This window comes from Sycon ciliatum, chromosome 5 (assembly GCF_964019385.1).
Source record: "Sycon ciliatum chromosome 5, ocSycCili1.1, whole genome shotgun sequence".
NCBI classification, from domain to species: domain Eukaryota; kingdom Metazoa; phylum Porifera; class Calcarea; order Leucosolenida; family Sycettidae; genus Sycon; species Sycon ciliatum.
This window is the reverse complement of record NC_088647.1, coordinates 35,474,811-35,546,899: the sequence shown is the minus strand read 5'-3', so window position 1 is coordinate 35,546,899 and position 72,089 is coordinate 35,474,811. Positions and strand designations below refer to the sequence as shown.

The window sequence follows — 72,089 nt, the reverse complement described above, 5'->3', positions numbered from 1 at the left end:
AAATCTCCCCATGGCTCTGGTCCTGCCGAACGATGGACACTCACACTCGTGACCCATGATGGACAGTCAATACAACACAGTGACTTCTGCGTTTGCTTGCTGTAAGTCACGTGTATAGCTGACTATCAGCACCACTGAATAACTCTTACTGTATACCGGAGACTGGACACGATAATAGGGTCTTGATTTTAGCAAGCTGCACTTCGAGGCTATACCATCAATCTTGACTGTGTCCTGGTTGCGTCTCCTTGGGTCCTGGCTGGCTCTGTTGGTGTGGCTGTGTTTGTTACACAGTGAGTTTACAGAGATGAAGGCATGGTACCAGTAATTCAGGACATTCTATTGTGCCTTTTCTACGTGTAAAACGTCTTTACAGGCAATACCGATCATAATAATAATTACGGTGCACAGTGAAAATTTACAAGTACATACCGGTATGCAATAATGCCATGTAGAGTGAAGGCAGCATAACCTCGATGGTGGTAAAATCCACAATGTCCATTGTGGATTTTACATTGTGGATTTCACATTGTGGATTTCACATTGTGGATTTCACATTGTGGATTTCACCACCATTGAGGTTATGCTGCCTTCACTCTACCTTATGTCTTACCTGCATGTACATGTACATGTCATGTGGGACAGTGCAGTAAAACCTGTCAGGGCGACCACTCGGATAAGGCGACCACCTGTTCTAGAAGACCACTGCAACCAGGACCAAGGGGTGCTATTTCCAGTCCATTGACCCCAGATAAGGCGACCAGCCGACCACCTGGTGACAGAGACCACATTTTGAAGGTCCCTTGTGCGGTCGTGTTAGACAGGTTTCACTGTACATACATGTAAGACTGATAAGAGGCAAGTCAAGTACACTGTGTGGCCGCAATGTGATGGCAGTATGAATATGAGGCTAAAAATAGCACCACTGCCACCAGTGATGCAGAGAAAACCGTACTTACCTCGAAGTACTATTATTACAGGAAGATAAACATGGGTGACTCAGGGTACAGCACGTACACTGGGGTTGTCCAAGACTGCTCACTGTATAGTAACAACGGTTCACACTTGAACAAGTTCTGAAACAAGTTGGTTGTGCAACCATTCAGGTTTCGAACTGGCATTCAATGATTCAGCCCGTTTCGCACCGTGACCAGGCGTCTACCGGCGACACGGAGAGGATCACTCCAGGGCGTAGAAAACGTGCCACAGCAAGAATTCAGACGAGACGCAATTTCTGGCTGCGACACCGCGCGTCCTGATGGCCGTCGGCGTAACGCGTCATGAACTCAACTAAACGTGTCCATTTTCATGATTCAGACGGATGTCCGGCGCTCCCGTGACTGTGTATGGATGTAATCAATGCCACACAGAGGCTGAATGCGTCTCTGAAACAGGCTGTCAGTAACACTTACACAGCCCTGGGCTTGGTACCCATATCCCAACACGTTCCTCAGACCTTGTGTTTCAAAAGTATCAGGACACACTTACATGACTGATTGTACACTGTGGAGTGTATGATTGCGTAACACCAAACGCACACCCCGTGCCCGCTACAATCTGCTAACGAGATCTCTTATTGGCTAGTAGTAGTATGGCCATGGTGAGAATAACTGAGAAATCAAAACCTAGTGCAGTACACTACTGAGCCCTAGCGTATACTACCGGTAATACATGTACTGTCTGTAGTCATACTTGAAGTAAGAAAGGGTTTGCTCCCCACACTGGAGCTTGTGCTATTCCGCCGAAGTCGCAACCACTATGTCATACTTGAAGTAGCTGCAGAAACACCTACAGTACAGTACACTCAAACGCCCCTTATCCGGACGCCTCAGATACGGGCACGTCTCTCTACCGGGCACCTTCAGCTTGAGTTCCTATAGCACAAATGCTTCGAATTTGGTTTCTTTTACTTTTTCCCTGTATGTGGAAGTGCTTATTTTTCACTGCGAGCCTATGTAAGTAGATGAGTTATTCTGAGATACGGGCGAATCTGAGATATGGGCAGTGCCCGGTCCCAAGGTGCCCGGATAAGAGACGTTTGAGTGTAGTACCAAGAGTACAATGTAAGCTCCCAAGGGTAAGTACACAAGCTCCCATGAGCACACAAGCTCCGAAGAGTGCATAAGCTTCCTGGGAGCTAATTTACTCTTGCCTCTGGAGCATGATGATGCAGGATATAATTCACCTCCCTGGCTCTAGCCGTCTACATTGCAGGCCTTCAGCCAGCATTATGATCACCCCCTCGTGTGTTCACGCACAACTCATATAACCAACCATGTAATTGTGTAATTGGTTCCGGGACAGGTGCGCTCTACAACAAACTTTTTGTAAGTGGCCTTGGACGTGGACGTGATGAGGCAATTAGGATATTTCCGGGTACCGAGGGAGGGCCCATTAGAGAGTCAGATTGTACTTGTCTGAAGACGATGTGCTGCGTGTGTAGGTGAGAGCAGCTGCTGCTGCTGCTGCTCCCTAGAAGACAACCGGAGAGGTCTACTCTCGAAGTTGAAACCTAAGTCGGGGCGGACTCCCAGAAGCCAACTAAACCAAGCGGCATCTGTCATCATGCCATGTTGGGTGAAGAGCAGCGGCTTTACTTCATTCAGCTCATACAACTACATGCCTGTACGACGTTACCGTCATCAGCTGCCGGCACATCAGCTGATCCATGGCTGATCTGTACTGACACTGTCGGCGCACTGAGCTGAAGCTGTGTGACTATCGACGTGACTGACTGTGACGGGTACACATGTTAGCAAGAGTACATGACCCCCATGAACTCTTGATGTTAGATAGAACAAGTCGCCTACAGACTAAGTCACTACAGTAGCACTAACGGTCACTTACCCGCTACATGTACATATATCACTATCAGTACAAGCACGAGGAAATACGCTTCATTCCTCTTGGAACAAGCAATATTAAAGGGGAAGTTAAGGCAAAAATTAAAATTTCACCAGGTGTAGTCTTCGGGGTGCTGAGTCGAATGGTCTTGGTCCGAGGAAGCTGAGACGCTCCCTTCCTACTTGAATCCCAATCGAACTCGCGCACTTCCACCGAAACTGGGTGACTGCGCCCTACTAGATGGGGATTTGTATGCAAAATGTCACTAAAAGCGCCATTTCATTCTTATAAAAGCACGGATCACCGCGATTGGCCCATATGTTGTAGTCTTTTGGACGCTGAGTCGACTGGTTTTGGTCCGAAAAGGCTGCGATACGGCGTTCCTCCTTTATTCCCAATCGAACATGGTTGAACAAGCGGTCACGTGCTAATGCGTACACCAGTCACCTGGTCACCGTGCCTGCAGGGTACAACTTACTAGCCTGTTTGACCTTTTTTGGGTGCAGTCCTGTCACTTGAGTTGAACCTTGGTGTGAAAGTTGTCGCCTGCTGGCGTGGTGACCAGATGATTTGGGCACCCAGGAGCACGTGACCACTTGTTCAGCCATGTTCGATTGGGAATAAAGGAGGAACGCTGCATCGCAGCCTTTTCGGACCAAAACCAATCGACTCAGCGTCCAAAAGACTACAACATATGGGCCAATCGCGGTCATCCGTGCTTTTATAAGAACGAAATGACGCTTTTAGTGAGATTTTGCATACAAATCCCCATCTAGTAGGGCGCAGTCACCCAGTTTCGGTGGAAGTGCGCGAGTTCGATTGGGATTCAAGTAGGAAGGGAGCGTCTCAGCTTCCTCGGACCAAGACCATTCGACTCAGCACCCCGAAGACTACAACTGGTGAAATTTAAATTTTTGCCTTAACTTCCCCTTTAAAAGGCTGCCCCCAGCCATATTGTCAGGAATGAGACCACTCTCTAGTTGCGTACCTGATCATCCAGTCATCGTTCATCTCTAGTAACGTTAGTTGTACTCCCGATTCGATATCCAAGTAATTAAAATAAACAATTAGAGGACAGAGAAAGTGTTTTTACTCCGAGTTTCACGCACTAAGCGATCATCAGAAAACAGTAATGAGAAATCTGGATCAGTATTGGTTTATATACATGTACTCACAAAGCAAAGTGTTAAAGGGGAAGTTAAGGCAAAAATTAAAATTTCACCAGTTGTAGTCTTCGGGGTGCTGAGTCGAATGGTCTTGGTCCGAGGAAGCTGAGACGCTCCCTTCCTACTTGAATCCCAATCGAGCTCGCGCACTTCCACCGAAACTGGGTGACTGCGCCCTACTAGATGGGGATTTGTATGCAAAATGTCACTAAAAGCGCCATTTCGTTCTTATAAAAGCACGGATGACCGCGATTGGCCCATATGTTGTAGTCTTTTGGACGCTGAGTCGACTGGTTTTGGTCCGAAAAGGCTGCGATGTAGCGTTCCTCCTTTATTCCCAATCGAACATGGTTGAACAAGCGGTCACGTGCTAATGCGTACACCAGTCACCTGGTCACCATGCCTGCAGGGTACAACTTACTAGCCTGTTTGACCTTTTTTGGATGCACTCCTGTCACTCGAGTTGAACCTTGGTGTGAAATTTGTCGCCTGCTGGCGTGGTGACCAGGTGATTTGGGCACCCAGGAGCACGTGACCGCTTCTTCAACCATGTTCGATTGGGAATAAAGGAGGAACGCTGCATCGCAGCCTTTTCGGACCAAAACCAGTCGACTGAGCGTCCAAAAGACTACAACATATGGGCCAATCGCGGTCATCCGTGCTTTTATAAGAACGAAATGGCGCTTTTAGCGACATTTTGCATACAAATCCCCATCTAGTAGGGCGCAGTCACCCAGTTTCGGTGGAAGTGCGCGAGTTCGATTGGGATTCAAGTAGGAAGGGAGCGTCTCAGCTTCCTCGGACCAAGACCATTCGACTCAGCACCCCGAAGACTACAACTGGTGAAATTTTAATTTTTGCCTTAACGTCCCCTTTAATAGCTGCAGCATGGCGCAAATCTAAAAGTTGTGAATGGCGGCAGTGCAAAGCGTGAATGACTGCACTATGAGGCAAATCCAAAAGTAAAAGTGTGAATGACAGCAGTGGTGAAAGGTGACAACTGACAACCACTGGAGACGGTTGTCTCTTACTTACTTACTTAGGTGATGGCTGTGGATGGTTTAAAGTTCCGAAGGTAGTACCTATTCTCATGGCGACACTTTGACACAAGCTCACTCCTTTTGTTGAGAGAGAGGTGCTTGTGTGCTTGCGCGATTGCCAATTTTTCTGCCAGGCACAGGTTGCACCTTTTGCTTTTGTTGCTGTAGGCCGCTGCTCTGCGGTGTACCGCCCATTGAATACTGCATGCCTTCCCTTCATCCTTTTTGGTCCAGACGTACTGCGATAGGCGGGTGTCCTTCTCGTGTTGTCTGTGGCGGAATGAGGATTGGTGGTTATAGTAGCGTTGTTTGAATGTAATTAGTTAACTAAAAGGCCAACGCCGCCGTGTACACGGATATCTCCCAGGAGGAGTGTGACATAATATTCCACGCCAGGCGATCACTGCTGTTTGGCTTGGAGAGGCACTGGCACTGGGTGAAGAGACACAACGAGGACTTTGACGTGAGAATGGAGTGCTATGATGGGGATGAGGTGTGTGAGCTTGTTGGAGCCTTCACCCTCGCCATGATAGCCGACGTGTTCGACGGTAGAGACGTCGGGTTGTATCGTGACGACGGCCTGGCTGTGCTCAGGAATGCATCAGGACATGAAGCCGACCGAATAAGAAAGGAGATAACCAAAATATTCCAGAACCTCGGACTGAAGATAACGATACAGACAAACCTGAAGAGAGTCGACTTCCTGGACGTGACATTGGACCTGACAACCGGAAAGTACTGCCCTTACCTGAAACCGAACGACAAGCCGATGTACATCAACTGCCAGTCAAATCATCCACCTACAATCATCCAGAACCTACCTGCATCGATCAGCAGAAGACTCACAGATATTTTCAATGATGAAGACGTCTTCAGAGATGCGACTCCGATCTACAGTGACGCGCTGAGGAAGAGTGGATACCGGGAGAACGTACAGTATTTTGACGAGCGTAAAACGGACGAGACAAAAAAGAAGAAGAAAGGGAATCGCCCCCGGAACATCATATGGTTCAACCCACCATTTAGCAAGAACGTCGCCACCGACGTTGGACATCGCTTCCTCCAGCTAGTGGCCAAACACTTCCCCAAAGGCTCAAGCCTCAACAAAATCTTCAACCGGATCTCGGTAAAGGTTAGCTACAGTTGCATGCAGAATATGGCCACTATCATCAAACAACACAATAACACGTTTCTACGACCCAAGAAACAAGTCAACGGAGGTGACAACGACACCAGGACTTGTAACTGTCGGGCGAAAGACTCATGTCCACTGGACGGAGCGTGTCTAACGGAGAGCATCGTGTAAGGCAAGAATCACCGCAGGTATGGAGAAGAAGGAGTATACTGGATTAACTGCTACAACGTTCAAACAACGCTACTATAACCACCAATCCTCATTCCGCCACAGACAACACGAGAAGGATACCCGCCTATCGCAGTACGTCTGGGCCAAGAAGGATGAAGGGAAGGCATGTAGCATTCAATGGGCGGTGCACCGCAGAGCAGCGGCCTAAAGCAACAAAAGCAAAAGGTGCAACCTGTGCCTGGCGGAAAAATTGGCAATCACGCAAGCACACAAGCACCTCTCTCTCAACAAAAGGAGTGAGCTTGTGTCAAAGTGTCGCCACGAGAATAAGTACTACCTTCGGAACTTCAAACCATCCACAGCCATCACCTAATTAAGTAAGAGACAACCGGCTCCAGTGGTTGTCACCTTTCACCACTGCTGTCATTCACACTTTTACTTTTAGATTTGCCTCATGATGCAGTCATCCACGCTTTGCACTGCCGCCATTCGCAACTTTTAGATTTGCGCCCGGTGATGCTGCAGCTATTTACACTTTGCTTTGTGAGTATATAAACCAATACTGATCCAGATTTCTCATTACTGTTTTCTGATGATCGCTTAGTGCGTGAAACTCGGAGTAAAAACACTTTCCCTGTCCTCCTATTGTTTGCACCAGCTCTACCTCTCGGCATTGAGCACTCTCTTGGACAGCCTGGAACCTCTCTGTTTTAAACGGCCAACTATGTGGGTACTACTATCTCGTATGTGGGTGTTATGAGAAACGGGGCTTGTCTGTCTTGTTTGTCTTGCCTGGCATTTGAAGGCAGGCATCATTGCAGTGAAACTAACTTCACAGGCTCAAGCTCACCCCTGACTGCGATAGACCTTACATTTACAAGCTAGAACCAAGACCGGCGAAAGTAGATACTAGTAGACTACTCTTGCTAGAACTGATCTACAGCGAGTACAGCAGATGTCTAGTACCGGTACAGCGCTGGTGGAACATGCCACATGCACATGCACATACTTGATGAATCTAGTCCATGGTATACGACTTGTACACTAGCAGTCAATGGCCCTTGGCGCCGGGATACTGCCGGCTGAAAAATCGGCAGATTTTGGTACTTTTTCTGGTGTGCTTCATGCCTGTTTTGGTACGGTTTGTGGATAAGAAAGAGGAGTAGAATTCGAGGAATTTCCTGCCATGAGGTTTTGTATGGTTCTGCCGATTTCACTGCTTTTCGAGCAGAATCTGCCAACTTCACGCGAGCATTATCCGCCATGGGCTAGCTATCAACATACTATGATCTTTCTGGAAGGACTTAGCATTTAAAAACCACCTGGTAGCAATGAAAAATAAATTTTCCAAAGCCAGATTTAAACCAGGCCCGAACGTACCTTGCCAGAGTGCTCAAACTGACAAGTCAATGAGCTCTGCAAAACACAAACAGCAAAGGCACTGTCCCACATGAGAGTGCTCAACTACTACAAGAGCAGGAGCGAAATCATAGTACTCAACAAGATAAAAAATAATAATATACAGTCACAGTGCCAAATAAGAAAAAAAGGAATACTTGTACCGTAAAATCCCGCCAGAGTGCCCCTACCTCCTCCACCCTTCGAGAAGGTCCAGGTGGGGAGGGGCAGATGGGCGAGTCCTACTTACCGCATTCAGTAAAAAAAAAAAAGTAAATTATCGTGTCCGTTCCCGAAGGGAACTCACGACGGCCGCTAACACCCGATAAGCCCTAGCGGCAGATGCGCATTCAGTACTACATGAAAAAGTACTCACCCTACAAAAACTGCTCGTACACCGACCAAAGGTCAAGAGCCAGGAGTCGTACAGACCCATTAAAACTCATGGTTTGTGCGATCCTTTATCAAGAGGGTGGGCACTGTTGCGTACATTTCCAACGGGGTCAAGCACCCGTCTGCAGTACAGTACGGCATCACAGAGTCATACGACGATACAATCTATCACTTCCCTGACAAGAAGCCAGGGAGGGGCGGATGGGAGAGACGGGGCGCTCTGGCGGGATCGTACGGTAATAGAATAATAACCGGTCAAGGGCTAAAAACAAAAGAGAAGAAAATTAAGTCATACGCTATACAGTATACTGCGTCCATAATAGCATTCTTATCTCTACGGACGCTTTTTAAAACTAAAGAGGTTAGACAAAAAGAGCCCATTCCATTGCCTAGTAGGAGCAATACAACAGAGGACAACACTGAGCTAAGGCCCGTTTACATTTATATGCATGAAGCACAGTGCCAGTGACCGGCAACACCCTTCTGGCCCAGCTATACATGTACATGACATTGTATATGTATCCTTCCATACTGGTTGTATACATGTACAGTACAATGTATTAGATAAACCTTGTCTTGTTGAAACATGTACAGTATGTTGTTCGTTGGCAGCATGTCGCAAGGTGGAGACCATCATGTTCGGAAACAGTGACCTTACTACAACCTCCGTGGTTGGTAGAGCCCCCCCCCCCCCCCCGTCTTTACGACCATCAACAGCAAGAAAACTAAGACAGCTCCCTAGAATAAAGATAGTCACTCGGAACCGGGTTTAGCACTAGGCATGGGCGGATAATGCTAGCATTATGGCCGGCATTATAGTCCCTTTTTTTCCAGGTGGCATAATGCTGGCATTATAACACCATTTCGCATGCAAAATTGGCATTACAAGCATAATTGCCGGTCGACAACGGTGTCCTGCATGAAGCTGGCTAGGTCCAGTTCCGAAAATCGTACATCTGAACCCGTCCGGCTTCGTCCGGAGACTTGACGTTGCAAATCAACCTTCTCAGTGGATTGTTTCAGACAACATGCTCACTGCTGTTTAACTTTTTTTCTTCTACGCTTTGGCCTTGATCCAAGACGGCCTTCTTAAATCGACTTTTCCAACTTTCAAACTGGCATCATGGAGTAGTGTGAGCATTAGAAGTGGCATTATATCCTCATATTATGAGCATTGCCTTTAGCATTAGAAGCGGTGAGGCCTCCTGCAGTTTCATACAGAATTACAGATGGAGCGGACTCGCTCCCTTCTATTTACACTGCAACGTTCGAACACATTTTCGTAGTTAAAACAACGTTTCGGCATATAGCCCTCATCAGGTTTGCAATGATGTGCACTCTACAAAGGAGCAGCAAATATACTGTGCTGTGCTGTGTTTGCGCCAAATGTGTCAGCTACAAAGGTGGCGAAAGGGATTGGCGATATATTAATATCCAGATACGATATATTCACAGTAGTGCCCAGCCAGCATTAGTGTTTACTTGCGGCCGCAAGTTGCGGATTTCAACAGCTTCTCGCAGTTTTCTGCTTGCTCGCCGAGAATGCTCCATTCCCGTCCGGCCGGGACTACCCAGGGCCGTCCCACTCTGGTAGGACGACGCGGGCAAACATGCCTCATGCGCTTCCCTGGCATCTTCTTGGGCTTGAAGCCTAGACAGCTTCCATCGAAGCCTTGCATTGGTACGGATGCGCTCCTCCGTAACCACACAGCGCCGCAGGGCGCGAATACGCACGTAATCCTCCCTGGAAAACGACCAAAGCTGTTCGCAGAAGTACCGGCACTGTCTTGTACGGAAGTCCCTTTCTGCGCACTTGTCCTGTATTGCGTCGCTCAGAAGTCGGAGACAGTACTGGAAGCGTCTTTGCTGTCGAACACTCTTGTGCCTTGAGGCTGGAGGTGGCCGAACCGATTGCGTGATGAACCGTGTTTTAACTACGAAAATGTGTTCGAACGTTGCAGTGTAAATAGAAGGGAGCGAGTCCGCTCCATCTGTAATTCTGCCTTTAGCATTATCGCAGCAAATAACTAGCATTACCCGCCCATGCCTACTTAGCACCCATACAGTTCAGATGGTCATAAAGACCGGGGCTCTATCAACCACGGAGGTTGTAGTAAGGTCACTGTTTCCGAACACAGAGTCACAGACTGGTCTCCACCTTGTTACCATGGTTCCTTTTTTGGTGTGGTAGTAGGTGAAAGCAAATTTTGTTGCTCCGCCAATCGGCTCCTTACTTTTGTTTTGTTTGTCGAGCACTGACCAAGGAAGCACAGCTATGGCGGACTCAACCCTAGACCTAGCCCTGATCGAGTTCAATGTGTTGCAGCAGGTAGCCAAGGACGCCCGAATTCCAGGATGGGACGACCTATCCAGGGCGGACCTCGTGTTCGCTCTCCGTAAGCAGGGCCAGGGAGCCAGCGCACCAGCCAGAGGAGCGCCATCTGAAACCGGTATGGTACCAATTGTATCAGAACTGTTAGACGTAGTCCGAGCACTTTCAAATGAAATTTCGCAACTACGAAATGTGATTGAAACAAGTAAGTCTTCGCAAGAAAACTTCAAAGCCCAATTGTCACGATTGCGGGAAGAGATGGGGGAGCTCAAAAGTCAGCAAGTGCGAGCCCCGGGAGTGCCACTAACCACTCGGTACCAACCGAATACGTACGCTGCCACCCTTTCACGTGCATCTACTACAGAGCCCAATGTACAAGTAGGTCCAAATATGTACACTTCTACCATTCCTGGCGCATCCTCTACAGAGCCCATTGTACAAGTAGGTTCCCAGTACGCACCTCCCGCACCCAAACATGGCACGCGAATGACCAGCTCTGGCACTCCTGGTGACACTGACCGTAATGGTTGGCAGTATCCTCCACACCGTCACATGGCTCGTGCTCCCGCACTGCAGCGTTCTATCACATCACAGTACAAAAAGCCGATGTCCAGTAAGCGAGGCAGCCTCCAGGGGGCAGAAAGGATCAAGCGGAAGTGCTTCTACCTCGGAAATGTCGATCCTGGGTGTGAGGCTGACTCTATCAGGGAGTGGTGCAAAAAGAAAGCAGTTGACGTCCTCAGTTGCTCAATTTCGGAGTCCAAATACTTTGGTACTGCTTATGCTCACCTTGTTGTTCCGGCTGAGCATACTGACCAGGTTCTCGAAGAAGATTTCTGGCCAAGCAAAGTTTCCATCAGGGAATGGAGATTTGCATCTGACAGCACAACCTTGGATCAGTCTGCTAGTAACTAAACCATGCAATTAGACCCACACCCACCTTCCTCACTGAACCCACACGCACACCCATTCTTTCCTACCAGACACTCCCTTACCACTCACCAGCATTCTACACCACCCCAGCTCACACTCCTATCAACCAACTGTCGTTCTGTAGTAAATAAGTGTACAGAGCTTACTATTGTTGCTGAAGAGTGGCAGCCTGACATAATCTGCCTAACTGAAACCTGGCTCGACCCGAATATTGCACTTAATATTACGCGTTATGGCACCTTCCGGAGGGACAGGCCCCCTGCAGAGAATAAGTCCGGGACAAGTGCAAGAGGCTATGGTGGTGTCGCTATCCTTGTTCGACAGAATAAGTTTAAGTCTGTTGCCATGCGTCCCGATCTAGCTCGCGATGGGTGCGAAGCCGTTTGGGTTCAAATCCAGCCGTATCCGGCTGCAGCTGAGCCGATCCTCCTCTGCTGCAGTTATCGTCCACCTTCTGCTAAGCCAACAGATATAGCAAGGTACTGCCAGACTCTTGAAGACGTACTCATTACTCTTCCTCTTTCATCTTCTCACGTTATCTTGACAGGTGATTTTAACAGCAAGCACACGTCATGGTGTTCGACAGATTCCACCAATACTGCCGGTGCTGAATTGTATCGCACGCTCAGTCCATTTGGTCTTCACCAACTCGTCAACACATGTACATACACGTCACCCTCTGGTGTCCAAGCCTGCTTGGATTTGGTATTTAGTAACCGTGCCAATCTCTCGTCTTGCGTCGAAACTGACTGCCCTCTGGGCGCCTCAGACCATGCCATTGTGTACTGCCAGTTCGACATCCCCCTGCCTCAGTCTCCCCGCGAAATAACGTCTCAAGCTCAGGAGCCTAACTCTATGTCTTTCGATCTCCGACACGTCACACCTGCTGTGTGGGAGGCGGTCAATGCAGACTTAGACTCAGTACCTTGGAACTCATTAATATCCTCAGACGTGGACAGTGCACTTAGTAACCTGCACAGTGTCCTGCAGACTGTGCTGTCCAAGTATTTTCCCCTTCATAGCTCCCGCAAACCAAATCGAACTCCCTCAACCCCAGGGTCTACACGCAAATATCATCCATGGGTTTCCACTGAACTACGCAAGGCTATCAAGTTGAAGCGTGACCTATTCAGCCTCTCCAAGAAATTCCCTACGGACTACAACCTATCAGCATATAAGGCACAGCGGAACCAGGTGAGACATCTCTCCCGCTGGTGCCACCGCCAGTACATTCGTTCAATCAAAACAACACTTACCTCAGGCAACACTACGCTTCACCAGTTTGTCCGCAGTCAGCGATCGCACAAAGTAAAACCTGGCATCCCTGACATTGCAAGCCCTGATGGGCTGCTGGTGTCCGACAGCTTCCAAAAAGCAACCATCCTCAACAAACAGTTTACCTCTGTCGCGGTGCCTGATGACCCACGTTTAGTAATACCCCCTCTCCAATATGACACTCGTCTTACTCGCCAATTCACCCGCGTTCATATCACTACAGCAGATGTTCGTAAAGCCATCTCAAACCTGAAATCTGGGAAAGCGCCAGGGCTAGACGGTATCACGAACAATATGATAAAGAAGCTAGCTCCTGCGATTTCTTTTCCACTTAGCCGCCTATTTAACCTCTCCTTTACCACAGGCAAGTTCCCTACTGACTGGAAACTGGCTAAAATTGTGCCTATTTACAAGTGCAAAGGCAGCAAATCTCAAGCTAGTAACTATCGCCCAATTTCCCTCCTGTCCTGTATTTCCAAACTTTGCGAACGGCTCTTCTTCAATCAATTGTATAATCATATTTCTCCTGCTCTGGATCCCGCGCAATCTGGGTTTCGTCGTGGTGACTCGACCGCTCTACAGCTCACCAAGCTGATCCAAAACATTGCCGACCATCGTCATATGGGGTGGAAAGTTGCCATGTGCTTTTTCGACCTCGAGAAAGCTTTCGACACCGTGTGGCACCGTGCATTACTTGCTAAACTTTCCAAAGTTTTCGGTGTGTGTGACTCAGCGCTGGAGTGGATTACAGACTACCTATCCGACAGAACGCAAGTTGTCTTTGTAGGTGGAACTCTCTCAGATGCTTCACCTGTTCTGTCCGGAGTTCCCCAGGGATCCATCCTAGGGCCCCTCCTTTTCCTAGTGTATATAAATGATCTTCCCAGTCATGTTGAAGGTGTGTCCTTATTTGCTGACGATACTGCACTGCTCCGGTTCAATGAGTGTCTAGACAGGCTGCGAGACAGTCTCCAGCGCGGTATCAACGAAGTCCATCAGTGGATGACTACCTGGAGACTAAGACCTAATATCGCCAAGACTGAGATATTATTCCTGCCGAACTCAGAGCCAACCTATGCATTCACTCTTCCCGGATCCCTCACAGACCTCACAGTGGTAAAACAACACAAACATCTTGGTTTGGTCATTGACTCAGACTTATCGTTTAGTAGACATGTCGACTATATCTGTAGCAAAGTCAGTAAAGCTGTTGGCTACCTCGTGTCTCACTGCTCCCACCTACCGCTTGAATGCATTCGCCTTTTTTTATCATTGCTATATTCTCCCCATTTTTCTCTATTGCTCAACCGCCTGGTCATCCCTACTTAGTAAATCGTTAATGAGTACCCTGGAAGTCCACAATAAGAGGATACTCAAAGTCCTTTTCCGCAAACCATCATACTTTCCTTCTGCCGAGCTGTATGATATGTTTAACACCTTCCCTATCTCTAGTCAAGCGGATCGAAAACTGTGTATTGTTGTTCATTCTATTCGTCTTGACAAAGCCCCGCCACACTTGCGTAAATATAACTGGTTTCTTCCCACTCGTCCTACGCGCAATCCCTGCACTTTACCTAAAGCCCGAACCTCAGCTTATACCAGATCTCCGTTTTTTGCTGCTTATTCTCTCTGGCTGGCCCTGCCTCTATCAGTAAAATCGTCTTGTACGCTAAAGGATTTCAAGGCCAACATGAAGCTCGTGTTCTAATAACTGCTAGTTCTTCATCCACATTTGTTTCTCAGGCTTTGCCTCCAGTAATGTGTAATATTTATTTATTTTTGCTTTGTTTTTGTTTACTGCCATGGCTGGCTACCGCCCCCCTCCCTCCATATTGGCCTATATTCTCTGGCCACGGGAAGGTGAAATAAATAAATAAATAAATAAATGGTTACATGCTGTCAACCAACAACATGACTGTACAATGTAGATCTACTGTGGCTCAGTGTACCGGTACCTCGCATCCCATTCCTGGGCGCCCTAATGTCTCAGCGCCTGGTTGTCTCGCGGCCTGCTTCAGCTTCTGTGCATGTCCATGTTCGCTGCTACGTCATTGAGTCCCGAGTCAACATTTTACAACTCCGAAATGCTTTTTGTTTGAGGCAGGGAGTCGGTATTTTACGACTCCCTGGTTTGAGGTTTTGAAGACGACGCAGCTGGATACTGTATAATAATGCAAATGGCAGAATCTGCTTACCTTTCATGAGCTGATGTCCTTGTCATCATGACGGACGAGAAAGGTGGTGCCGACCCTACTCCTGTGGTGCCGCCACCTGCTCCGCTGCTTCCAACTGCAGCTGAGTCGAACGAGCAGCAAAATCTCAAAACTGAGGAGAAATGTGGCGTCATGCTGGCCCCCGCCGTGGAGGGGAAATTACCCTTTCCGTGCTTGGAGATTGTTGAGCAGCCGCGACAACGGGGATTTCGATTTCGTTATCCCTGTGAGGGACCCTCACACGGCGGCCTGCCTGGAGAGAAATCGGAGAAACACCGGAAGAGCTACCCCTCTGTCAGGCTGAAGAATTACCTGGGCAGAGCCAAGGTTGTCGTCTCTCTGGTCACGTCCGACGATCCTGCCAAGCCTCACGCACATCGGCTGATTGGCCGTTCAGTGCAGAATGGCATCTGCACGGCGGAGATCGGCGCGGAGACGGATTTCAAGGCATCGTTCAATCTGGGAATCCTGCACGCCACCAAGAAGAATGTAAGCAGCAACCTATTGGTGCGTTTCGCCCTGGCTGCTCAACGTATTGGTGGCGACGGGGTCCTGCCAGAGTCCACCGACACACTCTCATGGGCCGCACAGCCGCAGGAGAAAGAACTGACGGAAGCTGAGATCTTGGAGAGTCTCGGCGAAGAGCGCAAAGCCGCGTTAACCACGCTCAGCAAGGATGTAGCGGCCGGGATGAATCTCAGTGTTGTTCGTCTCTGCTTTCAGGCTTACTTGGACGGTCCGGAGGGGAAGTTTGACCAACCGCTTACCCCGGTTGTATCTCACCCGGTGTTTGACAGCAAGGCGCCGTCGTCATCGTCGCTGAAGATCTGCCGCATGGACCGGTGTTCGGGCAGCGTGGCCGGCAATGACGAAGTCTTCCTGCTGTGCGACCGAGTGCAGAAGGACGACGTAGAAGTGCTGTTCTACGACGGACCGGCGGACGGATCCGACGCGAAGTGGACGTCGCACGGTCTTTTCTCGTCGTCCGACGTGCACCGTCAGTTTTCGATTGTATTCCGCACGCCGCCCTATCATAACCTCTATGTACAATCAGCCGTGTGCGTGTGGATTGCACTGCGTCGCAAGTCGGACAACGAGCAGAGCGAGCCCAAGTCCTTCCTCTACCAGCCGCTCAACATGGACCCGGAAAAGCTGGCCAGTAAGCGGCTGAAGAGCGTGCCCAACTTCTCCACCGAGGACTATCCGAGCGACGGCGGTGGTATGTTGCAGTCGCAGTCGCTAGGCAACACAGTGCACGGTGGCGGTGCCGTGCCGAGTCGCCACGGCAACGGCGGGGTTGTCGTGGCGCCGCAGCCGCTACCCAGTGCGGGCGGCGTGCCTGTGACACACCAGCAACCCCCGGTGATGCCAATGCCGCCGACACTCACGACTATCCCCGTGATTGTTAACAGCACGGGTATGCCGGCATTGTTGCCGGTCAGTCCCACTCCCGACAGTAGCCCATCGGCTGCGGTAGCACATTGTAATCGAAGTGCGAGCAGCGCTAGTCCAGTAATGAACTCTGTGCAGCAAAGTACCGCCGTCGGCTGCAGTCTGCCAACGACGATATACCGGACGGTGGCCAATCACGGGCAGTAGTGGCGACCGGATGTGTGTGTTAGTGTGTGTGTGTTCGTCCGCACGTGTACTTTGTGTATATATATACGGGTGGGTAGGTGTGTGTATATGTGTGTATATGTGTGTGTGTGGGGGGGGGGGGGGTGGATGTAAGTGTAGGTGTACAGATGTATGGATGTGGGTGTGTGCATGCGTGCACGCGTGCATGTGTAAATATGAATGCAAAAGAGAGATTACTATGCTGTGTCCGCAGCCGCTAAAGACTATGGTGCCGGTCGAACAACACTGCTTTCAACCTGTTGATATTGTATATAGGTGCTGATAATTCGACTACATTGAGTGCATCAATGATTTCCAAATGTATGTATATAGACTTGCTTTGTAAAGCGTGTTTTTAGAACTGCATGACTCTCTAATGCTCATTTTCATTGTAATTATTTTATCATGGCCCTAGACACCTGCAGTGTGTTTCTTAGGTTCCTCATTTTCGTTCCTTTCTACTGTGCACGCTGGTTTGTGCACAAACACGCTTCTGAATACGTCCTTGTAACGTTGTGTTGATCAAGTAACCATGTTTACCAGTACAAGTAGTACTGACAGCTACGACATGTCTTTGTTGTGCGCGTGTGTGTGTGTGTGCCAGCTAGTTCGGTTGGTGGGTACACTTATGCCTGATCGTGTTGGGTCTGTTGCCAACGGGCTCGGCTGCTTGAAGGTGCACTGTTGTACCTGCCACCTTTGTTGGTTCCAGGGTTCATATATTTTCTATTTGAAGCGTACATACCTGTTAACCATGTCCATGGACTGCTTCTGGCTACATTTTAACTCTTGTGTAATCAATGGTGCTAGTGAAGCTTATATCAGATCCACTCTGATTTAGCCACCCACACTAGTAGCAAGTATTACCATTACTGGGGGCAGGGGTGACTGCAGTTGGATCCCGGGATGGATACCCTGATGCCGTCAATCCTTTTTCTGCACCTTGACCTCACCCACTTACTGAGGTGTGGTGAGCCCATAAGTGGGATCATTTTCAAGTCCACCCAGAGTTTTGGGGATTTCAGAGGGTGTCGGCCGTTGGGCGGTTCAATAACCAACTGAGTCATCTTTCCAAGATTCCTTTGGAGTCTCTCTCCCCTCTCCCGGGGAGACCCACGTGACCAGTTTTGGCAGTGAGCAACAAGTACAAGTGTGTGTGTGTGTGTGTGTGTGTGTGTGTGTGTGTGTGTGTGTGTGTGTGTGTGTGTGTGTATGTGTATGTGTGTGTGTATTCGTGTGGCTATCTATGTGTTGAACGGCTATCCGTCGATTCAATCCTGTTTTAGTCGGTACATGTATCAATTTGCGCCGGTGCACCTTCTATCAGACAGGATGGGATGTTACAGTACTATCGGGCGCCGAAGAACTGGGTGGGAGGTCAGGGTTCTAGCATGGCATGGCATGGCATGGCATAGCCCGTTCTTATTTTTAGCAAACACAGCAGTTTGGTTCTTATTCAATGGTACAGTCTTATACTTGAAGTACATTGATTCAGAGTTCTACGTCTGAGTGTACATTAGTATTAGGGCTTCCGTTCTTATCTGCAACAAATCCAGCCTACACCATTGTTAAAAATTGGTGACATTCTAGCCTGGCCGTTCTTCGGCGCCCGGCATGCAGTACTGTACTCACGTACAATACGTATTTGCCGTTTGACACCATGCAAAATGTTCAGCTCTGGTCTACACTACTGAAATACATTATAGTCTGTGTATAGCTAGCTATGTGGTTTGCAGTTGACCACCCATTATGTGCTTGCTGCAGTCTGTAGCAAGGATCAGTAGTGAAATAATACCGGTATTTTACTACTCCCTGGCCCAAAGTGAATCTGCACACGGTGTACATCGCACATGCCTGCATGGATGTTGGACCAAACAATTCTCTCTCGATGATGCACAAACGTGACCATTTTCTTTCCAGAGCTAGAGGTGAATCGCGAATGCCAGATTCACGTTGCAAAACCATTAATAGAGAGGTTACGATGCACGTTATTTCCGATGTGACGCGCAATTCCACGTCAAATTTGGCGTGAAACTCCAAATTTCGACGTGAGCTGCAGGTCACTCGCGTTGTTTTTCGACGCACGAGCCGAATAACGCGAGCTGAACTTTCGCGTCACGTCAGAAATAACGTGCATCTTAACCTCTCTAGTTACTGGCAAAATCCTGGCGGACATGAAGGATACCATGTGACCACTGTATACAAAGTGACACAGTTTGCACGAAGCAGGGAGTCATACGACGTTTGTCTGTCTTCCCGGCACGAAGTTCATGGTTCTCTAGCGACACCTGCAGAAATAGACATTGCAGGAGTGAGTGTTTTCTGCGACGTGATGGTACCGTGGATAGGAAGGATGTCCTTCGATAGGACTTCCAAGATCCTCTCCCAATGCATGCTCAACCCGATCTCCTCCACCACACCAGCAACACGACTCTCGGTTGTGTAGTAGACACTGATATCTTGAAGTTGACAAAAAAAAACCATCAATGATCATGGACAGCTTGATGCATCACTGAGCATCGAGAGCTGGAAAAGGGAGAGATGATGAATAGCATTTAAAAATAGACACGATATGGAGCACGATAGACGATAGACGGGAAGAATATGTTACTTGTACTAAAAAGATAAAACAAGATGAGATAACCTTTTTCAAATACAGTCGACCTACCCTTATAACGATATTTGCGTCAGACCAAGAAATATTGTTATAAGGGTAATATTGTTATAGGGGTAACTGGTTCATTTCATACACATATGTCATAATGCATGGATTTTGTTCATTTTTTACACTCTTCATAGCATAAAAACTCACATACATGCACATTATGTACACAGCAAGGTGCCCACTGGTGCCCCTCGTCATGTCCCAGCGACTTATCAAGTGAAGCTTGCCCTACCTGGATAGTGGGCTCTACATCTTCCCTGCTAGATAGTGTTACAAAATGGAAAATGTTGATTGATCAGCCCATTTTATATCGTTATAGGGGTAATATCGTTATAGCGATGTTGTTATAAGGGTAGGGCATTGTATACAAAAGTCAATGGAGTGATTTGGTTTGGCAGAAAAATATCGTTATAAGGGTAATATCGTTATAGAGGTTATCGTTATAAGGGTAGGTCGACTGTACTTGTAATTCTTGCAGCATATCAAAATATTGTTCAAAATAGTACTCTAAAGCGTATGAGAAGCTGAAAAGATAACGTTAACACTGGTATTAATACACTATACAAAGGTATGTTGAAGCGGCTCATTAAAGTACAAGACAGGCAGGCATTCGTCGATGAAAGCTGAACAAGGCATATTTCTATTCACGCAGCCCAACTCGGAAAAGACTAATAAAAACTCTCAGGCGGAGACTAGGCCAAACGAGTAGGGGCTGCTGGACTCGGCAGAGATGGGGAGGCGCTGAGGCTCCGCCGACCTACAGGGTCTCGACACCACAGCCAAGAGCTCACACTAAGAACAGGGACATGTGCTCAGTATTTGTCATGTTTGTCCTTGTCTCAGTACCATTGTCTTTCATTTATATTATTTACGAGTTGGGTACGTGAACATAGTAAAAAATAATAAAATAATAAAAATGCCCAGTACAGGAACTGTTACTCAGTAGAGAGGTGCAGTGTACTAAAGCTAGTCAAGACCAAAACAGGTAGTGTTGCCTGCAGTATGGTAGAAAGGTCTCATGTGTGCGTGAGTCAAGACAGTGTTGTGTGCTGTGCGGTAGAAAGGTCTCATGAGAGTGTGTCTGTTAAGACAAAGACAGTATTGTACAGTAGGATGGTCCAGCGTGACAACAATCCTCCGGAAAGTTTTCTTTCAAAAGCTAACAGAACAGCACGTACGGGTTGGTCCCGGTCCAGATTCCGGCACCACACACACCTTAATGCGGTCAGGTGCCAGGCCGTTGGTTCTTCAGGATGTGGAACAGCGTTTCGTGATCTAAAGAGCAAACACATCATCACCAGTATTATACGACGCATACGCTTAAGTTACAACGCCGTAGACACACAAAACTGTGAGCTCAGTATCAGTATGGCTGTCAGGCAGAGGTTGTATTGCTTGTACATGTACATGTACCCTACGCAAATACATGTACCGTAAAGTACCGCCAGAGCGCCCCACCATCTCGTCCTTTCGTGGCCGCCTTGTGGAGGTGGATTCCTGTCTGTAGGTCATACGACACGGACCTTGTACAAACATTGCACATTGTGCAGTCAATCCGTACCCAGTTTACCTTCGAGCGCCACATAAAAGCATACCAAGTGTGACCTTAGTACACGAAGGTTCTCACATCGTACAAACTTAGTAGCATTCTGCCATACGATGTTCTTCCCTTGGCTGTAAAATCAAGGTGGGGCGCTCTCGCGGGAAGGGACGCTCTGGCGGTACTTTACGGTACTGTGTACTTGCAAGTACTGTTATGAGGCCTAGAAGGCCTACACAGCTAGCTGTCTACAGCATTGTGTGCTGTGTTAGTGTGTTAGTGAGTTAGTGTGTATTGTGTATGGTGTGTTGTGTCCTGCGTACTGCGTACTGGGTTGAATTCAAGTCCAACACAGAGGCATGTAGGGTGTTCAGCAACCAATTCCGCTGACCAAGGGTGGACAAACATGCAGACACGTGTAGTTGTTTCGTGCACAAGGAAAATCAACTAATAATTACTTGGCCCACAATGCTGTGTACAAGAACAAGCATACGCCACTGAATGGCTACCAGGCAGAGCTGTTTATCCCATGTAACATGAGAAAGGTCAAGTAGGCAGATATCACCAGCATTTACCATCATGCTCATGCACACAATAGTCAGGGCATCGATTCAGAGGCGATGATTTCCGCGGCTGGGAGAAGAAACAGAGCGCACAGGAACTCTCTGTACGTGCTGCAAGGACAAGCAAGGAAAAGCGCTTACCCGGATCAGTCAGCTTGACGTAGTTGAACAAGATGAAGTGACAGCATTGACGCAGCAGTGACGGTGCGTCGTACAGACACGCTGCTTGGTACAGTGGGATTACAACCTGAAAACAAGCAGCAGCAGCAACAGCAGCAGCAACAGCAGTAGAGTGCGTTGGACAAACACTAGACTGGAGGAAGAAAAATATTACTTCAGACAGTTCACTGGTTTGAGGGAAAGACGCAAACAGGAAAAGTCTGAAGAAAAAAAAATGCGAGGTCTGACTGTATATCAAACGGCGATCTGTCCACCACCGGTCCAGGGTACGTCTCATAGAATGTGTACAAAGCGCATTGCATCATAAACAGGATGTCAACTTGAGTGTTTTCTGCCCGGAGAGCACTGATAGTGGAGTTGCACACTCTCTAGAGGTTACAGGCAAGGTAGAACGAGGCTTTTTAAAAATGCAACTCAAGTTATCTGTATTCTGCTCACACAGTGCTTGACACCGAATATGGGCAGAGCTTCCTTCCAAATAAGGCAGAACAAGGCTTTGTTGCACACACAGACACTCTAGGGGTTACGACTGTACTCTTGCCCCTCGTCCACCCCGAAAAGTAGTGCCCCACAAATTCACCTCCACAACTGTTAGACTACTTCAATGCAAGATACAGTCAAGGCATACATGTACAGTACTAACGAAGACCACTGAATTGCAAGCAACTTACATCGGGTTCAATCTTGTTGCAGAGGAGGTATTCCACTTGCAGGGCCATGCCCTTGAGCAGAAACCGATCAGCTGCCGCCAGCAGCTGCGACAGCACACACCCACACAGACGTGTACACGCACATACACAAACACACACGTACACATGCATGCGTGCACACACGCACACACGCACGCACACATGTATACACACACACAACCACATGCACACACAGCTCACTGATCACAGTAATGAGCATCAAACTTGATTGTATATTCATAAACCTGATGATGCAAGGATTTAGCAAAACTTGGAAAATACACTGCTTTCTTGGACTTTGACACCAGATATTCTCAGACTGCCATGGTGTGATCTTCTCACAATCTTTGGAGCATTTCCAGCCTGGTCTGTCTGTCTGTGTCTGTGTGTCTGTGTGTGTATCTGTGTGTGTGTGTGTGTGTGTGTGTGTATGTGTGTCTGCATGCATATGGGTGTCTGTGTGACTGTCTGCATGCATACGTGTGTCTGTCCCTGTAGCATGATGTCGTGCATGAGATTGGCTAACCTCCACACCAAGGTTGAGGTCATCCTGTGGATAGAAGAGAGTACCGGTGTAGATGTACTGTAACACTAGCAGCATGACGGAATAACGGATGTCCGACAAAGAGATCTGAAATCATGGCGACAGCACACGCACATGTACACACACATACACATACACATACACACACACACACACACACACACACACACACACACAAGGCAGAGTACACCGTACATTTCTAGACTGCAAAGCACTTCAGAAGTAACAGCCAAACAACAGATCACAGTACCAAAATACAGGTACAGTGTGGTATGTTAACTCTTTTAAAAAATAATGAAAACTGCGTGTAGGGCATGGCACTCTACACCCTGCATGGCACTCAGGGTAAGTTAAGCAAGAGCCTCTACTTAAACTGCAGACACAACTGCTTCCTCCTCAGTGACTTCTCTGTATAGCACAGAAAATACCATTGGAGCCTCGTAGCCACAGTGCTCGAGCTAACAATAGTATCAGCACAAGCATCAGCAACAGAACAACACACACACACGTACACGTCCACACGCGTATACACACACACACACACACTGACCTTGACCTAGACGTTGCCCATTGCATAGCAATGATAGCGCATTGTTATTTCTCCAGTCCACGACAGAATGACTGATGGCGTTTCAGGTCGCCGCTTCGACGGAACATGCAGGCTGCAGGCGCAATCATAGCCAGCAGCAGAGGGTGCCTTGGGTGGTCGACGGGCAATGGTACGCCACTCTGGACGGTTCTGGGCTGCATCGTACCATCCACATGCTGGTACCGGTGGCTCAACCGACGCAAAGTCATCCATAACGACGTCCCTCCACCTCTTACGTGGACCATGCGCCGGGCGCGGGGCAGGCAGTTCACCGAAGAGAACACACTTTGGCAACTGGTGATCTTCCATCCGTGCCACATGTCCAAGCCAGCGCAAACGTCGTTCCCGTATGATGTGACCAGTGTCCTCAGGCACTCCTAGGGTCTTTGCAAGGGCTGAGGACGTTACGTGGGTCTCCCATTGCTGCCGTCGTGACACTCCAACGATAGCACACATACACACACACATGCACACACACGCACACACAACGCACACACAATGCACACCTACCTCTCTTTGGCTGGCCTCCATCCACAGCTCGGTGTCGAGCATGGCCTGAAAGACGGGACTGCGGCCGCACAGGAGTATGCGGTGAGCGTAGCACTTCTCCTGACTAGCACTGCCGTCACCGTCACCATCCTTGCATACCAGCACAACATCACTGCGTTGACAGGCAGTGGCCGACAAGCAGCAATGAAGACAGACACAGCAGCAAGGTCACACAAACACAAACATTCACACCGAAGAAAGAAATATGCATGACCGAATCTGGCAGCGGTCCTTGCCAATGAGAAAAAAACTAGTTTCATGATTCAAGTGAGAGGCAGTCAGGCTGACTTTGCTGCACATCACGACCACCAGTACCCAGTAGGACCAAGGATCCAGGCACACAGAATATCTGGTATGTGCAGAGCAAAACATGTCAGAGGGACTCACTGGGAATACCTGCTACAAGCACAGTAAAACATGTCAAGAGGACTACTGTAAAAGCAGAAATTTTCGGTGGTGTTTTATTTTCGGTAACTTCGGTGTCGACAATTTCTACCGAAAATAAAACGCACCGAAAATTTCGGTACAACCGGTACTGTATACATTTAGTACTAGTACACCTACCTGGAAAACGGGTTTTACCGAAAATTTCTCTCTACCGAACCGCCGATTTTGGTGAATACCGAAAATATTACACCACCGAAAATTTCTGCTTTTACAGTACTCTGATAGATGATTCTTAATTCACTCAGTAACTGAGAAGTAGTGGGTACTGGGTTGGGCAACAAAACCATGTGTATGCTGTAAGTACATGTACCTGAGGTTAGGCTTATTGACATAGCCTCCAAAGCAATCTGCAGCAATCCAGGCACACACGCACATACACACAAAGATATGTCAAGAGAGTGCGTGAGTGAGTGAGTGAGTGAGTGAGAGAGAGAGAGAGAGAGAGAGAGAGAGAGAGAGAGAGAGAGAGAGAGAGAGAGAGAGAGAGAGAGAGAGAGAGAGAGAGAGAGAGAGAGAGAGAGAGAGAGAGAGAGAGAGAGGAAAGAAAGAGAGAGAGAAAGAGAGAGAGAAAGAGAGAGAGAGAGAGAAAGAGAGAGAGAGAGAGAGAGAGAGAGAGAATGTGGGCACGGGCCATACGGAAAACTACTCCTCGCATTGGTATCCTCGGTCAGTGAGGGGTCTGGGCAGCTTTTTCCTTCTTTTTTTTTCAATTCCATTCTGCTGTATGAAGTATGTGCCTTCGCGTATCTGAAACAATGCAAGGACCCATTCTATCCTAGATGGTTTATACATAATTGTCATCATTATGTATATGAGCTATAAAAGAGAATAGAAGAGAAGATAGCTAAGCCATACGATGCAAGAACCCGCCAGCCAGGCCTAGTACAGGTGAGTCATTGTAAGTGAAATCTAGTCCTCGACAATACGGGGTCGTCGGAAAGGTTTCTTTTGTGGTCCCTGAAACGAACATCGTTCTTTGGGGGGGGGGGGGGGGGGGGGGGGTGAGCCAAAATCACGAGTCGGCCTACACAGTACATTGTACACGCTCATGTACATGCATGAGATTTGCGTCATCCGATAGCAAACTGCATTCATTTCGGGGGGGGGGGGGGGCTTGACATGATATACTTGGCCGTAAATATTTGTTTCCAACAGTCCCCAAAGAGAAATGAGACAGGCATGCTCTCTACTCGGGCGTACCGTCAATGTTGTCTTGGTTAGGCCGAACCACTGGCACTGGGGGAAAGCTCTGCACACATTCAGTAATACAGAATCCGTAGCAGCGGCGGTGGCGGCAATGGTGGAGTAAACAGCAGAAAACACAAACATCAACACAGGAGAACATGCTCAATGTTTTTTCTGTGCTGCCTTCTTTATACATATGCATGCACACTGTATTAAACTTTATATGTGCACATTCACATTCACATGTCTGAAGGTTTGTGGTTTTCAATAAAAAAAATAAAAAAAATGACAGAGAGTGTAGGGCTATGATCGTTTGGTCGGATCCAGATCCAGATCCAAATCTCAGATCCGTCGGATCCTTCAGAATCAACCGAACACTTTTTTGCGGACCTTGGCTGTTGCCATGTTGACGAAGTAAAAAATGGCGCTGACAGGTCACCCAAAAAAGGCATAAGTCGTACTGATCGCCCGCGTCGTACGAAAAGTCAACAAAAGTCCACTAGACGTACGACAATGAGTATAAAAATGATTTTTACCCACCATATACGCACAAAGGTCACATTTGGATCCGATGGATCCAGTCAACCCTGCTCCCGGGGCAGGGTTGCTCGGATCCAAATCCGAAGGATCTGGATCCGGATTCGACCAATCGATCATTGCAGATCCAGTGGATCCGATGGATCTGGATCTGGATCCGACCAAACGATCACGGCCTAGGACTTTGGCTGACATGAACTACAGTTGTGCTAGGTGAAATGCGACCCAGAGGAGTGCATACGCGGCGCACTCAACTTGCACGGCCCTTGACGCCCTGGAGGGTGGCACGAATGCGGCTGGACGTACACATGTACAAATACAATGATGTAATCAGAACTGTTCCAGTGTGTGTGCCAGTTTTGCATTTTGGGTTGGATTTCAGTGAGCGCAACTGTAGTTACTAGCCAAGTACAGTCAACTTCGCTAATAACGACTGCGGATATAACGACAATTCACGAATAGCGACAGGATTTCCATGCCCAGAGCAAAGTCCCATCCAACTGTAATACATATAATGAGACTTTGGGGATTAACGACACGTCGCGAATAAGGACACTTTCCTAATGCCCCGCCGAGTGTCGTTATAAGCAAAGTTGACTGTACATACTGTAGTGTCTTGTATTAAAGACGATCTCATATGTACACGCCTGATTTTCTAGATACACTGTCGGGACATAAGCCTGGTTTTAGTGTTGACATACATAGAAATACCTGTCTTGTATAGAAGCCCGTCTCATATAGAAGCCTGCAAAAATTTCCCCCAAAATCATATAAGTCGCGCTTTTATACACGACTTTGTGGTAACTGTGGCAGGACACGGGGAAATCCCCTACACCAGTAACTCAGGGGAGAAACTAGATAAGTATAGCGTCAGCGTACCTTCATGGCCACCATCATCAGCGGAGTGTGTGATGCCGTATTCACCAGGAGAATGTCAGCACCCAGCTCCGTCAACGCTGCCATGGCCGGGAAGTCTTGGCGACGGGCCGCGACATGTAGCAAGCTGTAAAACAGTAGTGACAGAAAGAAATTCACGGCTCGCGTGAGACTCAGCTGGAGGTTGCGTGTTCCGCATCCGTAGGAACGCCACCACACTCTATGGGTCAAGGCACAGATCCATGCAGATGTAACAGAAGTCAAAAAGATAATCACTGGTCTTTGCGACTAAGAGCAATAGAGGCAGTCAGGTTCATATCACATAGTGCCAGTAATTCATTTGCAGTGCACATCTACACGTAAGCAATCACGCATGCACACATGCACTCACGCATGCACTCACGCATGCACTCACGCATGCACACACACACACACACACACACACACACACACACACACACACACACACACACACACACACACGCACGCGATGGATAGACGCTTACGTATTGCCGATATCCTGGCTGCGCACATTGATATCCATTCCACAGGATTTCACAAGGCACTCTACAACTTCCACACCACACTTTAAACATGCATATACACACAAGAGAACGTATAAAAACAAGAGAGAACATATAAACACACAAGTGGAGCCGCAAACATCTTCTACTCCACGAACGACGTCCAGAGAACAGAATCTGAGAACTACCCTGATTTTGTACAATGCGCATCTGAAGTCGCGATACTACTACTTCAGTACTGTCCATTCTGCCAGCATGTCCCGAGTACAATGGTATTATAGCTCACTGCCCGAGAGGACAGGTTGCAAGGGGAAATGCTCTTGCTGTGTGCATGCTAAGCTGCTGATTGCACTTCTGCATACTCCTTACTACAGCTCTGAACACACACTGTGCTGTTGCGAACAGGAGCACACAACCCCTACAACGACACATACACACACACACACACGCACGCACACACACAGGCGCACACACACGGATATGCTCATACCTTGGTCAACGCTTCGTGAAGCCACTCAAAGTGCCTGGCCGACACCTGAACATTGTCCAGTTCCTGCAGCTTCTCGACAACCCACACCACAGTCTGAAGACAGGGAAACAACGGACAACCAAACACATTGTTGTTCAAATAAATCTCAACCACACACAGGTAGGAGAAACAGTACGCAAACACTGAAGCTCTTCTTCTTCCTCCCATATTCTTTGATGAGTTCACACATAGTAGTACCGACATTGCCTAGAGACTGCGGTTGTATTGATCTATATTTAGGTAAGTTGGGGGATAAGAACTTTTAAGAAGTACCTTGGATACTTGTAAGTGCAATTTCCTACTGCACAATGCATGGGGGTACACCTTATCCGAGTTCTGCTGTACGTCAAAAGAAGTAGAATAATTAATACCGGTGGGCCTGGCCAATACACCAGGAGATCGTCACTATTACGCAGCACAGCCAGCTAGACATATTAAGAGCGCCGAGTTGACAGGAGCGCGATATCCTGGTGGAGATCGTGTTCATTTGGCAGTACAGTACAGTACTGTGAGACATGAGTTAAAGGGGCAGTTCACCCTAAAAAAGGGGAAGTTCACCCTAAAATGAAAACTTCACAACTGGTAGCAAAAAATGCACTGATTCCAATGGTGAAGGTCCCAGGTTGATCGGAGCAGCCGTTCCCGAGTTATCACAGCTTGAACTTTGCACACAATTTGGTGACATCATGATGACGTCGTAAACTTGCCCAGAGTCCAGACCAGGCCGGATTTATGACGTCAGAAAGATAAACTTTGTATGGGAGTAATGGGGGAAAACCAATTTCTTTCTTGTATCTCTGCAACAATGGATTTCATGCTAGAATTTTTTCCAGTCGGGATACCGATAGGGTGCCATATGTCTCTTACCGAAGTTTGAAAAAAATCCGATTTCTTTGGAACAATGGACAGCCAAAATACTGAAATTTCCCCATCTACTCCCATACAAAGTCTATCTCTCTGACGTCATAAATCCGGCCTGGTCTGGGCAAGTTAATGACGTCATCATGATGTCACCAATTCTAGTGCAAACTTCAAGCTGGTATAACTCGGTTCGGCCTCATTTTCTCGGTGCTGCGCTGATGAGTCCACAAAGGACGAAACAGCTCTGTTTGTAGATTGAGTACACGAGTACTGTAAAAGCCATAATATTATATATATATAACGAAGTGCTAACTCTAACGAATTAACGAGGAGAAATCTGTCGTTAAAATAGAAATCGTTATACAGAAATCGATACATATACTGTCCTATTGAGCGTTGAGAATGAGTGAGAATCGTTACCTTTGGTAAACGTAAACCAGTCAAATTTGGGAAATCGTTATAATATATGCGCCTCGTTAGAATACCGTATTATCTCTAATATAAGCACAGTCTCCAATAATAGCACGTCTCCAATAATAGAACACCTTGGGGCGGCATTCAAAAAATAAAGTGCTCAGTCTCCATTATAAGCACACTGTGTAAATTCATTATCTGTACCGGCGAAAAACCCCTGAAATGTGTGTATCTGACATGAATTTGGCATGGCAACATGCCTCTGAAATGAGGTTGAAATGACCGTGCTTATATTAGAGATAATACGGTAATGGCTTTTATTACTAGTACATTGTACATGAGGTAGAGTAGACGTGAATAAACGTAATCATCGCATCTCACCTCACTGCCGCTAGCCACGGCGGCGTGGATCAAAGAGGAGTGCAGTGCCTCGATCTGATGCGACTGACAGCCGGACAGGAGCTCGACGAGGCCGTCGTGCTGGTTCTGCGTGACGCACGCCACCGCGTTGCGCTGCAGCTCCTCCTTCGCCGAGAGGCGTGTGCGAACAGGCGGTGCCACAGACTGAATCAGGGACGCCGGGAAGAAGACGGGCACACGCAGGACACAAGCAACATGAGCAGAAAGACGCGCCATTTATATTAGCTAAAGACACACCAGGAAATACTACGTGTAGTACCAAGAGTATATAACCCCCCCCCCCCCCCCCCAAGAGTGTGCAACTCCTGATACCCTTTCTATGGGGTACGCCGACGGCGAAAACTCACATCACGTGGTGCAGTGTCGCAGTTGTACGTTTCCAGCCCATTTTTAGCGAGCAGCGGAGTAATAAAAATAGCACTCTCTGACAGAAACTCACTGCGGGTATGCAAATCCCCAGCATGATCATGGCAGATAATCGGATTGCGCGCACGCTATCCTCCGTTTGTACGTAGTACGAACTTGCCTGAGACACGTGATGTGAGTTTTCGCCGTCGGAGACCCCATATGCAGAGTTGCACACTCTTAGGGGGTTATATACTCTTGGTAGTACTTATATATTACAGGTACACATTTGTGGTCACTGCACTCAAACACTCAATTTGACAAATATGGTTTCTTTACTGCATACAATGTGAAGAAGAGGTTGGTGCGATTTCGGCGATAGTAGGGGAAGAGTTTGTTGCTATAGGAGCTCGCGGTTTTCCTGCCGACTTGAATTCTCACTTGACTGACTCACGACTGCCATCCAGAGCACACGAGAAGTCCATCCAACCGTCCACTCGGCAAACCTGCAAGAAAGCACCACTCCCTGCTCAATATACAGCGTTTCGGGGAAATCACCCCTCATCAGTTGAGCTTCAGTAGGCTGAGGAAGATTGTGCCTGAAGAGCACCACTTACATAGTGCTCTCCAGGCACAAACATCACCAGGGATACAAACTTACAGAGATGCTCCGTTTCCAGCGCGACAAACACCTTGTGAACACCAGATAGCAGTGTGTATCCCTGGTGAGGTTTGTGCCTGGAGAGCACTATGTAAGTGGTGCTCTTCAGGCACAATCTTCCTGAGCCTACTCAAGCTCAACTGACGAGGGGTGAATTCCCCGAAACACTGTGTATTGAGCAGGGAGTGGTGCTTTCTTGCAGGTTTGCCGAGTGGACGGTTCGATGGACTTCTCGTGTGCTCTGGATGGCAGTCGTGAGTCAGTCAAGTGAGAATTCAAGTCGGCAGGAAAACCGCAAGCTCCCATGTAGGGAGCAACACACTCTTGCTTTATTGCATATCAATTTTTTAAAAATGTTCACCAAACTTTCGGGCCTGGCTCATTATCAGGGTGAAACAGAAGTCAGGTACTAGTACTAGTACACATTTTATGACTCATGAGTACACATTTCATGACTCACGAGTACACATTTCATGACTCACTAGTACACATTTCATGACTCGCGAGGTTTGTAGAGACCACTTACCGCTGTCGAGCTGCGGAGCGCGACTTTCTCCTTCTGGTCCCAGTCACCCCTGCCGAGCGCACACGCACACACACGGAACACACACAGAACACACGCAGAACACACACAAATGAAAGAACATCGCGTACTGTAAAGCTAGAAACTTTCGCTGCGTGCAAATTTTCGCGTTCTCAAGAATTGCACAAATTCACGTGGAAACAATAGAGATTATATAATGTAAGAATGGACTCGAATGGAGAGCCAAGGTAAAGCCAAGCCTTGGTCTTTTTTTCTATTCTATAGAGAAAATCGATTCTGGGTTTCAATAATATTATTTGAAACTCGGATGTTGAGCCATAAATAAATGTAAAAGAGAAAAGGACATATGGATACGAGTTAAGAGTAACTCTCCATCACTGTAACATGATACTATATACAGTCAGAAAGTGCAATAACTAGGCACAAAACTGACAGAGTACTGAGACATTCGACGTCCTGACACCTAACTTCAACACATCTCCGTAGCGTGTGCTGTTTTGCTGCTTCGAATTGTAGTTAGACCGCTTTGTCAAATATCGTACTGGTCTCGTCATCGTCCAGTAACGATCGACATTCTTTGTTCCGTTGGGACTGTAGCTTTTGCTCGTTTTCGTTGCGCTTGCCTTCCCCTCTTTGGTCTTTCCATAACCTTGAACCTTCCAAGTTGGAAGGCTGTCGGTTAGCGCTACGGAGATGTGTTGAAGTTAGGTGTCAGGACGTCGAATGTCTCAGTACTCTGTCAGTTTTGTGCCTAGTTATTGCACTTTCTGACTGTATATAGTATCATGTTACAGTGATGGAGAGTTACTCTTAACTCGTATCCATATGTCCTTTTCTCTTTTACAATAATATTATTGTTATAAAATACACATACATATCGAACAAGTAACGTCACACTGAGTTGCGTGATGTCTGCGGCCTTCATCCTATTCATAGCTATATTAAAATTATTATCTCCGCGTAGATTATTTGTATAGTAGTCAAGAAAAGAATTTTTTTTCATTCGGATCGCATATTGTCGAACGTCAATGCATAGACCAATGAATATCATACCATCTACCGGAAGCAGTCACCGAAGAATTCTGGAGAAGAACGTTTGTGTCAAAACTAATTGGTGTCCGTTGGTTGTGGATTGGTAGTGTGTTCTATCAATGATAGTCACACCTCTATTGGATAAATCATTGTGTATTCCCTGGGTATAAACATAGTGCAGTGCAGTGCAGTGTAGTGCAGTGCAATGCAGTGCAGTGCAGTGCAGTGTAGTACAGTGCAGTGTAGTGTAGTGTAGTGTAGTGTAGTGCATGCAGTGCAGTGCAGTGCAGTGCAGTGCAGTGCAGTGCAGTGCAGTGCAGTGCAGTGCAGTGCAGTGCAGCGTAGTGCAGTGCAGTGCAGTGTGTGGTGTACTGACGTTTTCTTATGCACTGTGGTGATGTCGGCATACTTGTCCTGTATCTCAGTTGACGACAATTGTGCTTCCTGCACGCACAAACATGATAGGCAGACATATGCATGCACACGTATGTGCACGCACATGTGCGCCACACGTGCACGTGCACGTACACACATGCACACACACACACACACACACACACACACACACGCGCACGCACACACACGCGCGCTCACGCTCAGGAGGTCATGATTACCCGCCATATCATACACAAAATAAAGAATTCAAGAAAGATTATGGATGATCGGACCAATCAAAAGTGACTTCCGGCAGTCCTGATAAGGACAAGGATCAGGATACAGGACCGGTGGAAGCAGTCTCTGATTGGTACGGCCATACAGTTTGTGTATGGTACGGTGGGGACACATGCCCTCCACAGCAGTAACACACACGTTGGTGGCCAAAATGTTGGCCAGGCCGTGGCCTGACCAACTGGACCGGTTCCTCCGGGCCTGGGATAAGGACAAGGTTACACGCAGCAGGATAGGATGGCCATACAGCAATAGGTACGTGCATGCAGAGGACAGCTACAGTTGGGCTCACTGAACTTCGACCCGAAGTGCAAAACTGACGCCCTGGACCAGTTCCGATGCCATCCCTGTACAGTACATGTGTACGTCAAGCTGCACCCGCACCACTTGCAGGGCGTTGAGGGCCGTGCAAGCAAGTAAGGACAAAAATATGCACTTTAGGTCGGATGTCATCGAGCACAAAGCTACACATGAAAATCAGCCGCTGTGTGTTGCAACTTACCGAGTACATGGCATGCCTGGGTAGTGCCAGGCAGCGCATCAGATCATCGTTCAGTTTGCAAGCCAACCTGAAGAGCGCGCGCGCACATACACACACATACACACATATACACACATACACACACACATATCACCATCAGCAGCAGCAGCAGCAGCAGCCAAAAGAAACTTGAAAATGCTTCCATCATGTTGAGGCTAACTCAGGTGAGGTGATACAGTTGGAGCGCCTGTTTGAAGAGAAACCAACCAATTGCTAGATCTATGCCACCCGAGTGCATGTATAGAGCTTGCCGATGTCTTACCCCATGCCTAATTCAACAAGAATACACAGATGTACTGTAATAGCGATGTCAGGTACACATGTACATCTCCACTCTGTATAGTGTATGGTCCCATCAACTATTGTAGTACATTTCCTGGTAGAAACATGATCTAGTGATGGAGACGAGAGGGAGGGAAAGAAAGCAAGAGTGAGAGAGTGAGAGAGAGAGAGAGAGACAAGAGAGGGAGAGAGAGAGAGACAAGAGAGAGAGAGAGCAGGAGAGAGAGAGAGAGAGAGAGAGAGAGAGAGAGAGAGAGAGAGAGAGAGAGAGAGAGAGAGAGAGAGAGAGAGAGAGAGAGAGAGAGAGACAAGAGAGAGAGACAAGAGAGAGAGAGCAGGAGAGAGAGAGAGAGAGAGAGAGAGAGAGAGAGAGAGAGAGAGAGAGAGAGAGAGAGAGAGAGAGAGAGAGAGAGAGAGAGAGAGAGAGAGAGAGAGAGAGAGAGAGAGAGAGAGAGAGAGAGAGAGAGAGAGAGAGAGAGAGAGAGAGAGAGAGACAAGAGAGGGAGAGAGAGAGAGAGACAAGAGAGAGAGAGCAGGAGAGAGAGAGAGAGACAAGAGAGAGAGAGACAAGAGAGAGAGAGCAGGAGAGAGAGAGAGAGAGAGAGAGAGAGAGAGAGAGAGAGAGAGAGAGAGAGAGAGAGAGAGAGAGCAGGAGAGAGAGAGAGCTGGGACTCACTGGAGCAGGTCGTGTGCATGATTCACGCGGAACGTCAGCGCGTAGCGAGACAGGCCAATGTCGGACAACGACTGCAAAGCCATAAACAAACAAATTAAAGGAAATCAGTTAAAATAAGAATACCAGCAGTGACATTCTAGAGTGAACAAGGTGAAGCGAGTGTGTACAAGGCCAACATGCATGTGCAGTAGATTGAACACATGAAGGGAAGTGAGAATGGGTATACGGGAATAACTATACTGCATTATTAGTACACAGCTGGAATACTGGCAAAAGAAAGGCAATTTATTCCCGTAGCTATGCAGAAGACGTTACTTCAGTAACGTCTGGCGCTAGCCAGGGTCCACACAGCTTTAATTTGGTATTTGTTTGTTTGTGTGTTTGTTTGTTTGTTTGTGTCACGCCTGGCGCTATCCCGTATCTGTCCCGTATCTGGTACTACAAAGGCTCTACAGAATTGTACATAATAGCTGTCCACAATATTTGCGGGCTCCTGTATCTGTCCCGTACCGTACCAATATTCGTCGTATTATGTATACGACTCCCTGATGTACAGGGAGATTTGGAAAGAAATAGGGAGACGAGGAGGAAATTAAATTAGAATAGACGCCGAATAGGTGATAGGATGCGTCAGCATAAACAGCGTCAGCATAAACATACATGTACTTTGGAAGAGAGATCCCGTCGTCTCCAAAATAAGCGTGAACGAGCGATTCAGCGCCGGTCACAGGAAACGTCGGAAGAGAGATCCCGTCGACTCCAGAACCCCCGTGATCGGCAGAGTCCGCCGGTCCCAGGCAACGTCAAGACAGACATCCCGTTGAGTCCAGAACGCCCGTGATCGGCAGAGTCTAAGCCGGTCCCAGGAAACGTCAGGACAGACATCCCGTCGAGTCCAGAACGCCCGTGATCGGCAGAGTCAGCGCCGGTCCCAGTGAACGTCAGGACAGACATCCCGTCGACGCGCAGAAAAACTAAATCTGCAGCCTCTTTTGCCGTCGGACAGGATACGTATTATAGGAGACTGTAAAGTTATGTAATGTCCAAATTTCCACGTGAGCAGCAGGTCACTCGCGTTGATTTTTCGACGTGCGAGCCAAATAACGCGAGCTGAACTTTCGCGTCGCAGACATCCCGTCGACGAGCAGAAAAACTAAATCTGCAGACTCTTTTGCCGTCGGACAGGATACGTATTTTAGGAGACTGCTAAGTTATGTAATGTGCTCCACAGGCAACCATGCATTCGGCGTCGTCATTGGCTCAACAGGTCAATGTACATGTATTACTACAAAAAGGCCAGAAAATCCGATTACTGTATTAAAATCAACTAATTTTCGCTGGCGATTTAATTTCGCTGATTTCGCCGCTTGGTACCAACCGGCCAAAGTAAATCACAGGCCAAAGTTTGTCATATAGGCAAATGATGCATGATTGAGAAATGGATGCATGTGAGAGCAAAATACCTATCGATTTCAAATTTGACGTAAAATTGCGCGTCACGTCGGAAATAACGTGCATCTTAACCTCTCTAATAGAGAGGTTTCTATTTCTCATCGGCCAAAATTTGTTGATTTACAGTATAAGGAGATAAAAAGAAAAGAAGGAGCAAACCAAAAGTAGATGATTATTAGAGAAATAACAATCCGCAATAAATTCTGCAAATACTTTTGCCTCAGTTCTTATAAAATGTACGATGAGCTAGGCAAAAAAGCATAAAAGCATAGCGTAGGGCCCTGAGCTTCCAAGCTCTCTCGTTTTCACCGAGCATTCTGTGTCCCAGAGCGCTAGTACGAGTACTGTGCCTAAATCCGTAGCATACGGAAAGCAGCCAATGCACGGGGCGGGGGGAATGTGAATGGGCAGATCTGCAGCTTTGTTCTTTCTGCTTATCTGTTTCACCTGCCCATCACGGCTGCTGCTTGAAATTAGTCATATGACTTGATAGCTGTAGGCCCATGCCATGGTGACCATGGTGATTGTCAACTAACATACCTAGATGTATCGGAAAGTACCGTTGATCCCCCCCCACGTCGTGTCGCTTCCCAGCAGGGTTTTCGGCAGGGGGCGGTAATAAGATCAAGGCCGTCAGGTGCAGTACGATGTACAAAAAACGCGGAAGGTCAGACTCGGTGCGATGGAATTGTGCACATTTTCATCCTGCACTGGCACGTACTGTGTACAGCAGTGCATGCGTCGGTTCAACACCGTACTTCATCGCATACGCCAAAATCGCTTCACAGGCAGAAATTCGTGAGGGGGCGGAAATTAGAGAGGGGGCGGAATCAACTGTACCGTTACGGTATATGTACAATGAGACTGAAGAGGGTCGAGACAGATAGCTGTCCGGAGATTGTGTACTGTAAGACATGTTATTATAACGAGTTGCAAATTCACACGCTAACCGAGAAGATACGTTAACGATCTTGCAGTCTTCAGGCATACCGGTATCCGCACATAAGACATATGGGGCTTTACAGCCTCAACAGAACTTATTTTAACGAAGAAATGTCACTCGTTATATAAACGTTAGATTTACTTCCTCGTTATATTTACATGTCTTTCAGTACATGTACAACCAACTTACCAAGCGATGCAAGTACATTGCTGGCAACTGAAATCCGACCCCCTGAGCGGTGGGTTCACATTCTAGCGGTCTCTGTTTCGTAGTTTCACCATCCCGTGTTGGGTCTTTGCGATGTGAGCGCACCGCTCAGGGGGTCGGATTTCAGTTGCCAGCACTGTGGTACATGTACATGCACCATGCATGCATAGTAGCACCTGTGAGTGTGCTGTGCAATCGGTGCAATGAGCAACCACAAAACCGAGTGTTTTCAGGGACCGCTCATCACAGACCCTTACCATAGCTCAGTTTACAGTTTCAACCTATAGTATTTTACAGGCCCGACACCGACAAAAGGGGCAGTCGACGTACAACTGGCGGTCTAAGTGCCCTTGAACCGGGAAATCGAGGGCCTGGGCACATGTACGGGAGTCAGCTTATAAGTTATAACCGATGAAATACGGTATCTATAAAATACACTCAGACACAAAGGATCTCCAAGTTTCTCAGTGTTGCTACTCTGAGTTTCGTGCAAAAGCACTCTTCAGGCTGAGTGCTTTTGCACGAAACTCAGAGTAGCAACACTGAGAAACTTGGAGATCCTTTGTGTCTGAGTGTATAACCCCGCTCTGTCTTAGGACATTGAGCACTTTTTTGCCGACGCAAGAAATACTTCTATTGTTGTATCTATAAAATACGTATCTATAAATACGGTATCTATAAAGAGTCTTTAAATACCAGTGTTCTGTGTATAGCCGGGTGCTCGCTGGACAAACACAAAAACAATAACACGGCGTTGACTGTACTGTAGTGTGTGGGACGCATTGCTCACCCGTGCAGCCTGCAGTGCCTTCTGGAAGAGACAGTCCAGGATGAACAGGCATGGTGCCGACGCTGATTCCAGTAGCAGCGACACGTCGGCCTGCGAAGCATGCACTGCGTGAAACGACTGCAACAGCACACGCCGCAGAACAACAAGACATACTCACAGTATACAATGTACACAGGAAGCTGAGAACCAAGTACGAGATCTACAACGTGGCTTGAAGAACTGATGTCAGTGTCAGGCACTTAAAACCGTCTCCTCATCTGAGCAGCTGATCAGCATGAGCACAGCTGTGTACATAGCATCCTGCTGGTGCAGTCCTACATGAACATGCACCTACAATAGTAATACTTCAAAGTAATAATCTTTGATCGATCTCAACGTCCCTATCACTTGTAGAATGCCTGGTGCAAAATTGATTTATTATTGCTTCGATATTGGAGTTTAGATTGAGGTTCTTGCCTTTCTTCATCTTCCTTCCCCTATTTCTTGTCCTTATAGAGGAGCGACGGAATAGCACACTGCAACAAAGTGAAGTTTCTTTGAGCTAACGACGGATTTTTCTCGTTAAAACACTACAAGTTGTGCCCCGTTAGGGATTCAACTCTGACAGTACCTCTTGTTGGCCTTCCCTGCCCAGCAGTAGCACATTGGTGGTTAGTTGGTTCAGTGCCGACTGTGCAGTGCCAGCGTTGATTACTGGTAGCTGATCGGTGTCCACTCCAGCTTCCTATAACACCCACACAACATGCAAAATTGCAGAGGTAGTTAAAGTCATGCAAAGGTACTTGGAGTTTAAAGTCATAAATAACTCAGATGGTGAGCCACCACAATATAACTAATAGTTCATACTTGCTGAAGCACTACCAAGTAGTTGTGTAGTGTCAAGCATGGCTCGGAGACGAGTCAAAGCACCCAATCGTTACACCACGAAGTACTAGTATACAAGCAATCGAAAGTCGACAAGCCACACATATACAGTTTTATGTAGAAATGCGGCAACTTCTACTTTGGCATAACGGGTGTTCGGATAACTGGGGTTCGGTATATGGGTCTGTGTCTGCTAAGCGAGGTGATTTGCCTCCTTTCAGTGCAGCTGCAGATGGTGCAATGTCACACTAGCACAGCCATCACAGCAGGTTGACTGCAGGTGATGCAATGCCACAAGGTCAACAACAATCATAGCAGCCTGCTGGCATACTTACTCTTGTTCGCGTGGCGACTTCATTCACCTGCCCTATGGCCCTCTCCACTAGCTCCACCATCCTCACAACCGACTCTAGTGTCTGATGCTGTTGCATGGAACGGACACACACGCACACGCACGTACACATACACACGCACGCACGCACCCACCCACCCACCCCCACACACACACACAGAACAGCATTGGCAGAGAGATCATAGAGTATCACCTAAGGCGGACTTCCTGCTCACTAACCTGGACACCAACTTTCATGTATTCAAGGAGGTAATCGTATTACTGCATACTATGCACTCAGTATTTCTCACCTTGCTCCCCCTTATCTTCAGGCGGCCCGTTTCGGAGCCATCAGTTGCATGATGATCGTAGTAATACGTGAAACTCAGAGTTGCGACACAGCTTCCAATCTCTCTCTTGTGTACAACTAAGTAACAAGGCTCTGCCTTTTATGGGTATTGAGTCTATTGACTCTTATTATTGAGCACTCTTTGGACAGTGGAGCACGTTACTTGATTACTGCATACCATGTCAATTTAGGTGTATTACAAGTATAATCTCTGTTGTGTATAGTGTCTGTCGCCGTATTGTCCCTCTCCGTATTGTCTCTCTCTCATCCATAATTATGCATGCTCGTGGTAAATAAATGAGTCTTTTGTCTTGTCCCACAATGGACTCCTGCGTGGCTCCAGGCGAACACAACATGGTGGCAGCGGTGCGAACCCAACAATCTCGGTGTCAGGCACTTCAATTTAGGTGACCAGTGTTTCCCTTCACACACAGTGCATACTCTGTAGTGCCTTTTACCTGTAATCTAACTATAGGTGCCTGGTTTCTCTACCCAAACTACCGAAATTTACACAGAAAGAGCGTGTTATACAGTCAAACATACTGTTTGGGAGTTAACAGGTGTAGGGAGGGGGGGGGGGGGGGGGGGGTGAGTTGGGAACATTCTGTTCTTGATCACTTGCTCATCATTCGCCGCTGATTTGTGAGCAGCAACACAGTCAAAGTGATTATCAACGGAGCTGCACATGGTGACACAGCAGTGCTCGAGACTCACAATGGATGACGGCCAGCTGTAGCGCTGCTGCAGCAGTGTGTCAGTCTGCGTTAGCTTACTCTACAAGACAAGACAAGGCAAGGTAGAGTGTAGTGGTCACAGCAGCAACAGCAGCAGCACCACCACCAACAACAACAAGAACAACAACAACAGCAGCAGCAGCAGCAGCAGCAGCAGCAGCAGCCGCAGCAGCAGAAGCAGCAGCAGCAGCAGCAGGAAAGAAAAGTATTAAAATTTAATAACGTTAAAAGCGGGCGACCACAGTGTCCATTTTCATGCAGGCAAAAACATGTTGACCCGAAGACTCATCAGACATACCGGTACACCCTCTACGCATGATATCACTAAATCAGTACATGTACAAATATTCATAGGGATAACACGCCTATCTGTATGCTGATGTGCACTATTTTGGAAGTGAAGTGTTCTCTTTGCTTGTGACTACAGCACTGTCGGGTGCTGAAGTGCTGGAGGGTTAGCCTCGTAGCCTAGATTGTTCTTACTTGGTCCGTTTCATCGCAATTGTCGCTTATCTCCCACGCACCTTTTGACAGGTAAAACCCTGTCCGATCTCGATATCTTACTCACATTCGTTTGGGAGGTTGTGATGGCAAGATCAAAGGAGACCAGAAAGAAAAAAACCATCGCGACTAGCGCCAGTGGCATCGCGATTCATACAATTTTGATGGGAAAGTAGAAAACTTTTCGCTGCAGTGAATGCACTGCAGTGAATGCACACATTCACTGCAGCGAAAAGCCAAGCGCAGCTCAAAGACCGGAACTGTAGCAGGGGAAATCGACATCCTGACCTGGAGAGCGTGACAGTCACGGCCAGGCCAGCCAGCTGAGTTGTTTGAACTGCAATGTTTGAACTGCAATGACCTGGTATTCTTTGCAAGCCTGCAAACTGATGGCGAGATGGTGGCAAAGAAGACATTGTCCGACCTGGCAGCGGCAGTACAAGAGTCGTGGTCAGCGTATCCAGCAGAGCGTATGACAGCTGTCTGGTGAGGGATGTGTGCCTGATTCAAAAACATTTTTGAACACACAGTACTGTAGTGACAGACGGGTCACGCTGCCCACGTTCCTCCAAGTGCCAAAGTGACAGCCGCGACTGTTCCTTTCCCATCGCTGATACGCCAAGCGGAGAAAGAAAGAGATACCGTACTCTACACACCAGTGAATGTCAGCTCAAGTGGCATCAGCTCGAGTGATACAGAGCCAGAGTCGGATAAACTAAAGCGTGAGTGCAAGAACTTCAAAAAAGGCGCTCCGTCGCTGTTTTCTTTTGTACATTTTTTGTAACTTTGCTTCCTTTCTTCGATTTGCTTCATCAGATTCCATCGCTGAATTTATTTCTTGTGGCGGACAGAAATCCTGTATCATGCTTCTTCACTATGCGTATTGGAAATTTTACAGAGCGGTAAAAAAACTCCTGTTCTTAGTTGCGATAGATAAGCGACAATTGCGATGAAACGGACCAAGTATGTGCATGCACAGCAGTCTATGCGCAATGCAGTCACAGAGTATATAACGGTATGCTTTGTGCGGTGATATTCCAGCCTGCCCGTTCCTCGGCGCTCCGTTCTTGTGCGCCCGACAGTGCCGTACTGTAAGCCACAATGCACCTAGGTATGCAATCACCCACCGCTTTGGACACGGAGTATAGGTATGCAATCACCCACCGCTTTGACACGGAGTCTAGGTATGCAATCACCCACCGCTTTGGACACGGAGTCTAGGTATGCAATCACCCACCGCTTTGGACACGGAGTCTAGGTATGCAATCACCCACCGCTTTGGACACAGAGTCGCGCAGCCTGTTCGCCGAATGGCACAGCGACTTCAGATGAGCCAGCGGCACGGGGTGGTCCTGAAGCAGAGAGTTCAGCTCCACCACGATCTCCTCTATCGTACTCTGCTCCAGGTCAACAATCGCTTTGGCCTTGTCCACCTACGCACGGCAACAAAAAAAAAAAAAAAGCCGTTTCGGAGAACGGAGTTTCAACAAAGCTATGAACAAAACAATTGATGCCGACATAATACCATGATGAACTAATGATGACGAAAAACGTGTCTGAATTCTTGCTTACATCTTTTATTTCATTAGTTCATCATTAGCATCAGCAAAATTGCAACCAATCACTGGTAGATTCGCAGAAGCATATCTGAACTGCGAGGGAGGTGCTGAAGCAAACACTGGCAGCACACAAGTACAATCATGTACATGTACGTCGCAATCGGGGAGTAGCAAAATACCAGTATTTTACTACTCCCGGATCACAATCAACCCCAAACTGCCCCCTTGCTGCTCCGTACCGCTGCCTTCTGCTTTCCCTGCAGGCGCTTGGTCATTTCACTCATCACCGACGGCTTTTCGGTGCGTTTCCGACGTTTTTCGAGCTCCTCCTGCGGCACCTGACGGAGCTTAACGCCACCGCGGATGGACTCCATTAGAGGAGCGACAACTCCTGGACATTTAAAAGAAGAAGAAAATACAGAAACTTTCTCGAACAGGGCATTGGCAGCATAACATACAAGCCTACTGGTAAGTACATATCCAAGAGTGTGCAACTCCGATTTTTGAGCCGCAGTGGACTCACCAGTGGCGGAATTTTACGACCAAGCATTCGGGCCTTTCAGCGCTTGTCACCAAGATACAGCGCCAGCTAATCAGGTTCGGGATGCATGGGGCTTCCATCCGTTGTTCTGCTTTGACAACTGTAGCTGGGATGTACAACAAGTTCCTCATGCCGTATTTTCCGCAGTCTATCCCGCACTGGAGAATAGGCTGCACAAGGATCAATTCTGATGGCGGTCCAGGGCCGAAATATTGGCTATGCAATACCGTAGAATCCCGCGGATAAGCCCGTGGGCTTATCTGTTTCACAAGGACATTTCGGTGGGCTTATACAAGAACATGAGCTTATACGCGGGCATGAGCTTATACTGATACCAAAATTGTACATTGAACAGTGCCAAGGAAGTGAGAAGTACATTGCTGAAAGCCACTGTGCAAACAAAACAACCAATGACTGTGTTGAAATGTCAACAAAAAAAAAACCCTCACGTACGTAACAATGGTACGACCAAGAGTCCATAATTTATGGTTTTCCAGTAATAGTGACTTGGCTATTTACCCCGGACAAAGCCATGCCGACAATTAAACTGAGCAACATAAAGTGTGACATACGATGGGAAACATACGTGAACTGATCCATGCTAGCTCCACTTTAAAGCAGACATACTTGTACGATGGCATACCATTGTTCCATGTTGGTAATTTGAAATGTGACAACATTGGTTGACGTTGCAATATTACGGTGTGATCATCCGGATGGTAAGAAAATGCCAGGTCACCACTGGTCACCACTGGTCACCACTGGTCACCACTGGTCACCACTGGTCACCACTGGTCGCCACTGATCTGGTGCCAAGGATATCCCAGCTATACCCCTACATGCAATATGCATGCACACGTGTGCACGCACGGGCACACACGCACGCGCGGGCACACACGCACGAGCACACACACCATGTACCAAACACACTTGCACACACACTTGCACACACACACACACACACATACTTGCACACACACACACACACACACACACACACACACACACACACACACACACACACACACACACACACACACACACACACACACACACACACACACAAGTACACGTACACACACACGTACACACACACACGCACACACGTACACACACACACACGTACACACTTACCAGGTCTAGCGGCTGCACCCTCGGCATTCGCAGCATCAACCGGAGCTGCAGCGGCCGCCATAGCCATTGCCGCCCCACCTTCCTCATCATCGCTACTTTCTGCTTCGTCATCACCATTGACCACCGGGTTGACACCGGCGGCATAACCAGCACCATGATGACCGAATAAATCCATTGGAAGTAGAGGAGGTGCATGCACAACTGGAAGTGGAGGAGGTGCAGGTATGAAGGCGTGTACCTCGTTGGGAATGTCATCATCGTCATCATCATCAGCAGCATGATTCTCTTCGTGATGGTGGCCAGCAGCTACAAATCCTGCATGGCCGTGTTGCACTGGTGCCGCCCCCAACCCGTTAGGATCGACTGCAGCAGCAGCAGCAACATCATCATCATCATCATTAGCAGCAGGAGCGTTGGCAGCAGGGACCTCCTCATGAACGAAACCATGCACAGGTGCCGCTGCTGCTGCTGTGGCCTCTCCAGGTGGGGCATACGCTTGCCCGAATTCGTCCGCCGCTGCTGCTTCTGCTGCCCGGGCCCCGACTACATCAGCCGCGTGGTGTTCAATCGGCGCTGCTCCACGCAACCGTCGGGCATCTGCTGGATGTTCTGTTCACATCCACACACAGATACAGACACACACACACAGACACACACACTCACAGACACACACACACACAGACACACACATACACACACACATACACACACACACACACACACACACACACACACACACACACATACACACACACACTACATGTAGATGCGTACAGTACTGTGACACATGTTATTTAGAGTTTTAATTCCCGTAGCTATGCAGAAGACGTTACTTCAGTAACGTCTGGCGCTAGCCAGGGTCCACACAGCTTTAATTTGGTATTTGTGTGTTGTGTGTTTGTTTGTTTGTGTCACGCCTGGCGCTATCCGTATCTGACGGCAAAAAAGCATAGGATGTTATACATTTTTCAATTCTCCTATTTTTTTTTCAGGCATATCCTGGGATTCGAACCCGCACTATCGCCCTACATGCATTCCCCCATACACTTCGCATTCATACCCATTCTTCCAAGTTGCTTCACGTTATGATCTTGCGTTTGAAAGCCCTATTCGAATATTGCGGGCAGCTGTATGTGGCCAGCTGTGTTTGATGGTACGGTACAGGAGACGGTGTCGTATTACCCTCGATCGTACCTGTCCCGTACCTATCCCTACCGTACCGTACCATCAAAGACGGCTGGCCACAATGCATATTCAAATAGGGCTTTCAAATGCAAGATCATAATGTGAAGCAACTTGGAAGAATTAGTATGTATGCGAAGTGTATCGGGGGATGCATGCAGGGCGCGATAGTGCGGGTTCGAATCCCAGGTTATGTCTTAAAAAAAGGAATTTTTTAAAGAATTTATAACATCCCTATGCTTTTTTTTGTCTAGGTCATCAAGGCAAAAAAGCATAGCGTAGGGCCCTGAGCTTCCAAGCTCTCTCGTTCGTAAGAAGATGTACTTGGATTTCGCGTACATTGTATGCACATGGCACGTCCCGTAGTCACTACCTAGAGTACAGTAGACTAGTCGTGGAGTGCGGTAGGAACACGGCTTGAACGGAACCCATCAAAAGGATGCCCACTGTTTCGGATAACTGTCAGTTCTCCTGTGACGGTCTTTTCACATCTGCAGCTTACCTGAATTTTTCTACTTTGCTAAAGTTGAAGACGAGAAGGTCACGTGACTGGTAAAGCATAATGTCCCAGCTCAGCCCGTCCGCAAAGGCCTCCGTGCCCAAGGCCACAATCCTCTACAGCACTATCACACAGGAGAGGTACCTGCTAACAGACGAGTGCATGGGAATGGGTGAAGACGCAGAGGTCTTCCTAGCAACGGGCAGCGGCCCCAGCGTTGTTGAATTAGCGGTGAAATGCTACCTCAACGAAGATCCCAATGAGAGCAAGAAGGAGATAGAAGTTATGCAGCACCTCAACAGCGGACTGGGCGCGGCGCATCCCAATATTATGCCGCTGCTCGATGTGGTGACGCGGGACCTGTCACTCATGCCCGGACCCAGGTGCATTGTGATGCCCTGCGGCACATGCAGCCTGGAAGAATGGTTCCTCGAGAACGGCCTAGACCTACCGCAGGTCGTGCGCATAGAGATCACGAGGCAGCTGTTATCCGGTTTGGCATACCTCCAGTTGAAGGGGGTGGTGCACCGCGACCTGCACTTTCCCAACTTCATGATGCATTCCATGGAAGGTGTCGTGAAGTTCGCAGACTTCGGATTCGCGGAAATCCTGCCTATTGCTGATGACGATCCAGAGAGGTCTGCTGAATATCGTCTACGCGAGGAACTGGCCAGGTTGGTCACAGGTCTTGTGGCGGAAATGTGGCTTGGCCGAAAGTACGGCGAGCAGGAGGCAAACGCCTCCGACGCGTTCAAAGGGCAAGAAGATGTTGCAGAGGAACATGCAAATTTGGCAGTCGAGCTCGCATACCATCATGCTAAAGAGAGTCAGAGATTTAGTATGTGCTTTTTTATGACATACGAGAAGGTTCAGGATTGGAATAGAGTTTTCCGAAGCCATCCCAACATCGAGCCGCTTGTCTACTGCGTGCACGAGTGGGAGTGGACGCAGGTTACCTCGCCAGATACCATGTTTGAGGCACCGCCTAGCCACGTCATCACAGCGCTACGCGGCGCAATGCAGCTGGGGCCCGAAGATGCAACAACAGCGGTCGCAGTCTCAGCCGCCATGGATGCGGTCGTGCCAAACTCGCAGCGTAGTGCAGCCACAAAATTCATCCGGACAGGACAAGTCTTGGAAGACTTGAAACTCACCCTATAGACCTTCGTTTTACTCTGTTGGTGATCGAGAAAATTTTTTGATTCGATGTAAAATGTTCTTGTGTTTGAAAGGGCGAACGTGGAAAACTGTTAAATAAGCGAAGAGAAATAGCGCAATGAAGTGATAACCACGCCGCGTGGGAAATTGTTTGAACCTGCAATTTCAGTTCGAGCGCGGTGGACTTCTAGACGATGTGTCCTCATGGCTGTTTTTCAACGCTTGGCCTATCGCTGATATCCCTGCGTGGGATGTTCTTCCAGTGGAGTCCAGGTGGGACTTCGGGTGCCCACACTCCATCACCTGGTTGATTGTTTCGGAACTGCAAAAATAATTATTGTTTCCTATTTTGTGCGCATCTCTTGTCATCTCTCTTTTCTATACGTCGCACACCAGATGTACTACTATCGCCGTCTTTCTCTTGCTTTCTCTCCCTGCTTGCTGTTTTTTTTGTTTCTGTTGCCACTGTCCCTCATCATACCCATGCTTGGGTGGTGGGCGGCGTGACCCGTTAGGGTAGCTGCCAATACAGTACGACTCCCTGATGTATAGAGAGACTTTCTGGAAAGAAATAGAGAGACGAGGAGGAAATGAAATTAGAATGGATGTTAGTTGCCGAATAGGTGATAGGATGCGTCAGCAAAAACATACTTTGGAAGAGAGATCCCGTCGTCTCCAAAATAGGCGTGAACGGGCGAGTCAGCGGCGGTCACAGGAAACGTCGGCAGAGTGATCCCGTCGACTCCAGAACGCGCGTGCTCGGCAGAGTCAGCGCCTTCCCAGGAAACATTTCCATCAGTTCCCACAACATGCACGATGAGCTAAGTAACAAAGCATAGCGTAGGGCCCTGAGCTTCCAAGCTCTCTCGTTTCGTAAGAAGCGGGAGCCTACCGAAATTAAAACGACTACGAAATACAATTGAAACAGGCATGTAGCCCGCATAGGGCATGGGAGGGGGGGGGGGTACCCCTTAAAAGTTTCGACCTTGGTTCAGCAGGCACATAATGAGCGTGAATGACATGCACCAGCCATCCTACATACAGTGTACCGTGAGTCAAGAAATATTCGGCGCATATTTATTTCCGGCTATTTTCGGCCTGGTTATGTTTGGCTGACAATTCGTTGCGGCCGAAATTTTGTTTCTGCAAGGTTCAGTGTGACAGTGTATACGGGCGGCAGCAGTACAGGCCGAAAATAATTTGATGCAGCCGAAATGGGTTTTAGTCCTGGGAGGCCGAAATTTGAATGGGGCGAAAATTTGTAGACATACAGTATACATGTATGCGGCATGTTGTTGGTTTGACAGCATGAAACAAGGTGGAGGACACTGTGTTCGGAAACAGTGACCTTACTACAACCATCCACGGTTGGCAGAGCCGCGGTCCGTTGGGACCATTTTTTTGACCCAGATGGGTGTTGAACCCGGTCTCTGCCAACCGTGGATGGTTGTAGTAAGGTCACCAGGCGCGTGCGCCGGTGCCCTTCAAGGGGAATTCCGGGGGGCCTCCCCCGGGAAAAAATTTCAAAAAATGAAGCAGAATCCTGCATTTTGAGCGAAAAAAGGGGGGTTCCGGGCACCCAGGAACCCATACGGGGCACGCGCCTGGTCACTGTTTCCGAACACAGTGTCCTCCACCTTGTTTCATGCTGTCAAACTAACAACATGTGTGAACTATAACAAGGTTTATCTAATACTAGTATTGAACTAGTATTGGGTTATATAATACCATGTATGCGGCAGTGCCTATCCCCCCCTCCCCCCCCCCCCCCCCCTAAAAGGGGGAACAGCTACTCCCCTGTTTACAGCATGAGTTGTGTCACAGGGCTTACAGATACATACATGACTTGTACTCTTTCTCATTGCCTCACCTGGCCTGCGATTCAAGGAAGCCCTATTGAAAACTTTCGGAGGCGGTGGGGGCTTGTCCTGTTTCTTCTCCTCCGTTTCCACGATGCGGTGGGCATCCCGCGGCTCGAAGCAATTCTGGCATACCTGCTTCCTCCATGCTTGTGCAGAGAAATTGTCACACATTTTTGCAAGCAGCCTCGAGTACAGGCAGTGAAAAAAAGAGAACCACTGGACTCAGCCCAAGTAATTCTGTAGTTCTTGCTTTGGCAGCAAGGAAAGCAATGAGGAATGGTGTGCTTCCCGTCCACCATGCACCGGGTTTGGTTTAGAGAAAGCGTGGACGAGCTTCACGGTGGAATCTAGTCCATCTTTGGGCGGCCTGGGTGTTAATGACAAACCACTGTGACACCAGTTTGACTCCGATGAGCAAATAATTCTAAATAAAACCAATGCTGATTGACTCATCAATCATCTCGTCATCGAAGCTCGAAGAGGTTTGCTTTTTTGAACAGCTAGCCCTGGCCATGGTGCCAAGCTAGCTTTTACACTTTTTACAGTCTAGTCTTGGCTTGCCCTTGCACGTGTTGCACATGGCACGTGCACGTGGCAAGGGCACGACGTCATCATGGACATGTAGCGCTAGCGGCTATTTTACCTGAGTCAAATGTTGCTGTCCTCTGCATGCATGTCTCTGGCGATTTTGGTCAACTACTTGTTCGACTCTACAGTGCGTTTTTTTATAATAGACTCTGAAATCCTTGAGAACGTACTCAAGGCCACTTTTGAGAAAATGTCATGCGAGTTGCGTCACGAAAATCTGCGCGCGAAATTCGAAAACCAGGTGTGACTCGTGGCATTTCGCCATTTTCAGACTCAGAGTGTCCTTCGAGCTCCTCGTGGCTGGAGGAATCATTTTGTTGCTGACTGACTGTGGCCCTATTTTGCTTTTTCTCGAGTGTCTTTTCGTTCGTGGCAACTTGTTCTCTCGACATGCAACATAATTATAACAAAGCGCGAACGGGCCATGGTAGAATCTACATGGTGGTGTCTGTTTTACAATTTTTGCGAAGACGAGGAGAACAATGGCTGGGCATCGAATTGGTCCCAAGTATTCCATTCGTCATGCTGCTGTTGCGTGTGGCGTCAGCATTTCCACCAAGACCAGATGTACCAGGGATGCTGACGGCGAAAATCAGCGTGCTGCGTTGGCCTTGTCTGTCTCCAGTGATGAAGGTAACGAGAGTGACAATCCCCAATGTGAGACTCGTGCCATAAAACCACTCAACCCTGACGGATTTGCTTTGGACTGTATAAGAAGTAATTTACGGATTCTATGCTGCGAAGGAGCACCCAACACTGGACAAAGTTCCTGCTCGCTGCATAGAAAGCATCGACGATTTTCCAGACATGAGCAAAACTAGCTCTTGGAAAATGTTGCGTTCCATGGGATTGCAGTGTGGCAAGACCAGAGGTATCACACACATGATGATGGAACGGCACGGGATTGTGTCATGGCGTCATCGCTACCTGTGAGACATACCTGGATGACACGTGGGTCAATGCACGTCACACAGTTACTAGGAGGTGGTCCAAAAATGGTGACAGGAGTGTATAGGCAAGCAACCAAATGAAGCACCATCAGGTAAAGGCAAGCGCTTTATTGTTCTGCATACTGGTGGACGGGACGGATTCGTGAAAAACTGCGCCGATGTGTTCGTGACTGGAGACCGACCGCCGATGTGTTCGTGACTGGAGACCGACGAGGCCAACGCCAACGATGATATACGTCATCGGCTGTCCTAGCACATCTGTTCACTGTGTAATACTGTCGTCACAAGTGCAACACAAAACACGGAATTATTGGGGCCGTTTCGACGCTCGCTGGTCTTCTACTATTCGCAGATGTTGAACCAGACACAACTGTGATCTATTTGCATTGTGTGTTTGTGTGTTTGTAAAACCGCTCATGTATTGCTTCCTTTTAGTCTCTTTATGGGTGCTATGTGAATTGCCCTTGTGATTTGTTGTGGTGTTTGAATTTTCACTGCATTCTTTCAGGGATCGAGGGAAGTTTGAAGTTTCCTACATGCATGCTGGAATGTTTTGATTTATTGAGCTAATTGCAATACAGCATTTGAATTATTCAGTACAGTTTGCCACAGTAAGTCGTGAAAAGCCACGACTCACTGGTTTCCTACAAAGGTTAGGAGAACTGCAGACAGCAGTGCACAACTGCACAGTCATGTACATGTACATGCATGCGCGGTACCGAAAAAGAAGAGAAAAAAAGAATCAAGATGACGTCTGTACTGGATTCGAGCTCTGGCGGACACCATGCACGTGATGAGCTTTCCTGGCTAAAACTTTCGTTTTAAAATCAAAATCCACTGAAAACCATTTAAAACCGGATTTTCAGCCAAAACCCGTCCGAATATCTAACTTTGACAATTATTATTATTCCGATTCTCAAACTTAATTTTCTTCGATCCAAGACCCACACAAACGTAGCTGAGAAGAAAAAATTTCAAATTTGGAATGAGAACAAACTAAAAAATCAAAATCGACAAATGTCTGTTTTAAAAAAACGCACTGTAGTCTAGAGGAGTCATTGGACCCTTCCAAGCAGCTTCCCCACATATGTACATGGACAATCACATGCCGCATTGCCATCTTCATAATAATTATTACCGGTACTACTGAAACAATGAAACTCCACCAGCTGCAAAGAAGCAGCCGCATGAACTGGCTTCGCTACCAAAATGCTGCAGTGAACTCTCTCAAAATCCCACACGAGGCTCAGTTCACAGCATGCCTCAGAAAGAGGTAAGTCTACGAACCTTGCTTCCAACAACAATATGACCGTACAGCAAAACATGGTTTTACTGCAAAACATCAAGCGATATAGTTCTTTTGCTCAAGTAGCGAACTCCACCAGACCAGAAACTGCTTGGGAACATGGTCAGCCCGGGCCGAATGCAAGCCCGGCACGCAAAGAGAAGCAAAGTGAATGGCATCTGATGACCAAATTCTCGTGACCTTGCGGCCGCAGCAACACAAATCATGCCGCATGATGAGTCAATGCACTCATTCCTATCGGGTCAATACGGATCCGGTATATTCCTTCTCTCCCCTTTACTGCAGCATTATTACTAATTCACTACAACTAAGACTTATGTTTTTTTAAAACTTTTGATGGAAACTTTCTTAGTGTATTTTTCAGCAAAGAACTTCAACTCAACAGGCTTCGGACGGTGAAACACTCCAGCTTGTGGAACTTGTGACATTGCTCAATCATCGGGTGAATTAGTGGTAGTACACTCATGGTGCCAGTGGTCCATTTTATTGTGTATGATCAGAACTTGCCATTCCACAGCACTGCATGACTTCTGTAGCTCAGTTCTGCTAATCAAGGCAGAGCACCTGCTTCTGAGAAATCACTCAGCAGTTCCGATTGACCTCCAAACCCTGCAAGTCCAGCAGATAACCAGCCACCACAGCCCACTGACACCGTAGCAAAGAAGGCACGCGCTTTTTGGTACAATCCCGTTGGCTTTCTCCAAGTCATCGTGTTCAAGTTAATCCTCCACAGTGTCTGTGTGGCTGTGGCGTTAGCCGGTGCTGACTTGTTTGGCATCATGCCCCACATCATGGCCAGTTCACTGCCATTGCACCACATGAGAGTTTGGCCGAACAATGGCGGTGGTCTGACAGTCTCGGAGCTCGGAGTCAGCCGTGTCCAAGTCATTTTACCAGAGAGCAACGCTTCGGCACTGTCCCACTCCAGTGTCCACAGGTCGTCGAAGAACCAATCCTGGTAGTAATGTCCCGTGCCGGCTGCTCCCCCGTACACAAACATGGTGTTCGCAAAGCTGGAGTGCAGGCTAGCGGCGTGATAGGCTCTAGGTACGGGCGCATCGTTGCTTTGATGCAGGGCCTGAGGATGCCCCACCATGATTCCCTCTTGATTCCATTGTGGCGAGGGGTTGGCGTCGTCGAACGTGTACCACCGTCGGCTCGTGGTGTTAAATACGGCCACATCGCCAGCGAACGTGTACATTGTGTAGTGATGAACATCGAACGTGACTTGCAGGCCACCGAAGATGATCATGAGATCCTTCCAGTGGACCGTACTGTGATATGCACGCGGTGGTGGAGGCGTCGAGACATTCACTGCTGTCCACGCGCCCTGTGCCGTGTCGAACAGCCAAGTGTCGGCGGTGGTGGGCCCGTCCTGCAACCCGACACCGCCGAAGACAAATAGGGTCGTCGCTGCTGAGTCTGGACTATCGAATCCTATCACGGAACACCCGGCTCTTGCCGACGCATACGCTGCAGATTCCCCGTTGAAGGGATCGCGGTGCATGTACGAGTCCCGGGTTGTATTTGGTTGGCTCCACAGTCTCCACCAGGAAATTTGACCGCTGTGCTCGTCCGAGTACATTTTCCACACTTCATTGCTGAAGCCGGTACATCCGTGCCATAGCGCCAAGCTGCCAAACGAACTCGTGTAGTTGTTACTCATGTTCACACAGCCGCCAAATAGGTACACTTCTCCAACGTACATATCCCACGCATCCATGCCATGGCCAGCCCGCGCCGACGGTGGACCATCGCCACCGACTCCGTGTTCGAAGTCTTTCCCTTTTCTGGAGGTCACGGTTTGTGTGTGTGCACCACCATCACTTCTGGATGTTTGTATGACTGACAGGACAATCGCTACTACTAGTACTAGCCATGGCCATGGGTTCATCGTCGCACAGATTTTCCTGCTCCGTGGTCTGATCCACAAACTAGTAACTCCAGCGTACTTAGTAGTACTGTTAGTGTTAGTAGCGGTGACGGCTACTGCAACCGCACTGCTGCTGCATGATTTCAAAAGAAGCTTCGCCGATCGGTCCGAAATCATCAATCCATTCCCGTAATATCGGCTAAAGGTGTATGTAGAAGAATCCTGAATGATTCGTGTGAACACTCAGTGGGTCAGGAAGACTACAACACCGTCGATCTACGGACCGTTTGCTCGATTCTAGTAGCAGCTACTAAACACGGCGAACACAGATGAACATTCACACGATTTACTTCTGGAGTACGAGCGTAGAGTGGGGCATCATCTTTCTACCACATCGCATCAAAATCAAGTGGCAGACTGAGAAGCCAATTTTCGTAATTCATTGTGCACTAGTAAAAAGTAGTATTCCCCGGCCCGTGTTTATCTGACACTGACTGTCGCCAAATCTGAGCGATCTTGTCAAGTGGAGCACATGGGAAACAAGGCCCACACAATCAAAGCACTGGATAGCATGGTGTTTTGGCCGAGGATCAGGATCATTCATAGCCTATTTGCCCGCACAATTAATTTTCACGTGTGTTCGCACAATGATTACCGGACCGGTAATATCGGTATGTGTGGCATGGTGAGCATAGGGGACGAATGGAACGATTGTGGCCTCTCCTGCCGTCGAAAAAGGAAAGTTCTCCAGCGAACCTGCCCTTCCCAACATTCATCCAGTAAATGCGATAGTTGCTTCGGCTCGGATCGGACTGTGTGAGGCATCGATGCATCCATCGCTACTACAGTACCGGTACAGCCCAAGATAAGAAGCAGCCAACCGGCAGCCTAGCCGGCATACAGCGAAGGAATGGCGAGCACATGGTTGGTGAATCTGCTTACCGGTGTAACAGTCATCCTATTTGCCATACACGCGTCGAAGGCCGATGACGACTTGCAGTTGCATCGTCGGACTACGACCTCTAGAAATGGGAAAGACTTCGAGCAAGGAGTCGGTGACGATGGTCCACCGTCGGCGCGGGCCGGCCATGGCATGGATGCGTGGGATATGTACGTTGGAGATGTGTACCTGTTCGGCGGCTGTGTGAATATGAGTAACGACTACACGAGTTCGTTTGGCAGCTTGGCGCTGTGGCACGGATGTACCGGCTTCAGCAATGAAGCATGGAAGATGTACTGGGACGAGCACAGCGGTCAAATCTCCTGGTGGAGACTGTGGAGCCAACCAAATACTACAACCGATGGCGAGACACCTATAGTAAACACGGGGAATTCCCCGACGTATGCATCAGCGAGGTCAGGATGCAGCGTTGTAGGGTTTGACAGACCTGGATCGGGCTCCGGCGTGACCACCTTGTTCATTTTTGGCGGAGTCGGCGCGCAGAGCGGGCCAACAAGCGCTGACACTTGGTTCTTCGACACGGAGCGGCACAGATGGACGGCCATCAACGGCACGGCGGCACCCCCACACCGTGCCTACCACAGCACCGTGCATTGGAAGGATCTGATGATCGTATTCGGAGGCCTTCAGGCTACGCTCACCCAGTACCTGAAGTACACGTTCTTAGAGGATGTCGTCATATTCAACACGACAAGCCAGCACTGGTACACATTTCCCAACCGGGCCACCCCCTCAGCATACTGGAATCAAGAGGGAAAGCTGATGAGAGGTACTCCAACACATCGCAAGGACGATACACCCGGGCCCAGGGCGTATCATGCTTGTAGCTTGCACTCTAGCTTTGCAAACACTATGTTCATGTACGGAGGTGCCTCCGGCACTGGCCGTTTCTACCAGGATTGGTTCTACGACGACCTGTGGACACTGAAGTGGGACAGTGCCGAAGCGTTGCTCTCTGGTAAAATGACTTGGACGAGGCTGACTCCGAGCGTCGAGACTGTCAGACCACCGCCATTGTTCGGCCAAACTCTCATGTGGTGCAATGGCAGTGAACTGGCCATGATGTGGGGCATGATGCCAAACAAGTCAGCACCGGCTAGCGCCACAGCCACACAGACACTGTGGAGGATTAACTTGAACACGATGACTTGGAGAAAGCCAACGGGATTGTACCAAAAAGCGCGTGCCTTCTTTGCTATGGTGTCAATCGGCTGTGGTGGCTGGTTATCTGATGGACTTGCTGGGTTCAGCGGTCAATCGGAACTGCTGAGTGATTTCTCAGAAGCAGGCGGTCTGCCTTGATTAGCAGAACTGAGCAGAGGTCACGCATTGGAGCATCTGTCATATGCCAGGAGGAATGTCGGTGTTTTGACCCTGGCAATGGCCAAACATTGGCTATTACTGAATTCACTAACCGATGTTGACCACAATTGGACATGAAATCATGGTGATACACCTGTTGCTATGCAAACTTGAATGGCTTTTGTATTTGGATGAACATGATCTTGATCCAGTTTCGCTGCACCGCCCTGGATATGTAGGCTCTCTTTCTATTGAAACCTGACTTGAAATATTTGTGCTGCTGAAGCCAATTTTACTATGCTGTTAAGAAATGACCACACGAAATATAGTTTGCCTTTTTTCCACCTGCCTCCCAAGACGAAGGAGAATGTGAGTGAACAACCCACCATTGCAATCTAGGGACATCAGTACCGGTAATAAACATTCTCCGAGGAAGAAATGGAAAGATTCGCACCTCGATTCCTCGAACCTTACAGAAGGCTTTTTCCTTTCGCGTTATTTTGTGACAAGCTGAAGCCCGGCATTGACTTCGTAATTTTTGTACGACCATACCGAGCTACATGCAGCTAGCCCCTATCTTTTTCATCGCTGTCACCGGCTCATCACCCCACTGCATGCACTGGTTCAACACCGTTGGTCGTGGCCAGGGAGTCGTGAAAGCCCCCCCCCCCTGGTCGTGGCAAACTCTATCGGAGCTTGATTTAGCTTTTTGCTGTTATTTACTCTCCTTCATACTAGTCCTTCGCTACTTTTTGTTGACAGCGTCTCGTTTCTTGATTAAATTCGGCTTCTCCGGGCTGTTTGCTTCATTCACCCCAGTGGGCTAAATTCCAGAATGCTTTTGAAGCGATTTGTTGTTACTTTCTTGGCGATCGCCGTAGGCCTGTCCGTGGCCGCCGGTCGCGTCCATTACGAAAAGCACGATGGAACCCGAGCGTTCGCCGATCAACTGCAGTTTGATCACGGACAGGGAGAAGGAGGCGGTGCCGACACGAGCCGGGCGACTCCGTTGCGGAAAGCGCATGATCTCTCCGCCGAGCTGCCGGAGAAGCCCAATATCATCATCTTATTCGGCGATGACATGGGATACGGAGACCTGAACGTTTACGGCCATCCGACCACCAGCACGCCAAACCTAGACCAGATGGCGAAAGAGGGCATGCGCTTCACTCAGTTCTACGTGGCCGCTCCGCTGTGCTCGCCCTCCCGGGCGTCCATTCTAACCGGACGCCTGTTCCCGCGGAGTGGCGTGTACGAGGAGCCGAAGAAGAACGATGACACCGGTTCGGCCACGTTTGGTTCGTATAGCAGTGCCGGTATGATGCTGAATGAAACCACGCTGGCACAGGCGCTCAAACCGCTCGGCTACGTCAGTGGGATGGTGGGCAAATGGCATCTGGGCTCCGTAGAGGCGTACCACCCGACGAAGCGTGGCTTCGACAGTTACTTTGGCTGCCCATTCAATCTGGTGTCCTGCAACTCGACCATTCTAAATTTAACATCGAAAGACCCAAACTGCATGGTATTCCGCAACGACACCATCATCGAGCAGCCGTCCGATTTGCTGAATATTGATGCGCGGTTCGTGGCGGAGACCAAGACGTTTATTGACAACAACAAAAACCGTCCGTTCTTTTTCTACTTTGCATCTTACCACACTCACATGCCGCAGTTTGCGTCCAAGGACTTCATCAACACGACGGAACGCGGCCTGTTCGGCGATGCTCTGGCGCAGTTCGACGGCGACGTGGGAGAGATCCTCTCCTATCTGAAGCAGGTCGGCATCGCCAACCGTACTCTGGTGGTGTTCACTGGCGACAATGGTCCGGCCCTGGGTCACGATGTTCTCGGCGGAGAGCAGGGGCCTCTCAAGTGCGGTAAGGGCACCACCTGGGAAGGTGGCATGCGAGAGCCAGCCATCATGTGGTGGCCGGGCGTCATCCAACCAAACACACTCAGCTACGAGCTGGTCAACTCCATGGACATCTTCCCCACGGCTCTGAAGCTAGCCGGTGGACAGCTGCCGACCGACCGAGTGCTGGACGGCTTTGACCTGAGCGACTTCATCGCGGGACGGTCGCAGCAGAGTCCCCGAGATCACGTGTTCTACTACAGCGGGAAGTTCTTGATGGCCGCACGCCTCAACCAGTACAAAGCGCACTTCTACACGATGGGAAGTCACTGTCATAATGACTATCCCGACGTCGACTGCCGCAGTTCAACACGGTTACAAGCTCACGACCCGCCACTGTTATTCGACCTCTATTCCGACCCAAAGGAAAGATATCCGCTGGACACGGAAGCGTACGCGTCAGTTGTGACCGCAATACACGACCTTGTCCTCAACCACAACAAGACGATGACGTTCGCCCCGCCGCAGATCGGCATCAATAACAGCCACAACAATTACCCGTGCTGCAATCCGTCATGCACACCGCGGCCAACGTGCTGCCATTGCTAGCCACCACCGCGGCCGTCCAGTCACTCATTCGGTCATGCACCGGCCCCCGCTCAAACGGTACTTCAATAGGGTTTGCTGTGGCGGCACGGTGTGACCGTGAATGGTACACATTCTGCAGTCCAGTTTAGCTGGAAAGCAGCCGATTTGAACTTTTGAAGGAGTGGTTGCCGTTCCTGTCCTTATCAGTTTATATCGTGACATGCATAGGAGAGATTTGAGCGGCCATCAGCCGGGTCCCAGGCAGGCCAGAACATCCACCGACGAGCCAGTTTATATTGTAAAGCGCGGCCTGTAACAGTGGAAGCTATGTGTAGGTCACAGTCCTTGCCGGAATCATGAGTGGTGCGGCACGACTCTGTCTGTGTTTGGCATGCACATCTGACAGCGACATCGTCGGCATCCACAAGAGGTTTTCCTGTTTCTGCTGGCAATTGCCAGATAATTATATTAGTACTGAGTCTGTACTGAATACTTGTGAGGGAGGGAGAGAGAGAGAGAGAAAGAGAGAGAGAGAGAGAGAGAGAGAGAGAGAGAGAGAGAGAGAGAGAGAGAGAGAGAGAGAGAGAGAGAGAGAGAGTAAGTTACATTTATAAAGACAGGTACGTCTAACAAATGAGGACTGAGACCTCTACAACAGGGTTTTTATGCCTGAAAGCAGGTGCATGATTTAAAGGGGAAGTATACCCTAAAATCAAATTTTCACCAGTTGTAGTCTTCTGGGTGCTGAGTCGAATGGTCTTGGTCCGAGGAAGCTGCGACGCTCCCTTCCTACTTGAATCCCAATCGAACTCGCGCACTTCCACCGAAACTGGGTGACTGCGCCCTACTAGATGGGGATTTGTATGCAAAATGTCACTAAAAGCGCCATTTCGTTCTTATAAAAGCACGGATGACCGCGATTGGCCCATATGTTGTAGTCTTTTGGACGCTGAGTCGACTGGTTTTGGTCCGAAAAGGCTGCGATGCAGCGTTCCTCCTTTATTCCCAATCGAACATGGTTGAACAAGCGGTCACGTGCTCCTGGGTGCCCAAATCACCTGGTCACCGCGCCAGCAGGCGAGAACTTTCACACCAAGGTTCAACTCGAGTTCAACTCGAGTGACAGGACTGCACCCAAAAAAGGTCAAACAGGCTAGTAAGTTGTACCCTGCAGGCACGGTGACCAGGTGACTGGCGTACGCAGGAGCACGTGACCGCTTGTTCAACCATGTTCGATTGGGAATAAAGGAGGAACGCTGCATCGCAGCCTTTTCGGACCAAAACCAGTCGACTCAGCGTCCAAAAGACTACAACATATGGGCCAATCGCGGTCATCCGTGCTTTTATAAGAACGAAATGGCGCTTTTAGTGACATTTTGCATACAAATCCCCATCTAGTAGGGCGCAGTCACCCAGTTTCGGTGGAAGTGCGCGAGTTCGATTGGGATTCAAGTAGGAAGGGAGCGTCTCAGCTTCCTCGGACCAAGACCATTCGACTCAGCACCCCGAAGACTACAACTGGTGAAAATTTGATTTTAGGGTATACTTCCCCTTTAACAAGCAGGTTGTCAGTCTAGATTTTATGCGCAGATGGAGAAAAAGCGCAGAATTTTTGTAATGAGATGAAAAGCAGAAATAATAAGAAATAATAAGAAAAGATGAAATGAAAGCCTGCTCACAACCCCGCCCACGCGGCCTTGCGAACTGGGTATGGTGGATTAAGAACCCGGTTCAACGCACGAGCAAGCGCTCTCCACTCAAGGTGTTCACAGCAACTGATAGGAACTCATATGGGGAATTATAGAAAAGAAATAAGATAAATAGAATAAATTTCAACGCACCTCAATAAACGGAGCCCCACATACAGTACCTCAGAAAAGTGGATCTTCCGACCAGTGTTTTTGTTGACGTCGCAACCAGATGATGTAGCTGCTTCGCAGAGACGTCTTACTGCACAAATTACAAATAAATTTTATTCTTCGATTAGAAAACCCAAGCGCTTTCAGAGCCCTCCGAAGAGAGTCCGGGATGAGAGAGAGAGAGAGAGAGAGAGAGAGAGAGAGAGAGAGAGAGAGAGAGAGAGAGAGAGAGAGAGAGAGAGAGAGAGAAGGAGAATACTCCATTGAACATGGATATATTTACTTGAAGTACATGTATATGAACTGACTGGTGACGGCGATATCTGGACTGATTTACTGATCCGTGGAAAGTATGATTCCGGCAGAACTGCGATTTAGTTACTGCGGCTGTTGGCAAATGTACACGTCTGCTGGGGAAATTATTATTTATTGAAGCAGCATTAAAGGGGAAGTTAAGGCAAAAATTAAAATTTCACCAGTTGTAGTCTTCAGGGTGCTGAGTTGAATGGTCATGGTCCGAGGAAGCTGAGACGCTCCCTTCCTACTTGAATCCCAATCGAACTCGCGCACTTCCACCGAAACTGGGTGACTGCGCCCTACTAGATGGGGATTTGTATGCAAAATGTCACTAAAAGCGCCATTTCGTTCTTATAAAAGCACGGATGACCGCGATTGGCCCATATGTTATACTCTTTTGGACGCTGAGTCGACTGGTTTTGGTCCGAAAAGGCTGCGATGCAGCGTTCCTCCTTTATTCCCAATCGAACATGGTTGAACAAGCGGTCACGTGCTCCTGCGTACGCCAGTCACCTTGTCACCGTGCCTGCAGGGTACAACTTACTAGCCTGTTTGAGGCTTTTTTGGGTGCACTCCTGTCACTCGAGTTGAACTAGTTAACTCGAGTTGAACCTTGGTGTGAAAGTAAGTTGTCGCCTGCTGGCGTGGTGACCAGGTGATTTGGGCACCCAGGAGCACGTGACCGCTTCTTCAACCATGTTCGATTGGGAATAAAGGAGGAACGCTGCATCGCAGCCTTTTCGTACCAAAACCAGTCGACTCAGCGTCCAAAAGAGTACAACATATGGGCCAATCGCGGTCATCCGTGCTTTTATAAGAACGAAATGGCGCTTTTAGTGACATTTTGCATACAAATCCCCATCTAGTAGGGCGCAGTCACCCAGTTTCGGTGGAAGTGCGCGAGTTCGATTGGGATTCAAGTAGGAAGGGAGCGTCTCAGCTTTCTCGGACCAAGACCATTCGACTCAGCACCCCGAAGACTACAACCGTAATTTTTGCCTTAACTTCCCCTTTAATGTTTTTGTTCATGTAATCAGGGCATAGCTATATAGCCCGAGGGTGATACGCACGGTAGGTCTCTAAGGATGCGTCACTGAGGGCGACATCAGCCAGTGACCTCCCAAACCCAGGGAAGTAAGTTATTGAGCTCCAGTGACATCCTGATGCTAGAGCTGATGGTTGTGCCTGGTGGTGTTGTGGGAAGTAACCGTGCTAGTTTCCACCACGCCGGGCAACTTTGAAATAGTTACTAACTTGAAAAGGGATCAGCTCAGTGAGCTGCAAGAGAGTGGATGTCCCCCTGAGTCACAGGCTATGTACGCCTTGGTCACCAGCTGAATTTCGCGCATCTATCAAAATGACTGTTCCTAGGGTGACCCTATCAAAATAATAAATTCTACTACTGCTGCTGCTGCTGCTGCTGCTGCTACTACTACTACTACCTGTAAAAAGGCGTCGCCGCCTGTTGGGAATTAATTCCCTAGTAAAACAAGAATAAATTTTTAATAAATAAATAATCTAACCTCGCCAGCAGCTAGTGAGTAGTTTCTTTAAAAAATCAAGAAGTTAGATAAGAAGTGCTGTGTTCTGTTCCAAATTATGGAGCCTTGAAGTGTGCCGCTTTGAATACAAGTGCACAGTTACCATCAGGCCATTCAGGGAGTAGTACAATAATAATGTACTACTCCCTGGTTACCATCAACCATTCATAGGTTGAGAGAATGGAAAAGGACCATCAAACCGCCGTAATTATTATGAAGTGCCTGCTCCTACAATCTGCACAACTAAAATGTTTATGCTAGGGCACATACTATCTACTATTCTAGCTTATAATTATACTGATTGTTTAATACCGAATATTTTTAGGGGAAAGTGTAGCCTACTAATACTATTGACGTGCCAGGGGTGTGCCCAGTCACTCCCTTGACCATAGACATAATGACAGTAAATACGTGACACCGCGTACCGGTCCGTTCTTCGACTGCCAACAAACACGACATTGCAGTGTCCGATGATTTCCATGATTTTCAGTTTCCATGAAGCTCGCGAAGAAGAATGGCCATGGCCATGCTTGCAGTAGATCATAGATGCAGTGAAACTGGAGCTGGAGTCCGGAGCCGCTGGACTCGACTCCAGTCTAATAATTAAAGCCTAGCTGGTCCGGTACTCCAGCTCGTACTACATACAGTGTACAAATACAATGACTGTACTTTGCAATTAATTATTTGTAGCCCTTATCTGTGTTCCCGATTTGGTACGAATCGGTACGAAAACACTAAAAGCGTTGGGAAAGGATACGACAGTACGACGCTCGTACAAAACTTCAGTACAAAAATACTAGTACTAGTAGGTCAAGTCAAGAAAAGGACAAGATTGCCAAATGCAGAAAGATCAGATGTATCATACAATCAATTATTTTAATCTCTACAGCAGGCAAGCTGTAGCCGATCGAGGCAAGAAAAGAGAAAGACTGGGAAGACACCTACCGAAGTGCATTTGCTGCATGATTGTTTTTTAACTGTGTCAGTGTGTGGCTCAGCGCGATGATCACTGAGTGATGATTCAGATAGTGAATACTTGAATGCGGTTTGCGCGTCAAATTTTACTAGAAAATAGTATTCAATTATTCTGGCTCAATTGTAGAGGAAGGAGTTACTGTAGTCAAAGACAAACCTAGAATCTCTCTATCCGCGTACTGAGAATGCGTTCTGTAACCACCAATTAGCAATGGCGAAGTGTAAGGACTGGAAATCCATTGACAGGCTTCCGTTCCTGCTCGCATTCGTCTTGCTGATTGCACTGCCGATCCTATTCTACGTGTTTTGGTTAGTACCCTCATGGTCGTGTAGCTTGAACTGTTTCTGTTTTCTCAACCTTATCCATCGTCGACCTGCTTGGCACGCATGTTATGTGCGTGTTTGTGTAATGCATGGTGTGGACTCGGCTGATTGCCCGTCACGTACTCGCGAACATTGCATTCTTTGCCTTGCTCCGTACAACCCATTCCACTTAGTAGCAAACATAATAATTATTTAATTGGAAATAAACGGATGGCCTCACTTACATGCAGAGCAGACGGTAGTTCAAAATTTGTTTTTTCTGTCTAAACGAGGGTACATGAAAAACCCTACACACACCATCCTCTAATCAAGTGGTCTCTTCGCTGCAAATTACAATACAGGTGGAATCCTGATAATTCGAACCTCAAAATGCCAGGAAAAAACTTCTAATTATCCGGACATTCTAATTATCCAAACATGAGCCCACAACACAATATGTATGTCAAAATGCTCTCATGGTCGCGCAGAGTTGCGCTATGGACCTTAGACACAGATTTCGCGGATACTGAACTGACCGGCACAGTCTGCTCATGCAAACTGAACTGACCAGTACAATGTACAGTGAACTTCGAATTACACTTTGCTAACTTCGAATTATCAGCACAAATCCCACACATTTTCTATGTAAGTGGAATCTGTGGGACTTCGAATCAACCGGACATATCCAGTTCGAGGTTCGAATCATCAGAAAATTTTATGCGGGGCTCGTATTGATAGAAATCGGTCCTGGAAAAACTTCTAATTAAGCGGTATGTTCGAATTATCAGGATTCCACCTGTATCTCAGTCAAATTTTCGGTCAGGAGCCATCATCACGTTTGTGTTGAGAAACACAACCAGCTTAGGAAGTTTCGCTTGTGCCAGGCCACCACCATGCCTGTGATACCAGGGTGGCAGATGCAGCGCCTAACAGCAAGGGTGAGGTGGTAAATCTCGCAACCAATGCCCGAGGGGGGGGGGGGGACCTTGTTAGCTGCATCCATGTGTACCCTACCTTATAAGTTATACTGCCAGGTGCTACATGTACCTTACTTGAAGGTGCCCCTTGCACTGCTGTGTCCTGGCGCTTTCCGACGTCACAATTCGGTGTGAATTGTATATTGTCGAGACGTGTGCGAGTGTGTACGTGTGTGTTCTCGCACGTATGAGCGTGAGCAGTGGCGCGAATTGCCCCGTGATCACTTGCTGGTGTACTGCACTCGGTGGTGACTGTACTCAGGCATGCTCCCGTGGCTACCTTGCGACAGCGTGCAGCGCTGTCAGCCTGTGTAACTTACACCGCGTTTTTGCTGAGTTTACAGCCTACTCAGTCCTGGCGCTAGCTGTGCTGGCCTTGACTTTACAGCGGGCTGCATGGTAGGTGCATGGTGCCACCAGGTCCCCTCGGAGTTCTGTGCGTTGCGCAACGTCACACTTAACTTGTTTCAAGTATGTGGTGAAGTATTCACAGGCGTATGTAGTAATGTGACCTGTACTGAGATGACGCCTCAAACGGTGATACATGCAAATGGTGCCAGCTTTTGCTGGACTTGCTGGCGCGAATTGTAGGAGTTCAACACGACCAGACCATCGCTCTAGCGCTGACACTGGTGCTGCTGCTGTTAGTAATGCTGAGGCCGGTGTATATAATGGCTTCTTTCTTCTCATCCCCTTGTCTCGTATGCACGTATCGGCGTGCCAGCTGTACAGTGTACCGATCATCGTCAGTCCTCTCGTCTTGTGGTTGTTCAATGGCTTGCCAGCAGCTTTCTCTTGCCAATAGGCAATGTCCAGTTCTAGCTGACTCCCCCCCGTCTGGTCTGCTCAGGCTATTGCTAGCCTTGCAGAATGTCGCCACTCAGCATGGTGGTGTAGTAAGCAGGGTCACCTGGGACCCAGTGAATGCGTGTGCGACTACGGACTTTCTCATCCCGTCGCTTGGCGGAGGACGCGCGCACTGCTATGGTTTTGATGCGCTACCACCGCACAGCTTTCAAGTGCTCTGGTCTGTGTGGCTGGCCAACGAGGGCCCGCTAGTATCATGTATCTGGCATCATGTCTGTGTGGACACGTCCAATGTGTCGGTGGGGCGGGCTACTCGGAGAATGGTGTCCTCGCTTGTGGCAAGGTGCTGGTACTATGTGTGGCATCCCCACTCGTGCTACCTGAAGATGCTGCGCCGACTACTGTTGGGCAATCCCAATGGTGCTCGGAGACTTGCTCTCAGTAGGCCTTTTCGGGCCTACTTGATTGTTGCCGTGGACGGTCGGGTCCAAATACAGGATATTCTGCATTACCAACTAAATCCACCGTTCCCGGTCCCCGGCACTACAAACCGTTATCACGTCAGGCTGACAACGACAAACCTGTTTTGCCTGACATTGCTGGGTGCCGTGGTCAAGTTTCATTTCTCTGACCTGATTTTAACCACGGTGCATCAGCTGTCGTCCAACCCACCGGAAGTGCTCGAGCAGCATCTGCGCACTCGGCTGTGGCTGGGGTGCTACAGCGGTACGCCACTTGCTGTTATCCGCTCCGATATCGCAGCGGCATTGGGCACCCCCTCGCTGGATTTCATTTCGCCGGAGCTGCTACGGGTGCGTGAGGTTTTTCAGTTCGTACCATCGCTCATGATGGAGAGCGCCCGGGTGGCACGATGCCAGCTACTTCATCAGAACTTGCCCCTAGAAATTCTCCATCACGTGTTACACCACTACTATTATTACACTGCCCATAGGACTCTTCCTGCGGCATTATACCTCCAAATATGGTACCTTGTGAGTCCACCGCTGGCGCTTCGCAAGTGTGAGTTTTGGCGTCAGCTTGAAATCACGGTATGTCGAGAAATGTTTGAGCTCATGGGAGAGAATGCTGTGGTGGCACCGCTTGCCCTGCAACACTAGTTCTGGCTGCCCCGCATGTGTGGGCCCGTGGAGGCCGTTGACCCGCCCAGTGCATCATGCTCTGCTGTGCGTTGCCCTCTGTGCGCAGCATTGTTTTTGTCCATTTCTGTCTGTGTGGCTACCACTCAGCTCCCTGCCTTCCAGCACAGCATCTAAATTTTTTATTATGTTTGTCTTGTGCTTAATTCACTCTACCAGTCCTATGCAGTGGAAATGACGTTTTGTCTGGTTACGCTTTGATCTGTTTTGTGATTCCACTGCTGTGGATGTGTGCCTACGCTTGTTTTGATGAAAACTGAAAGTCTGCCCCGCACAGCTAAATGAACTACTGAGCACTTTCGCCAATTGACACGCCTGGAGTGTCATCGGTCGTCGTGTCCCCCCCCCCCCCTTCTCTGTCCCTTTTCACTCTCACTCACATGCTCTCTCTCTCTCTCTCTCTCTCTCTCTCTCTCTCTCTCTCTCTCTCTCTCTCTCTCTCTCTCTCTCTCTCTCTCTCTCTCTCTCTCTCTCTCTCTCTCTCTCTCTCTCTCTCTCTCTCTCTCTCTCTCTCTCTCTCTCTCTCTCTCTCTCTCTCTCTCTCTCCAATGTGTTTGCATTGGCCTGCCTAATGCTCTTGTTAAAGGGGAAGTTAAGCCTAAAATCAAATTTTCACCAGTTGTAATCTTCGGGGTGCTGAGTCGAATGGTCTTGGTCCGAGGACGCTGAAACGCTCCCTTCCTTCTTTATTCCCAATCGAACTCGCGCACTTCCACCGAAACTGAGTGACTGTGCCCTACTAGATGGGGATTTGTATGTAAAATCTCACTAAAAGCGCCGTGTCGTTCTTATAAAAGCACGGATGACCGCGATTGGCCCATATGTTGTAGTCTTTTGGACGCTGAATCGACTAGTTTTGGTCCGAAGAGGCTGCAATGTAGCGTTCGGCCCTTATTCCCAATCGAACATGGTTGGACAAGCGGTCACGTGCTCGTGCGTACACCAGTCACCTGGTCACTGTGCCTGCAGGCTACAACTTACAGCATGTTTGGGTGAGTTTCTGTCACTCGAGTTGAACCTCTGCACCTTTGTAGTTGAACCTTGGTGTGAAATTTGTCGCCTGCTGGCGTGGTGACTAGGTGACTGATGTACGCAGGAGCACGTGACCGCTTGTTCAACCATGTTCGATTGGGAATAAGGGCCGAACGCTGCATCGCAGCCTTTTCGGACCAAAACCAGTTGACTCAGCGTCCAAAAGACTACAACATATGGGCCAATCGCGGTCATCCGTGCTTTTATAAGAACGAAATGTCACTTTTAGTGAGATTTTGCAAACAAATCCCCATCTAGTAAGGTGCAGTCACTCAGTTTCGGTGGAAGTAAGCGGGTTCCATTGGGAACAAAGGAGGAAGGGAGCGTCTCAGCTTCCTCGGACCAAGACCATTCGACTCAGCACCCCGAAGACTACAACTGGTGAAAATTTGATTTTAGGCTTAACTTCCCCTATACTTCGGGGAAAAACACGTATCACTATGGCTGCAAATTACAATATCTCAGTCAATTTTTCGGCCAGGAGCCATCATCACGTCTGTGCTGAGAAACACAACCAGCTTAGGAAGTTTGAATTGTGCCAGGCCACCACCACCATGCCTGTGATACCAGGGTGGCAGGTACAGCACCTAACAGCAAGGGTAAGGTGGTTAATCTCGCAACCAATGCCCGAGGGGGGGGGGGGGGGACTTGTTAGCTGCATCCATGTGTACCCTATTTTATACGTGTATGTTATACCGCCAATACTGCCAGGTGCTACTTTACTTAAAGGTGGCCCTTGCACTGCTGTGTCCTGGCGCTTTCCGACGCCACAATTCGGTGTGAATTGTATATTGTTGAGACGTGTGTACGTGTGTGTTCTCGCACGTATGAGCGTGAGCAGTGGCGCGAATTGCCCCGTGATCACTTGCTGGTGCACTGCACTCGGTGGTGACTGTACTCGGGCATGCTCCCGTGGCTACCTTACGGCAGCGTGCAGCGCTGTCAGCTTTGTGTTAATTGCACCGCGTTTTTGCTGAGTTTACTGCCTACTCCGTCCTGGCGCTAGCTGTGCTAGCCTTGACTTTACAGCGGGCTGCATGGTAGGTGCATGGTGGCGCCAGGTCCCCTCGGAGTTCTGTGCGTTGCGCAACATCACGCTTTACTTGTTTCAACTATGTGGTGAAGTATTCACGGGCGTATGTAGTCATGTGACCTGTACTGAGATGACGCCTCAAACGGTGATACATGCAAATGGTGCCAGCTTTTGCTGGAGTTGCTAGCGCGAATTGTGGGGGTTGAACACGACCAGACCATCGCTCTAGCGCTGACACTGGTGCTGCTGCTGTTAGTAATGCTGAGGCCGGTGTATATAGTGGCTTCTTTCTTCTCATCCCCTTGTCTAGTATGCACGTATCGGCGTGCCAGCTGTACAGTGTACCGATCATCGTCAGTCCTCTCGTCTTGTGGTTGTTCAATGGCTTGCCAGCAGCTTTCTCTTGCCAATAGGCAATGTCCAGTTCTTCTAACTGACTCTCTCCCGTCTGGTCTGCTCAGGCTATTGCTAGCCTTGCAGAATGTCGCCACTCAGCATGGTGGTGTAGTAAGCAGGGTCACCTGGGACCCAGTGAATGGGTGTGCGACTGCTGACTTTCTCATCCCGTCGCTTGGCGGAGGATGCGCGCACTGCTATGGTTTTGATGCGCTGCCACCGCACAGCTTTCAAGTGCTCTGGTCTGTGTGGCTGGCCAACGAGGGCCCGCTAGTATCATGTATCTGGCATCATGTCTGTGTGGACACGTCCAATGTGTCGGTGGGGCGGGCTACTCGGAGAATGGTGTCCTCGCTAGTGGCCATGTGCTGGTACTATGTGTGGCATCCCCAGTCGTGCTACTTGAAGATGCTGCGCCGACTACTGTTGGGCAATCCCAATGGTGCTCGGAGACCTGCTCTCAGTAGGCCTTTTGGGGCCTACTTGATTGTTGCCGTGGACGGTCGGGTCGTAATACAGGATATTCTTCATTATGAAGTAAATCCACCGTTCCAGATCCCCGGCACTACGAACCGTTATCACGTCAGGCTGACAACGGCAAACCTATTTTGCCTGACATTGCTGGGTGCCGTGGTCAAGTTTCATTTCTCTGACCTGATTTTAACCACGGTGCATCAGCTGTCGTCCAACCCACCGGAAGTGCTCGAGCAGCATCTGCGCACTCGGCTGTGGCTGGGGTGCTACAGCGGTACGCCACTTGCTGTTATCCGCTCCGATATCGCAGCGGCGTTGGGCACCCCCTCGCTGGATTTCATTTCGCCGGAGCTGCTACGGGTGCGTGAGGTTTTTCAGTTCGTACCAACGCTCATGATGGAGAGCGCCCGGGTGGCACGATGCCAGCTGCTTCATCAGAACTGGCCCCTAGAAATTCTCCATCACGTGTTACACCACTACTATTATTACACTGCCTATAGGACTCTTCCTGCGGCATTATACCTCCAAATATGGTACCTTGTGAGTCCACCGCTGGCGCTTCGCGAGTGTGAGTTGTGGCAGCAGCTTGAAGTACAAGTATGTGGAGAAATGTTTGAGCTCATGGGAGAGAATGCTGTGGTGGCACCGCTTGCCCTGCAACACTAGTTCTGGCTGCCCCGCATGTGTGGGCCCGTGGAGGCCGTTGACCCGCCCAGTGCATCATGCTCTGCTGTGCGTTGCCCTCTGTGCGCAGCGTTGTTTTTGTCCATTTCTGTCTGTGTGGCTACCACTCAGCTCCCTGCCTTCCAGCACAGCATCTAAATTTTATAATTATGTTTGTCTTGTGCTTAATTCACTCTACCAGTCCTATGCAGTGGAAATGACGTTTTGTCTGGTTACGCTTTGATCTGTTTTGTGCTTCCACTGCTGTGGATGTGTGCCTACGCTGGTTTTGATGAAAACTGAAAGTCTGCCCCGCACAGCTAAATGAACTACTGAGCACTTTCGCCAATTGACACGCCTGGAGTGTCATCGGTCGTCGTGTCCCCCCCCCCTTCTCTGTCCCTTTCTCACTCTCACTCACATGCTCTCTCTCTCTCTCTCTCTCTCTCTCTCTCTCTCTCTCTCTCTCTCTCTCTCTCTCTCTCTCTCTCTCTCTCTCTCTCTCTCTCTCTCTCTCTCTCTCTCTCTCTCTCTCTCTCTCTCTCTCTCTCTCTCTCTCTCTCCAATGTGTTTGCATTGGCCTGGCTAATGCTCTTGTTAAAGGGGAAGTTAAGCCTAAAATCAAATTTTCACCAGTTGTAATCTTCGGGGTGCTGAGTCGAATGGTCTTGGTCTGAGGAAGCTGAAACGCTCCCTTCCTTCTTTATTCCCAATCGAACTCGCGCACTTCCACCGAAACTGGGTGACTGCGCCCTACTCGATGGGGATTTGTATGCAAAATCTCACTAAAAGCGCTGTGTCGTTCTTATAAAAGCACGGATGACCGCGATTGGCCCATATGTTGTAGTCTTTTGGACGCTGAATCGACTAGTTTTGGTCCGAAGAGGCTGCAATGTAGCGTTCGGCCCTTATTCCCAATCGAACATGGTTGGACAAGCGGTCACGTGCTCGTGCGTACACCAGTCACCTGGTCACCGTGCCTGCAGGCTACAACTTACAGCATGTTTGGGTGAGTTTCTGTCACTCGAGTTGAACCTCTGCACCTTTGAGTTGAACCTTGGTGTGAAATTTGTCGCCTGCTGGCGTGGTGACTAGGTGACTGATGTACGCAGGAGCACGTGACCGCTTGTTCAACCATGTTCGATTGGGAATAAGGGCCGAACGCTGCATCGCAGCCTTTTCGGACCAAAACCAGTTGACAGAGCGTCCAAAAGACTACAACATATGGGCCAATCGCGGTCATCCGTGCTTTTATAAGAACGAAATGTCACTTTTAGTGAGATTTTGCAAACAAATCCCCATCTAGTAAGGCGCAGTCACTCAGTTTCGGTGGAAGTAAGCGGGTTCCATTGGGAATAAAGGAGGAAGGGAGCGTCTCAGCTTCCTCGGACCAAGACCATTCGACTCAGCACCCCGAAGACTACAAATGGTGAAAATTTGATTTTAGGCTTAACTTCCCCTATACTTCGGGGAAAAACACGTATCACTATGGCTGCAAATTACAATATCTCAGTCAATTTTTCGGCCAGGAGCCATCATAACGTCTGTGCTGAGAAACACAACCAGCTTAGGAAGTTTGAATTGTGCCAGGCCACCACCACCATGCCTGTGATACCAGGGTGGCAGATACAGCACCTAACAGCAAGGGTAAGGTGGTTAATCTCGCAACCAATGCCCGAGGGGGGGGGGGGGGGACTTGTTAGCTGCATCCATGTGTACCCTACCTTATACGTGTATGTTATACCGCCAATACTGCCAGGTGCTACTTTACTTGAAGGTGGCCCTTGCACTGCTGTGTCCTGGCGCTTTCCGACGGCACAATTCGGTGTGAATTGTATATTGTTGAGACGTGTGCGAGTGTGTACGTGTGTGTTCTCGCACGTATGGGCGTGAGCAGTGGCGCGAATTGCCTCGTGATCACTTGCTGGTGTACTGCATTCGGTGGTGACTTAACTCGGGCATGCTCCAGTTGCTACCTTGCGACAGCGTGCAGCGCTGTCAGCCTGTGTTACTTGCACCGCGTTTTTGCTGAGTTTACTGCCTACTCCGTCCTAGCACTAACTGTGCTGGCCTTGACTTGACAGCGGGCTGCATGGTAGGTGCATGGTGGCGCCAGGTCCCTCGGAGTTCTGTGCGTTGCGCAACATCACGCTTTACTTGTTTCAACTATGTGGTGAAGTATTCACGGGCGTATGTAGTCATGTGACCTGTACTGAGATGACGCCTCAAACGGTGATACATGCACATGGTGCCAGCTTTTGCTGGAGTTGCTAGCGCGAATTGTGGGGGTTGAACACGACCAGACCATCTCTCTAGCGCTGACACTGGTGCTGTTGCTGTTAGTAATACTGAGGCCGGTGTATATAATGGCTTCTTTCTTCTCATCCCCTTGTCTCGTATGCACGTATCGGCGTGCCAGCTGTACAGTGTACCGATCATCGTCAGTCCTCTCGTCTTGTGGTTGTTCAATGGCTTGCCAGCAGCTTTCTCTTGCCAATAGGCAATGTCCAGTTCTTCTAGCTGACTCTCTCCCGTCTGGTCTGCTCAGGCTATTGCTAGCCTTGCAGAATGTCGCCACTCAGCATGGTGGTGTAGTAAGCAGGGTCACCTGGGACCCAGTAAATGCGTGTGCGACTGCGGACTTTCTCATCCCGTCGCTTGGCGGAGGAC

At 48.7% G+C, this 72,089-nt stretch overlaps 4 protein-coding genes across 4 annotated transcripts in view; 3 read left to right on the top strand and 1 right to left on the bottom strand.

Moving 5' to 3' along the window:
* The first annotated feature begins 14,877 nt into the window (after nucleotides 1–14,877).
* Nucleotides 14,878–16,580, top strand: LOC135816748 (nuclear factor NF-kappa-B p105 subunit-like). The gene has a single exon (XM_065329859.1). It carries the CDS (start codon nucleotides 14,910–14,912, stop codon nucleotides 16,497–16,499), a length of 1,590 nt encoding a protein of 529 aa, XP_065185931.1. The 5' UTR covers nucleotides 14,878–14,909; the 3' UTR covers nucleotides 16,500–16,580.
* Nucleotides 16,581–18,949: 2,369 nt separating this feature from the next.
* On the bottom strand, nucleotides 18,950–48,946 carry LOC135818492 (uncharacterized). The gene is made up of 23 exons (XM_065331878.1): nucleotides 48,494–48,946; nucleotides 43,785–44,393; nucleotides 42,349–42,500; nucleotides 41,825–41,983; nucleotides 40,030–40,089; nucleotides 38,971–39,057; nucleotides 38,382–38,495; nucleotides 37,772–37,888; nucleotides 34,380–34,450; nucleotides 33,383–33,449; nucleotides 32,588–32,655; nucleotides 31,162–31,210; nucleotides 29,591–29,773; nucleotides 27,896–27,988; nucleotides 27,388–27,467; nucleotides 26,885–27,008; nucleotides 25,484–25,532; nucleotides 24,594–24,630; nucleotides 23,798–23,948; nucleotides 22,681–22,785; nucleotides 22,137–22,220; nucleotides 21,427–21,532; nucleotides 18,950–20,457 (listed from the first exon to the last, which is right to left on the bottom strand). The coding sequence occupies exons 1-23, from the start codon at nucleotides 48,654–48,656 to the stop codon at nucleotides 20,408–20,410; spliced, it is 2,778 nt and encodes a 925-aa protein (XP_065187950.1). The 5' UTR covers nucleotides 48,657–48,946; the 3' UTR covers nucleotides 18,950–20,407.
* A 7,258-nt stretch (nucleotides 48,947–56,204) lies between these two features.
* LOC135818491 (arylsulfatase A-like) lies at nucleotides 56,205–58,384 on the top strand. Its single transcript, XM_065331877.1, has one exon. The coding sequence runs from the start codon at nucleotides 56,301–56,303 to the stop codon at nucleotides 57,924–57,926; it is 1,626 nt and encodes a 541-aa protein (XP_065187949.1). The 5' UTR covers nucleotides 56,205–56,300; the 3' UTR covers nucleotides 57,927–58,384.
* A 4,090-nt stretch (nucleotides 58,385–62,474) lies between these two features.
* Nucleotides 62,475–72,089, top strand: part of LOC135818490 (palmitoyltransferase ZDHHC8B-like) — a 19,413-nt gene continuing 9,798 nt past the window's right edge. The window contains exon 1 of the mRNA XM_065331876.1: nucleotides 62,475–62,886. Coding sequence (XP_065187948.1) covers nucleotides 62,789–62,886 — 98 coding nt within the window. The 5' untranslated portion in view covers nucleotides 62,475–62,788. The remainder of the gene's footprint in view (nucleotides 62,887–72,089) is intronic.

Coding starts and splice junctions, on each gene's coding strand:
- LOC135818491 (XM_065331877.1), top strand. CDS start 56,301: ATGCTTTTGAAGCGATTTGTTGTTACTTTCTTGGCGATCGCCGTAGGC.
- LOC135818492 (XM_065331878.1), bottom strand. CDS start 48,656: ATGTGTGACAATTTCTCTGCACAAGCATGGAGGAAGCAGGTATGCCAG. Junction 39,058..40,029: donor ACAGCTGGCCGTCATCCATT/GTGAGTCTCGAG, acceptor TCCATGCAACAG/CATCAGACACTAGAGTCGGT. Junction 22,221..22,680: donor ACCTCAACCTTGGTGTGGAG/GTTAGCCAATCT, acceptor GTGCTGTCGCAG/CTGCTGGCGGCAGCTGATCG.
- LOC135816748 (XM_065329859.1), top strand. CDS start 14,910: ATGACGGACGAGAAAGGTGGTGCCGACCCTACTCCTGTGGTGCCGCCA.